Source organism: Giraffa tippelskirchi, chromosome 7 (genome assembly GCF_054371585.1).
Source record: "Giraffa tippelskirchi isolate mGirTip1 chromosome 7, T2T-mGirTip1v1.2.pri, whole genome shotgun sequence".
In the NCBI taxonomy this organism is placed as follows: domain Eukaryota; kingdom Metazoa; phylum Chordata; class Mammalia; order Artiodactyla; family Giraffidae; genus Giraffa; species Giraffa tippelskirchi.
Window position 1 is genome coordinate 87275538 of NC_137281.1, and position 67673 is coordinate 87343210.

Here is a 67673-nt window from a genome sequence, read left to right on the forward strand (position 1 = left end):
CTCTGTGCCCACAGCCCCTTGTTCTGAGCACAGAGGTGCCAGGCCCTGCTCAATGGGGCCTCCATTCTCTGGGGAAGCTGTGCCTGCCTGGCTCTGACATTTGACCAATCATCTCTGCCACCCCTAAAGTGAGTATGTCTGAGGCCTCCCTGAGTGCCAGGCTTCTCACCTAGAGCCCCCTCCTCCAACACCTGTTGTCGGCTTTTTGTTGGGCTTTTTGTTGTCTGTTTTCAGGAATCTTCATATTTCTGTCCCCTGCTGTACTCCCACCTCAACTGTCTTTAGGTCCCTCACTGCTATCACATCAGAAAGAAAAACAGCCCTCCTCACTTATCTTTTCATCCAACTCTGTCTGGACACCTCTCTCTGTGTCTCACCTTCTCTCTGCCAAAGATCGGTTCCTTCAATGTGTGTTTTTGTTCCCATCTCCTCTACCCTCTCAAGGGTGAGGAGCTCAATAGATATGGCAACACCTGGGACAGGAAGAGAGGGAGGCCTTGTCCTTCCTCCTGCCTCTCTGGGCAGAACCTGGGGGCCTGAGACGTGGTTGGAAAGCAGCTACCTAGGTTTGAGGCATGAAGATGGAGCCAAACTCTAAACCCTGGGGCTAAGTGTGTGTGTTAGTTACTCAGTCATGTCCGACTCTTTGCAACCCCATAGACTGTAGCCCGCCAGGCTTCTCTGTCCATGGAATTCTCCAGGCAAGAATACTGGAGTGGATTGCCATTCCCTTCTCCAGAGGATCTTCCTGACCCAGGAATTGTACCCTGGTCTCCTGCATTGCAGGCAGATTCTTTATTGTTTGAGCTACAGGGAAGTCCCTGCCTTGTCCCTCCTAGGGCTGTTGGAACTGGGACATGGGCTCAAGCTTGGGACTTCCAGGCTGGGAAGTCTCTCCAAGGTCACCTAGCCAGAGGTGCCTCAGGTGGGCACATGCTCTGTGGTTGATAACAGAGAGGAGGGTTCCTGGGTGACACAAATTTGGGGTTCAACTCTGTTAAAGTTGAGCAGATGGCTTACTGAAGGACTTCTCAGATTACTATGTTGCTGTGCTCTGTGAACCTGCAAGAGGTGGGGATCGGAGGTAGCATTTCTCAAAATGATCTGAGCATAGACCCCCTCTTTGGCTATTTCTCAGACTTCATGTTTTGCAGAACACTCTTTGAGAATTGTTAAAGTCTAACTACCTTCCTTGAACAGAAGGGGAAACTGAGGTCAGAAGGTGAAGGTGACCTGCTGAAGTTCACATGTCTTAGGTCCTGGATGGAAGGAGGAAAACTAATCTTGGTTGGTTTTCCTTGGAGAGATTGGCCTTGAGGAAAGATGGTCACCACTCTGTCCTGATCTTTTTAGAATTGATTCTGGGACCTTTCTTTTTTCCTTAACGAGTCTCTTGCTCCTTGATTAATCCATAGAATGAATGTGCACTGAGGGTCTTCTACGTGCAAGGCATTGGCCTGGGTGTTCTGAGAGAGAGGTATTACAGCATGTGATCCAGCTATATCAAAATCCACAGCATATGTGCCTTGCCATTGCCCTAAAATATACACATTCTCTGTCACAGTTAATTAAGCAACATTTTTTTAATTGCTTGGAAATGAAATGATGCCTCTTGAGATGACAGAGACGTTCAGCATGTCCCAGCACTAGAGTTGGGAGTGCTGCCATATTCTTCTTGTTTTTCATAGATCCCAGAGGCACCAGTAGGCTGCAGGCTGTGCTATCCCCTTTCTCATTCAGGCTTTAAGCGACTTGCCCCCTGGTCAGGAGCCCCTGCCACCTAAGAAGTTGTTTCTCAGCCTGGAGGCGACTATGCAGGGAACAGACTGTGCCATCACCCCAGCTTTCCAGAATTCTGTCTCCATGGCACTTGGCTTTGGGGGAGGAGACTGGTAGGAAGTCTCCAGGTGCTCCAAACCTGTCCTCTTCTTCGCAGGTGCACCCCTCCTAATCCAGCCCCAGGATGGCACTGCCTCCCAGTCCCCTGGCCATGGAATATGTCAATGACTTTGACTTGATGAAGTTTGAGGTAAAGCGGGAACCCTCAGAGGGGCGATCTGGCCCCCCGACAGCCTCACTGGGCTCCACACCCTACAGCTCTGTGCCTCCTTCACCCACCTTCAGTGAGCCAGGCATGGTGGGGGCCACCGAGAGCACCCGGCCAGGCCTGGAGGAGCTGTACTGGCTGGCCACCCTGCAACAGCAGCTGGGGGCTGGGGAGGCGCTGGGGCTAAGTCCTGAGGAGGCTGTGGAGCTGCTGCAGGGTCAGAGCCCAGTCCCTGTTGAAGGGCCCCATGCCTACTACCCAGGGAGCCCAGAGGAGACAGGAGCCCAGCATACCCAGGTGAGTGGTCAGTGAGAGGGTCAGAGGAGGGAGCAGGGTGAGAGAGGAGGAAGAAAAGAAGGAGAGTCCCTGGAGAGGCTTACCAGTTTGGGAAAGGAACAAAGGACAGGAGAAGGGAAGTACCTTTAGAAGATATCAGATAAAGAAAACTATTGCTCTGTGCCCCCCCCACCCCCCAATAGAGAGAAATGAGTAGGCTCAACCAGGAGGAAGAGGGAGAAGACAGGGTTAGAAGAGGACCAACTGAGAGGGGCGAGTTGAGAGTTAAAGGGCATCAGGAATGATTGATTACGGGCAGGTATATAGATACTGCGTTTGTGGAAACCAGGAAAGGGTTGTGCGTGGAATGGAGTGGAGTTGAGACTGTAGGAACCGGAATGAAGCTGGCCTTTTTAAGACTTCGTGCTTCTCCAGCCCCCAACCTTCTCAGGAAGGATTGGGACTCATCCTATTAATCATAGGCAGATGGGGGCGTTGAGGGCATTAAGATATAATCCAAATCCTTTGAGGGTCACAGGGTTGAGGAGCGAGGTGTGTTGGAGGACAGGAGAGTGAGGTGTGTTGGAGGGGCAGGGTTTGTCTGCCGTGGGACACTCATAGGCCAGGAGCCCCGCTCAAGACCCCGCAAAGGCGCGGTGTGGGGTTCAGGCGCACGATTGGCTTGCGTGAAGGTGGGTGGGAGACGCGGGGACCACCCAAAGGGGTCCAGGACCCTTGGTGATGGTGGAGGGCAGTGGAGGGCGTGTTGGGACCTGGAATAGGATCTAGGCTGCAGGATAGATTCAGGGGAAGGCGCATGTTCAGGTAAAGGTGGGAGCCGGGGGCGGGGCCAGGTGGGCGGGGCCACCGGAGCGTGGAGCCAGGCGGGAGCCCGCGCTGACCGGCGCCCTGACGGTTCTCTCTGCAGCTGGCCGAGCGGTTTTCCGACGCGGCGCTGGTGTCGATGTCTGTGCGGGAGCTAAACCGACAGCTGCGGGGCTGCGGGCGCGACGAGGCGCTGCGGCTGAAGCAGAGGCGCCGCACGCTGAAGAACCGCGGGTACGCGCAGGCCTGTCGCTCCAAGCGACTGCAACAGCGGCGGGGGCTGGAGGCGGAGCGCGCCCGCTTGGCCACTCAGCTGGACGCGCTGCGGGCCGAAGTGGCCCGCCTGTCTAGGGAACGCGACCTCTACAAGGCTCGCTGTGAACTGCTGGCCCCAAGCGGCCTGGGGCCAGAGGCCACGCCCACCTCTTCCTCTGAGCCCCTGGCCACCGAGTGGTGGAGTCGGTGGGCGGGCGGTGCGCACCACTCCGGAGGCGGCTGTACCATTCACTAGATGGTTACTAAGCGCCTTCTCGTATCAGACACTCCTTTGGATGACCACACAAGTATCCCCAAACTTCCTGGACCCTCAAGGCATGCTCTGAGGTTAGATGCTGGTCATTTCCTGGGAGAGGGGTCCCCTTCCCTCACGCAGGAGGCAGGACGTGCACAGAAACCCTTCACCTTCTGCCCCACTCTATAGGACCAGGTCACTGAAATCTGTGGGGGTCAGTGCCAGGCATTGTGTAGGGGGCAGGCCGCAAGGAGATGTGAATGACACACAGTGAATGCGAGGCGAGGGAGTCCTGCTGCTCCCAGATCAGTTTAGATTTTAATTCAAGGCTTTCAACCTATAGTGCACTAAAGTGGTAATTAGCAATGAGGCTATGTTTTCATTCCAGGGCTTGTAACCTCCCCATTTTAGGACAACTGCATTTTCAAGATTTCAATTCCCATTATCAAGACAGACCAGAAACTTGATTCAAGAGGGTTTCATCCTAGCCAACCCCATGGCCTCCAAGGTCTAGAGCAGCAAAGGCCGGAGGAGCTCCAGGGGTGGTAGGTGTGGGCTGGGAGAGGACCCTGAGCAGAAGTCTGAAAACCTGGTTGCTAGTCTCAGCTCTGCCACAGGATACCTCTGGCACCTTGAGCAAATCACTGGCTCCCTGGGTTTTGACAAACTCATCTAATGCTCACTAGGATTGGATGACTTCTGACACCTTTTCAGTTCTGGCCTCTCTGTAGTGTGGAAGCCCCAGGGGTCTCCCTGAGAATCCCTCAACTCAGCTTCATTAAAGGGACTTCCTGCTCTGTTCCAGCTTCCTGACTGCAGCCTAGGCCCTGGATGAGACCATGCACTGGGTCTGGGATGCTCCCTCCATGTTGCCTTGGCCTCCAGACCTGCATAGGGTGCCCCTGCTCCCTTCTGCCTCTCTGAGGGCTGAGGTGAGACTTTCCCCAGCCTGACAAGGAGCTGAGAGAATGCAGCTTTTGTGAATTAAACTTGAAGTCTAGACACAATCGTATGCTATTGGCTAGATGTTCTTACAATTTAAGAAGTGTTTATTCTATATCCTTGCTCCAGGCCTATGTAAGTGTGTGTATGCATATGTGTGTGTATGAGAGAGAGAGAATGAGAGAGAGAGATACAAAGTGTGGTGTGGGGGAAGAGAGTGGATAGCCCCCACCTGGGCTGAGTGGAGAATCACAGTTCTAAGACCCAATGGAAATGGGGGTGGGGGGCGGGGATTGGGCCAGATGGAACCTCCCGCTCCCACCTCCACTGCATAGAAGCCCAAGAACAGTAGTGACCCAGCCAGGCCTGCCTCTGGCTATCCTGATGGCTCATAGTTGCCATGGTAACCCAGCCCTCGGGTTCAGCAGCCTACAGAGAGTGGGCAGGGCTCTGGGCAGAGCAGAGGCATTGGGCTGGGAGCAGTTACCTTAGCAGCCGCAGTGGTAGGTCCTCTAAGGGACATATAATAAATGGAGAGAAGCAGTTGGGTGTGGGGGAAGAAGCTCCCATATGTCTCTCTTCCTTTCTGCCCCCACTACTCGCCCCCTCCCCAGCTGTCTCTTCCCATCCCTGTTATTGTTCCCTCCTCCCGTCCTCTAGTTCTAGCCCAGCTCATCCCTCCTCCACTCAGGAGCCTGCAATGAGAGTCCTCTCCTCTATCTCCATCAGAATTTTCTTTCTCTTCTCATTTCCCACCACTGACCACTGGTCACCCTCTTGGGCTCTGTCTCCTCTATGAGTGGCTCATGGCACCTTGAGCCCCTCCTACTCCATCCGCTTTCACTGGCATCCTTGAAGGGAGATGCTGGGGCAGGGAGGTCCTTCTAGGAGCCCAGCTCTTCTTCCATCACTCGGGCTATCCCCCAGGTCCTCATGTGTTCTATGCAGCTGCGATCTAGACCCACCACCATTCTTGCCTGCCTTCTTTAACTGGCTGAGGCCCTGCATGACACACATAAGGGCAGAGACGCCCATCCATAGGCGTCTACTCCCATACACATAACTGGGCCATGTTTACACACACTTGGGTCACAAGTGGGTCACATGGGTACACCGCAAATGGAAGTTGCACATTTATGATTAAGTGTGGGCCCTTTATTCATATGGACCCAGACTCAAGTTCTAGGCCTATTAGTTCTTTGACCATAGGTAAGCTTCAGTCAAGCCTCATTTGCTTTGTCGGGAAAATGGGGAAGATAATAGTAACTACCTAGTGAGTGAATACATTTAAAGCACTAAACACAAAGCTTCACATGTGCTAAACGGCAATGTTTGTTGTCCATATTATAAAGAGTACACAGGGAATTCCCTGGCGGTTCAGTGGTCAGGACTCAGGGCTTTCACTGTGGGGTCTGGGTTCAATCTCTGGAACTAAGATCCCACAAACCTCGAGGCACAACAACAACAAAAAATGTACACAGCTGGACTTCTGAACCACTAAAGGCCTATGCAGTTCATGAACACACACACACACATTCATGCACCAGGAAAATCAGGCTGCACAGACCTTAGATACCCCCTCTGTATTCATAATTCACTAGCAGACCTGCTGCCCTCCTTCAGTCCCCTACTCCCGCCTTCTCAGCCCGCCCCACAGCTGTGTGGGGGCTGGAGTTCAGCCCCTGGGGGGCTCAGCTAAGATTCTCTGGAGACAGCTTAAGAGGGCATCAACTTGCCCCCTTGACAGCCCCTTATTACCCTTCCATATCTGGTAATTAACCACCAGGGAGCCTGGGCTCCCCCCTCCTCCACACACACACCTACAACCCACCCCAAGGTTGGGAGGTGAGGGTAGGGACTCCTCAGATCTCATTGACACATATTTGGGGTGAAACTGCAGATACCAGACTGCCTGGGGATCTCTGGCTCAGAATTCAAAAGGTGCTGGTCCCGATTTCTTAATGGTGTGTGTGGGGTGCTATGGATGACCCAATGGGCATCTGAGACACGATGCATAGAGGCTGAGGTGCTAGGAGTGCTTCCCTTTATTAATGGCCAGAAAGTCGAGATCACTGAAGAAAGTCACTGAGGGGACATGAGGCTGAGGGGTCTGGGACCTGGAGAGATGGGGTGGGGCTCACCACTCACTTCAGGGACCCAGAGGGCACAGCTGGTCCAAAAGGGAGAAGCATGGTCTCTTGAGTCACAAGGGTCAGAACAGGCACCTGGGGGAGAGTGGGATAGTCATAAGCACCCTCTTCTACACACACACCCAGCCCAGATGAACTCCACCAAGCCCCACCCTCTAGCGTCCCAGGACTCACTGAGAGACTGAGGGAGTGTCCATCAGGTTGTCGGCAGTCATGGGCTAGGGCTGGGGGTCGTGGCTGGCGTGCAGGGCCTGGGAGCCCCGGGGCTGATGCCCTGGCTGGCGTAGTACTCCACCACCTGCCGGGGCACCTCGGCCAGGACACACTTTGCTAGCGCAGAGGGTGAGGCCTGGGTCGGGGTTGGGGTGAGGAAGTGGTTAGGGGAGGTAGAGAGAAGAAAGGCGGGGCTCAGGCGAGGGGCGGAGCTTCGGGTGGCCAGATGGATTCCCGTGTCTTTCGTGGGACATCAATCAGGTGGGAGAAATGGGTCAGATCTGGAGGGCAGGAGGAGCTGAGGAGCCCTTCAGCTGGGAGGGGGCTCCGGGCACTCACATCCTTGAAGTCCCGGAAGGGCACGAACTGGACGATGTCGCGAGCCGCGGGCACCCCTCGAGGGCAGCGCAAGGTACCATCGTCGCCGTCCAGCAGCCTCATGTCAGAGAAATCGGCATTGCCCACGCCCACAATGATGATGGACATGGGCAGGCGGGAGGCGCGCACGATGGCGGTGCGGGTCTCAGCCATGTCGCTCACCACACCGTCCGTGAGCACCAGCAGGACCGAGTACTTCTGAGGACAGAGTGGGGAAAGGGTCAGCTCTGCGGCCTTGGCGCGCCCCGCACCCCACCCCCCCACCCTCCGGCTCCACCCCCAGGACACCTAACTGTGGCTTGGCCAGTGCTCTGCTCCCGCTGAGCTGGCCCCGCCACGCGGTTGATGATGGGGGCCACGTTGGTGGGGCCATAGAGCTGAATCTGGGGCAGGCAACGGCGGTAGGAGGCGATGACCCCTGAGATCTCTGTGGGCAAAGAGGTGAGAGGTCAGAGATTAGCAGGGAGCTCTTCCAGACTCCCTAAAGTAAAGAGGCATTTCCTTATCTCAGGACTGCCCTGCCGCCATGTTCCTCACTAAGCAGGAGAGTTGGATGGTTCAGGTGCTGGTAGAGTTGGGTGGGCAGATACCCAGTCAGGGGCTGAAAGTCTTACCAAATGCAGACAGACACTGGAAGCCTGAAGGGGCAGGGAGCTGGGCCCATGGGAATGGAGTCTGTGCTCCTGCATGGGGTGCACAGGAGTGGGCAGCAAGCTACATGAAGGGAGGCAGGGCTGGTGGGAATCTCCTCTCTTACCTTCACATTCAGGATTTTCCGGGTCAAAGTTGATAGCAAAGTCATGGGACACCTACGAGGGGAAGGTGAGGCCAGCCAGCAGATGTTTTTCCTTCCTGTCTGAGTCTCCCAGCATCTCCTCCCCTACCCTTGCCCAGCCTACCTCAAAGTTGGGTGGGATTCGAGCTCCAAAGCCAAACGCTGGGAACCGCTTGTCACTGGGGAGAAGAAAAGGCTATGGGGGCCCATCGGGCAAGGGGTCCCTGCCCATCCCCCACCCCATCTCCTGCTACCTGTCATAGTCCTGGCAGATGCCTCCCACTGCGCGCAGGGCCTGCAGATAGTGGTTGGACTGGCGGGGGCTCAGGCAGTGCAGAGACTGGCTGCTCCTGGGGTCCCCATTGGAGGCCGTGAAGTCGATTGCCACCTGGTGGAGATGGGGAGAGGATATGCTGCATTGGTGAGAGCCACCAGGGAGGCTAGGCCAGAGCTGGGGTCTGTAGGGAGAACTAAGGTGAGTCTGAGCAAGCCCCCAGGTAGCCTCATCTTGGAGTCTGGTGAGGGGAGCAAGCTGACCACGCTAAGGCTCATTAGAGCTCCAAGTAAGGGCAGTGTGGATTCTGGGCTCCTCTGTTCACTAGGGCCTGGCCCCTCCCCCTTGGCTACATCCCCACCCCCAGACCTTTACCGTGAAGCTGATCTGGCAGCCCCCCATGATGTAATCCAGGAAGGTGTGCACCTTCTCCACCTGGTGGAAAGAGGGGAGATAAGGTGGAACGCTGGTCCCTTGAGGAGGGAGGTGGGTGGAGCTTCTGCAGGGGAAATGCAGGGGCCAGAGTGTTTGAGGGTGAAGTTAGTGGTGGATAGGATGAGGGTTCTCAGTTCTCAGGAGCAGGGAAATGATCTTTGGAATGAGGGCAAGGTTGAATGTGAGGTTGCCATGGGGATTGTGGGGGTTGAGAAAGGGCTTGAGATGGGCACTGGGACTTACTGTGCACTGGGCCAGCACTACGGTCCCTGAGCTCTTGTAATTCTTCTTCTTGTCCCGGTACTTGGGGTTGATACAGTCCCACTGCATCTAGACCCCACATACCCCACAAGCCCAGGGTCTCATCACGTGACCTTTCCTCCCCCTGGCAGTGGAGCCTCCCAGAGCAGGACTCTCATGGCTCAGTCCTTAGGCTGAGCCCTGAGTTTCCCACCCTCTCCACCTCCTATTGCGTGTGAGAGGCTCTTCAGCATCTCCCTCAGGATTTTCCCAAGGATCTTGGTGGGATTCTTGGGGAAGGGGGGTCTTTGCAGTACCTCCTGCCCAGGGTTTGCTGTTCCTTCCTGCATCTCCTGGAAGGTGCTGGTGAACTCGCCAATGAAGTCATGCTTCCCACTGGAGTCATAGTCATATACCAGGAACTGAAAAGGCAAGGGGAAACAGGGGCAGGGGGTCAGGATCAGAGAGGCTTTGCAGTGGTTCAGTGAGGGCAGGAGGAGGGACTCAGGGAAGTATGGCTCTAACAGTCACTAGGCCGAAACAGATGTCCTCAACCTGTCCAGAGAAGCCACTTGCTGAACTTCATCCTTTGGCTTGGTCTGGTTGGGACTTGGCCTCTGATAGAAGGAACATTGATATGGGAACATTGAGCTGTGACTGGTTCTTTATCCCACAGTGGGAAAGGGGGAGATGGAGGGGCCTGCACCCTCAGGTGGACGGTCTCGGGCAGAGGCTGGATGCTCTACCAGGCTGCCCTTACTCGTGGGGCCTCACCTTGAGGGGTCGATGGACATCACAGCTGCACAGGGAGTGCAGGGACAGACGGAACGGCTCCCAGCTGGGGTTCAGATTGTTCTTCACCACCTTGGAGAGGCACAGAAAGCTGGTCACCCCCGATCTAGGTTCACCTATTCTGCCCTTCCTCCTGCCTTCCCCACAGCCTCATGTACCCACCTCCGTCCTCCAGACCAGCTGGTCGCTCTGGTCCCCGTTGGTCTTATAGATCTCCATGAAAGGGTCAGACTTGCTGAACAGGTCCTGGAGACACAGGGGAAAGGGCCCCTGAGCCTAGTGAGGTCTGAAGGGGAGGTGGCTAACCCCGAGGGCTAGGCTTCCTAACAGTGGAGATGGGGGCCTAAACTCTGGGGTTTCAACCTTGTTGTCCAGCTTGTGGGCTCTGAAGGTGAGCTGCACATAGTCGTTGGTGCCAGAGACCTCTTCGGCCACAATCTGCAAGGGGGACACAAGTGGCAGGATTCCCCCATGCCACCCCCACAAAGCCCTTTCCCTTAGGTGGGGGCCAGCCCTGGGGGCAGGATGTCACCATGGTTGTCCCTGCAGGGGTGTTCCATGCCCTGCCCAAGGGTGGGTACTCGTGACCTTGCCTACCGTAATCGTGGACTTGCCCGCGTTCTTCCCATTTTTCAGTAGCAGAGGTTTAGTGACCTTGGTTTGTGACACGATCTGGGGATGGAGGTGGAGGGAGACCCAGCTGTGACACACCCACCTGCTTTGGCCAGGGTACAAGGGACAGGGTAATAAGCGCCCTTTGATCGCTCACAGGGGCTGCACTTGGGCTACAATTGGACTTAATTTCCATAGCAACCTTAAGAGATCGGCACTGTGACCCCCTCGTTGTTTAGATGAGGAAACTAAGACTCAGAGAGGTTAGATATCTAGCCCAAGGCTGCACAGCAGGTGAACGGCGGAGATGGGATCCAACCCCCCAACTGCACTAACTCCACAGCTTAGTCTGTCTTCTTTTGGCTTCCGGAGGCAGAACCGTGGGGGTGGGGGTGGGAATGCAGACCTGCCCCAGGGTGCACTCGGTGGAGCCGAGGAAGGTGTCGTTGCGGGGACTGGTGGATCCATCCTCGGCGTCAAACACGTGGAACTGCAGGGGCTGCTTCTCCTCGAAGAAGTACTCCAGAGCCAGCACCCGGGAGAAGACAGGGCTGGAGCAGGAACGCAGCACCTCTGTGCGCTCCACCTGCGGCAGGAGGGGAGCCCACCTCTGGGAACCAGGGCTGCTTTGCTCTGTCCTGGACCGTCCCCGGTCTTGCCAGCTTGCCTCAGGTTCCCATGCCCCAGAGACTGGCTCCTCCCTCCCTGGGCTGAACCCCGAGCTTAGGGTGCTGCCTGCCCCTAAGACCATCAGCCCTCTGGGGCTCTCATATTTGGAAGCAGCACCACTGCCTTTGGGGGCCGTCTCAGGACCCCATAGGACTCTGTGAGCTTTGGTCCCTGTGAAATGCTTTGTGTGTGTAACGATGGCACCCGCATCTCTAGGGTTACCCACACAGACTGGAAGAGGCCCCTGAGAGTCCTGACCATCCCCCGGGGCTGCCCCCACCCAGCCTCCTCCCTCTCAGTCCCGGAGGTCCGTGAAGGAGAGGCCAGCCACTCTCACCTCCACCCACTGCTCATCGGAGTGGAGCTTGAGCAGCACACAGGGGTGGGGCTTGGTGAGTGTGTCTCGGTCGAGGAGGCCGTGGCAGGACACCCGCAGCTCCACTCTCGAGGCCCCCAGCGTCATCGCTGGGGGCTCGGGCACCCAGGCCATCTCTGGGTCGGACATGTCTCTGTGGGGACAGAGCAGACACTGGCCACTGGAAGGGGACACCTGCCAGAGGAGGGGTCTGTCTCTGTAAGTCTAGGCCCCCCTCTTACTCTGCTTCCAGAGGCCCTGGCATCTCATGGATCTTCTTCCCCCTGACCTCACTCGGCTTCCCCTGAGCTCTGAGCCTCTCACTTCTGCACAGCCCAGTGAGTGCTTGTCACCCTTGCTGGCCTTGTATGCATGGATGGGGCTGGAGAGGGCTTGGGGGTTCCTGGCAGCCTTGGTTCCTAGGCAATCGATTGATCCACATTTTCTGCTACATCAGCACCTTCTGCTATTTCCCGACTGATGCTTGAGCCAGCGCTGCACTCAGTCTTGGCTTGAGGAAGCTGAACTGGGGCAAGGGGGTGGGGAGGGGAGCGGAGGGGCCCGTTCAAGTCTGAAGAGGATGGTCAGGAATGGAGGCTGCAGTGGGCAGGAGGAGACAGGTTGGAAGGTGCCCTGCAGGGCTGTCCCCATCCACCTCCCCCGACTCACCTTCTGGTTGGCTGATGCAAAGGGAGGGGTGGTGGGCTTGCAGAGTGAGAAGCAGAGCTCGGCCCCTGCTGAAATCTTCTCTAGGTTCCTGGCAGTGGCTCCCACTATGACAACACTGGCTTTCCTCCCCACCTCCCTTGTTCTCACACTTCTTGGCAGCACTGGCGCTGTCTCTTAGCGACAGGATTTTTGGGGAGCCTCGGCCCCCTCCGTGCTGCCCGTGGGATGCTCGCACGCCACCCTCCCCCAACAGTGGTACCAAGCTTCAGGCAGCAGCATGCAGGGGTACGCTGGCCCGAGTTCATGGCCGGTCCATCCATCTCTCTGTGTCTGTCCACTTCTCAGGGTGAGGCTGTCTGATCTCATGTCGTGCTTCCCCGGCGAGTGTACGTTGGTGCGTCTGAATGCCCCCACCCCGTGTCTATTCCCTAGTCGGGTGTCTGTCTTCAAGAGGTTGTGACAGTTCCTGTACCTCCCTCAGAACTGGGACCCTTCCCTGGCTGGGTACCCCTCCCCACAGTGTGTGCCTTTCTGGATACGTGAGGGAGGGTCTGGATTGGGGGGGTGGGCTCTGCCTTCTAGCCACAAGTCTCCCAGTTCTCACAGATCCCCTGAGTCGGGCAGCAGCATGTGATGGTGAGGGTATTGGGCAGGACTGGAGACCTCTCTGGAGGCTGGGAGCGATGTTGTTATGGAGACTGGGCCGGGCTTGGGCTGGGCTGGGGCTGGGTGAGGGATGAAGGGTGGGCTCACCTGGGCTCTAGTCGGGGGCTCCTCTCTCCGGCTCTCTGGCCCTGGCCCTGACTCCCTTGCTGCTCCAGCCGCTGGCGCCGGCTCCGGCTCCGGCTCTGCTGCTATTTATGGGGCCTGGATGGGGAGGGGTGGGGGGGGCCGCAGCACCAGCTCCCCCCACCACCTTGCACAGACCAGTTGGGAGGGAGAAGGGGGGCAGGGCCACTGCTTGGGAGGGAGCCACGGAGCCAGGGGAGGAGGGCGGGCTGAGGGTGGCTCAGAGGCAGGACCCCCGCAGACACAGTGACATACATCTTCCCCTCCTGCCACACCCACACCCAGCATCACAGAGAGGCACACATTGCGGTGGTGCATGCACACACACACATTCACGCTGGGAAGCGATGGAGACATACGCACCCACGACTCACAGGCTCACACACAATCTTGACACGATCAGGTGCCAGCACATAAACTCACCATGACACCATGACAGTTTCAGCCTTGGGAATGCAAGCAGGGAGACACACCCGGTCTCACGTCGCTCTCCATATCACATTTTTTAAGGACATTCGCAGTCACGTACAGAAGAACACAGGGCTATACTTGTCACACACACACATACTCTCATTCATGCCCACCAACCTGAATACAACAGAATGGAGATCTTCACGTGTCCCTTAAAGACCATTACATATCATGCTGAGCCTCATAGCTTTTAGAATTCAAAGTTCCACTTTTTAACAGGGAGACAAGGAAACAGACACAATTGCTTAATAGCACACAGTGTCACATTCCGGTCACGAAGCCCCCTGAAGACAGGGGCTTCTCAGTGTGGAGATGTGCTGGACTGATTCCGGAGGCATCTTCTTGGTGCCCGTAACTCAACCCCAACCCCGAGATTCAGCCCATATGGCCACATCCTGTGGGAGGGGCCGTGCCACGCACAGATCTTGAGCAAACAAGACATTAGTCATTCCCTAGTGAGGCCAGGGGAAAGGAGCAATTGCCTGGGAAGCTGCGTGCCGCATGTGAAGACATTTGGGAACATGGTGGTCTGGATGAGTATGACAGAAGGGTCACCAGGGCACTTCACTTTCCATCCCCAAAGCTGCTCGTGTATTAAAGTAGCAACAATTTTTTGAGCATCTCCTGGGTGCCAGGCACTGTGCCAGGGGTTGGGGCTACACTGGAGACTAAGACATTGCTCCTGCCCCTCGGGGAGGTGTGTGCATATAGAACAAAAATCCCACAGAGGTGATCAGAACAAATGCATTGAGACGTGACAGGCAAAAAGTATGGATCTATTGAAGAGGCAATGGGCCACAAGAGGAAGGCTCAATTTGGATGAGTCAGGAGAAGACATCAGGAAAGGCTTCACAGAGGAAGAGGCTCTTGAGCAGCATCTTGGATGCCAAGCTAGCATTTGTTAGTACACTGATGGGAAATGATTAATTTTAATCATTGATCTTCTCTTGCTATAGGCACTTCTGCTCACCTGCAGGCCACTCCACTATTGAGATTTCTGACTACTGATGGTGCCCCCGGGATGACACACCACCATTTAATTCCACCATTAGTGAGCCTGCCTGTACATAAACACACACACACACACACACACACACACACAGCATACTGATCCCAATCTCCTTCTGGGACACCAGGACCTCCCCAATCCCACTGTACCTCCCCAAAGCCCAACACACACTGATGCTGGTTTCTGCCACCTTGGACCCTTCTGCAGCCAGCTCTCAGCCCAGACCCTGCAAATGACACCCCCCTGCCTGGGGGCTTCCGAGTCCCCTCCCATCCAGCAGCTCTCCAGTCTTTCCCACCTCTTCCCTTAGAGCTCTAGCCCCATCTCTGAGGGGATGGTTCCCACTTTTCCCCACTATGGGGGCCTGAGGGAAAGGGAGCAGCTGGTGGGGAACGGGAGCAGAGAATGAGGAAGACAACAGAGACTCAGGCAGGCAGTGATTTTGTTTTTTTATTCTATACAAGTGGAGAGAGAGCCCCTGGGGATAAAGGGACAGATCCGCCCTCCCAGGAGAGGAGACGCCCCCCCCCACCCCTAAGATCTGCAGAGCAAGCAGAGCCTCCCTCTCTCCAGGCTGCTCCCCCACTTCTGGTCCCCCGTGCCTCATCCTGTGCCCCTGGGACAGGGGCTGGCAGAGGGGCTTGGAGGTGTGGGGGTGGGTGGGGGTTGGAGTCCTTGTGAGGCACATGTCGAGAGGAAGGCTGGGGAGGGTGCCGTAGCGGCTGTCAGTCTGTTCCTGGCTCACTGGTTCCTGCTGGGAAAATCCAAGGAACCCTGTCTCCCAGGCAAGGAGAGCCAGCCGCCCCCGTACGGGGGCGATGTGTCAGATGGATGGGTGGGCAGGGGGACCACCCTCTCACCGCCCCTCTGGCACCTGTGGAGTCAGGGGGCCGTCTTCTGTCAGGTTCCAGCTTGTCACAGGACTGCGCCCGCCGTGTCCGCTTAGGCTTCAGGGGGGCAGTCCGGCGGCCTGGATCTGGGGGCCCTGCAATGACAGTCAAGGCAGGCCTGGCACATGAGTGGGGCTCCCAGGCTGGGCACTCACCTAGGCTGTGACTCCTGGCTATCTGCCACTCATTCTGTGCCCAGGAAGGGACCTGAGGGTGCAGCAAGGCCCCAGAGGTTCCCCATAGCCCCTCTAGCCAGGTGGCACACCTTGGATCTCAGGCTCCTCTTGGTCTTGCTGTGAGCCCAGCCTCAGCCGGGGTTTGTTCATTCCTGGGGCTGCACCCCCAGTCTCAACCTCCTCCTGGCCCCCTGGCTCCTGTGGGGGCCGGCGGCCCCTGGGCACAGCCATGGGCTTGGGGGGCTTCAGAGCTAATGGAGGGTCCTGCGGCTGGCAAAGAAGGAGGAGGCTGGGTCAATTTGTTGTTTTGCTTCATCAAAGTTCCCTCCCCACCGCCTTGCTGGCTCTCACCTTAGCATTCCTGGTGGGAACCGTCCTCTCTGGGAAGACAGCCCCCTCCTTTTCCTCCTCCCCATCTTGGGAGGCTGGGCTGGGGCTCTGGCAGCTGTGGTTGGGGGCGCTCTCCTCAGCTGGGGGATGGGAAGAGAGGAGAAACTGCAGGAAAAGACATTCTTGCATAGCCCTCCCAGTCCCCTGTCCCTGTAAAGCCCTGGAGGCCAGGACTTTCCCCTCCAAGCCCCTCTACTCTTATGTCTCTGCCTTGGACGTCCCCTTCTGCTCTCCGGTCTCCTTAGTCCTTGGTCCCCAGGATCCTCCTGAGCCTGTCACCTCTGCAGGGAGCTCGGGCTGACCCTCCTGAAGAACAGGGAGATCCAGGGTCTGGGGCCTGCTGGGTCCACAGGCATGCATGGTTACCCATCCAGGGCTGCAGTGCCCCAGGGCCCTGCCAAGGCTGCAGTCTGGCCTTCCTAGGACTCTCTGCCAGTCTGATTTAGGTGGTGAATCTGGAGGAGAGGTGCCTTGCATTCTCGCTGCACCCGAGCCCCGCCTTGTGGCTTTATACACTGTGAGCCTGAGGATATGTCACGTGGATGGGATTGTCAGTGTGTGTATCTGTGAGGTGCAGGTAAGGAAGACCTGGAGGGTGCTGGCAGTAGGTGTGTGTGTGTGTGTGTGTGGGAGCACCTGACAGCCGTGGTCTCCTAAATGAAAGCTGGAACTCCTCTTTGGGTGTCTTAACTAGTCTGGTTACGGGACGGGATCATCAGGGAAGATGTCTCAGGTGATGTGTTGGCCTTGGAGGATGGGGCAGGTGCCCAGGCACTGCTAAGCCTCAGGCTCTCCTAGCTCTGCAGAGCACCCTCATGCCTTAGCCCTGGGGTGGGAGTGGAGGAGGGAAGGGAGTGTCAACCTCTCCAGGGAGATTTGTCCCTGTCAGTGTTGTTGGAGGGTCACATTCCAGGCCTGTGGGAACTGAGAATGATGCCAAGCTGACTGGTTTTCCGTTAGCGGCTCCCTAAATGAAAGGTGCTATGTACCTAGCAGAAGGGAGGTGTCATACTATGATCCCCCACCCTTTATTCTGGAAGGTAAATAACTTGTTTGAGGTCAACACTATGGGTGGTGGCTGAGCCCAATCTAACACCCAGGGTGTCTGACCTCCAAGGCGGGGGGCTCTTGCCCCTTCTGTGTGGCACTTTCCTGTATGGGCAGAGGATGGTCTGGTGAGCTATTTCTGGAGGAGACTGGAATGTTTGAGATGGACCTGGTTGGTACTGCCCACCGTTTCCCCAGCTGAGGTACAGAGAGAGGCCTTCTTTGTGGAGGGTACCATCTGCTGATGGCCCCTGCTCTAGAGAATCCCCCAGAACCATCCACAAAGTTTTGTTCCTGTTGGCTCAGTCTGACAAAGCACTTTTGTTCTGTGGGGCCTTTCTTTGGACCGGGTGGTTTGTTTTTTTTGGATGTAGTTTTATAAATACCCTGAAGCGTCTTCACAATGTTGATATTGTACTGCCCCACCTTGATTGTCTTCTGTCTCTTTGGACACACTAGGGCCTTCAGAGCTGCTGCCAGAAAAGAGGCTTTCCATACCTATGTGCCAGGTGGCCTCTGCTCGGCGCATGGCGCTGAAGCTCGGCTTGGTGCTTTGGGGGGGCGGTGGGGGCTTCCAGGCTCCAGGCCCTGGAGTGGAAGGAGAGGGTAGGAAAGGGGGAGGGGGGGAAATGCATGTTAGGTGGGGCTCTGAGAGAGGGGTCAAAGGAAGGAAGTGAGGGCGACCATTCTCACCTGCATCATCCGAAGAACGCCGTTTCTGCCAAGCCTGGACGCTGCCCTCCAGGTCTGGGCCTGTGCCCTGAAAGGACAGCTGAGTCAGGTCATAAAAGAAGTCTCTTCTGTGTGGGGACTGCGGTTAGCAAGGGGCTTCTGCTCTAGCATCTCATGTCATTGGTCTCTAGACACTCAGACTCTTTTCCTCAAAGAATGATACCCATACCACCCCTAGGGGACATTAAGAAACGGTTTACATGAATGAATATACTATTATTTTAATATGTGTTTATTTTATGTGTCGTAGAAAAAACATGACTAGTACAAGCCTGTGATTTTAAAAGATGATAATGCTTAGGTCCAGACTGAGTTTAAAAAGGTGAGTGGATTTCAATAAAAATATTATGTAAATAATGCCATGGTAAGTGGATAAGGTAAAAGCAATCATAAAGGTGGTGATCAAGACACCAAAATTTGGGAAGCCACTCTAGAAGTTAAGTATTTTGGGGGCCACACACTTTACAAGGAAACAGAGGCTCCGGAAGGTTAAATGACTTGTTCAGGGTTCTGCACGAATTGTAGGGGCAGAACCGCAGCACACATCTTCCTCTCCAAAGCACTGCTCTCTTCACTGACCTACCAACCACAGGCCCATGGGGAGGGGAGGGTGGTAAGCAGGGACCTGAAGGACCCCCAGTTTGCTGCCCCGGGCTCCCCTCACCTCTCGTTTCCCATCGAAGCTCCACCCCTTGGCTCTTCCCAACCCAGGAAGGGCGACACCGTGGACCCTTGGCTGCTGTGCTGTCCCAGGGGCCTGGCCTCCCTCCCCAGGCTCTGCCCCCTCGGTGCCCTGGAACAAGGTTGCAGGTTTAGAAGCAGTTTCTTATGGAGAAGGGGCTCCACACCCCTCCAAGCCCCTTGTCTGGAAGCCCTACCCAGACCTTCTGAGGAGTCCTTCCACTGCCCTCATTTGCATGCTGGGAGTCTGGGTCACCAGGCTTAGCCCAAGGAGCCAAGGAGTGGAGACCTGGGATGACAAAGTTCTCCTGATCCCTGAGTTCTAGCATCCTGCAATTAATTGCCTGGGGTGGATGGGCTGTGTGGGGGGCAGCAAACCAGGACTCAGAGCCCCTGCCTCACTTACCATCTTCCTGCGGAAGGAGGGCCCTCGGCTCCCGCCAAATGTGGGGAGGAGGCTGCTTTCCTCCTCCGGGCTCCAGCAGGGGGAGGAGTTATTGCCAAGGCTGGGGGGATCTGGGCTTGGAGGGCTCTCCTGAGTCGGGGGTGGGGGTGGGGGAGGAGGGAGGAGGAGCCCGGTGGTGGGGGAGTCTGGCCCCCTGTCCCCCTTGAAGCTCCGGGGCCGGCGAAAGTGAAACAGGCCTCGGCGCCTTTTCTTCTGGAGTGGAGGCAGTGGCGGTTCGGAGAGGCCTGGACGCAGGGTCCTCAGAGTCCGGGGGTAGCTGGGCAGGGTCGGGGTGAGTTAGTGACAAAGTCACGGAGAGACCTCAATGCCAGATGCTGAGGTCGTTCAGGGCCCAAGGTGGCACTGGCATTAGCCCGTCGTGGTTCTCAGAATCCCCCACTCTCCTCTCTCATCTAGTGTTCCCTGATGCCCCATAACTCTGTCTACATATTCCCAGGAGATGGTGTCCTCACCTTTCCTGTTGTAACCCTCCAACAGTCTCTTCCCCCCCAGGGACCCCTTCCCCCACCTCCTCTCAGCCTCTCCAAGTGACCCAGTTCCTTCTGGAGAGATGCTGGGGTGTCTGTGCGGGACAGTGACAGCATGTCCCCTCCAGGCCTGGTACCACTGTCATCCTATCCCAGGGCCTGCTAGCCAACCCCCAACTCCTGCAATCCCACTCTGGTGGCTCATTCCAGCCCCATTCCTTCCAGCTGTCCTGAGGAGATTCAGAGAACATGGGAACTAAGGGCTGGGTGCGGAAGAGAGAGAATGTAGGGGGAAATGTCCCAGAGAGACTGCCACTGGAGAAACCTCCCTGGGAGGTGGGTGGACACAGGAGCTTTTCTAGGGCCTTGGGGCCTGCTGAAACTGGGGGTGTGCCTCCATGCCACACCTGGAGCTTTCATCCATGACCCTTCTGCTGAAGAAGTCCTCCAGCCCCTCATCCAGGCGGGTGGCCATCCCGTTCTCCTGACGGGTTCCAGGTACTGGTGCCTGCTGGGAGGAAAGTCCTGTAGGATATATTATCTGGGTGAGGAAGTCCTCCTCCCCTCTATTCAAGGCCAGCCCCCTGGGACTTGACCTTGCCTCCTCCTGACTCCATGCAAACACAGACTTCAAGCTACATGGGTATCTCAAGCTTGGCGGCTCTTGACTCTCACCACTGTCCAGCAGACAGATTTCCTATCTGTGACCAGGTCTAGCTCCATCCAATCTGGATACTCCCTCTTCTATTCCATGGCTTGCCTGGGCCCCCGCCCAATCCTGCAAGGCTAGGACCTCTGGCACTGGTGTCCTAGAGCTAGAGTCCCTGGCTCTGGCATTGCTAAGTAAAGTCGGTCCTCTGGTGAGGCCTTAGGGACTCACACTGGGCCGACCAGGTCCTGGAGGGGTAGTCCTGGGGGGCCGTGGCCTCCCTTGTGTTTGATGCCTCAGTTTATAGCCATGAGTGGGCAGCTCGGATAGACCTTCCCAGGAGCCACTAGCTGCAGGCTGGCTGCTCCCCAGTCCTGAGAACCATCCAGGGGGGATTCCCAGGCTCCCCAGCTGACTTTCCATGTCCTGAGGGCTCCCACCTGTGGGGACAGCAGCATTAGAGGGACTAGCAGGAGGGATGGGGAGAGAGCAGGCTGGAGAGGCGGAGATAAACAGAATCAGGGCCATTAGCATGGAGGCTGGAAGACTCACTAATGAAGGCAGACACTGGCCGGATCTTGCGGCAGCGTTTCTGCTTTTTGATGGCCATGGTGTCCTGCAGAGAGGGAGGTGAATGATGGAGCCAGGTGGCAAGTCCCAGGAGACTCACCTGGAGCCTCCCATTCCTCATAAAGTCTTCTCTTTAGAGTCCATCCTGCCTCCCTGTCCTCAGGCAGCTGAGACAATGGGACAAGGGAAGAGGCTGGGCGGGATCGGGGTGAGGGGATGAGACCCAGTGTGGGGCAGAGGGTGGAGTCCAGGGACATAGAAAGGGACAGTGGTTTGCAGGTTCGGGGGCAGGACCTAGGTTAAGGAGGGGAGTGGGGGTGCTCACGATGTTGGTTCCAAGTTCATCATCTGTGGTCTCCTCGTGGTCGTGGTTCCGGCCTCGGCCTCGAGAGGACAGATCCTGCCCTTGGCCTGGCCCCGCTGGTGGATCTGACAATGTTCTTAGCTGGGCTAGGTGTCGGGCCTAGGGAAGGACAGGTGTGAACAAGGAAGATCAAGACCCCAAGGAGGTTGCCCGCCTCCCAGGATCTTGATAGGGAGGGTTGGAGGGGCAGGTGGGCTGATGTGGGATGGGGTAGAAGGCCTCCCTGGGCCTGGTGGAGGCTCAGAAGTCTTACCAGGCTCTTGTGGGAGTGGTATAGCTCCTGCAGGATCTCGTCTACTATGGAGTTGGTCAAGTAGGTGACGACTGAGAGCTTCACTTCACTGTGGGCAGAGGGGGAGCTGAGTAGCTCCCCACCTCAGAGTCTCTGCCCCAGCGTTTCCCAGATGCCTGACACAGCTGCTGTACAAGGTATCCTGGGTCTACCACTCAGCTCCACCCACAGCCCTTCCAGCCTAGGGGTGTGTGGATGAGGAGGGTGGACGAAAAGGAACTGAGGGGAAGGAGGAGCACAGGGGCTCTGGGTCAGGCCCCTGGAGCTCCAGGGCAACAGAGAGAGGTAAGTTGAGTTGCTGAGTGAATTCTGCTGGCATCACTGACTCAATGGACATGAGTTTGAGCAAACTCCAGGAGATAGTGAAGGACAGGGATGCTTGGAGTGCTGCAGTCCATGGGGTCGCAAAGAGTTGGACACAACTGAGTGACTGAACAACAACAAAAACTGCTGTAAGAGCAGGAACCAGTACTTCTTAAGCTTGCCTATTTCATGGGTTTGTGTTATAATTTTCCTTTGTTTCCTTGTCTTGAGAGGTGGTACCCACACTGGAATGAAAGAGTGCTCTAGGGGCCACAAAAACCTGGGGGGATAGGCAGTGCAGTTCATGTATCTGTATTCTTTGTCCCTACCTCTTAGGAGGCTGTGCTTTTTTTCTAGAGGTCAATTCCTGGGGTCTGTGTGCAGCTGTGTGTATGTATACACCTGTGTGCACTGTCTGGACTCCTAAACCCCAGCTCAGCATTTACACCTCTAGGGCAAAGACCAGTCAGACCCTAAATAGCAAGGTTGCAGTTGGTTAAAGATTCATCTCTTATAATGGAGATTGTCATTCATTATTCATTGCTGATAGCTGGGCCCCAGAGTCCCTAAGTGCTCAAGGCCAAGTCCAGCCTGTCCCAGCCCCACCCCTGCCTCTCACTCCAGCTTGTTCTGAATGTCCTGTCCCGCCTGCTCCAGCAGCGCCCCGCGGATGAAGTTCCGGGGCACGGTGACACGCTCGGCCACGTTGCTCAGCATCTTGTTGTGCCCTTCAGCCACCCGCATGGCCACGGGGCATAATTCCTGTGTCAGGCTGACCATGGACTCCAGGATCACCTAGTGTGGGAGGAAAGGAGGCCAGAGCCCCAGGGAGGTCAGGGCTGGCCCCACATCGGAAGAGACTCCAGCGTGTCTAGCTTGTCAAGGTCACAGGGCAGGTTAGCAGCAGACCCTTGGACACTCAGGCCTCCCCACATCCTGGTCAGTGTTCCTGCCATCCTACCACATGGACAGGGGAGAGTCAGTCTAAGGATCAGAGTCCAGAGGGAGAGGTCAGAGTTCAGGGGCTAAGGCTGAAAGGAGCAGAAAACATCCAAGCCCAGTTTTCTGGCCATGCCTTGGCACAGCGGGCGTGTAGGTGGTCTTCTGCATTACTTCCTTGCCCACAGTGATCCCCCTGTGCTGACCTCTGCCCTCGGCTAAGGGCCTTGGTCAGCACTGGGCTCCTCCCCCGGGACTTGCCTGCAGCTCCTTGTCCACAGCCTTGGACACCTCACTGGCCACTGACTCCAGCCTCTGCCGCACAGGCCCGTCGTTGGCCAGCATGTGGCCCAGCTCGTAGAGGCTGGGAAACAGCTGGAGAAGGAACAGGGTCTGATCAGAAAGCCAGAATTGGGCCTCGTTGGGTCCCTGGGGGCCCCGGGCTAGGAGGGTAGATGCACAGGGCAGGGGCTGGATGCTCCTGGGTTGGCACGTGGCCTTTCTGTGCTCTCCAGACTGTCAGGGGAGGGCGGGGCTGCAGAATGCTCACCGCCCGGGAGTTCTTGGCATCCTTGATGAGATCCCGGGCGTAGAGCAGCTCATCCTGCACAGGCTCCAGGGGGCACAGCCTCAGGGCCCGGACCTCCTCCTGCACCCGTCCGCACAGACGCTGCAGCATCTGCAGCCCAGTGGCAGGAGTGTCAGGGGGGACCCCCGCCTCTTCACCTTCCCAGGTGGGCCCTGGGCGCCCCATTTCTGGGCTCCCTTGGACCATGTCGCTGGTGCTGGCACTGACGGGGCAAAGGTGACGTCTGACGATGGCCTGTCCCCTCCTCTTCTTGGGAGGCGTTTCTTGAATGCTCAGCAGAGCTCCCACAGTTCTGGGACCCCTTGTCCGAGACCCCTGCTATTTGCCCACATGTTCTCTCATGTTTGGGGCCCATGTTCTGCATGTTCTTTCTGTTTGCTCTCCAGCTGTAGGCTCAGTCCGGCTGTAGGCACCTCAGGATGCCTCTTTTCTGACCCCTCCCCACTCCGCCCTGCACTCCAACACATCACCCCTGTGCTCCCCGCATGCCCACGTGCGCCCCTGTGTCCCCGAGGGAAACGTTTACTTGCTCGGCGCTGCTGGTCACCAGGCCCTGCTGCAGCCTGAAGGCCTGCTCCTGGGGGCATGTCTGGGAGTGATTGTTCCTCACCAGGCACCACTGGATCTAGAGATGATGGGTGGGTGGGGTCAGGACCAGGGCAGGCGGGGTGGCCCCGGCCCCCGGGGATCCACCCTGCTCAGGCCATCACCTTCTGCCAGACGTCCTCGGTGCGCTCGGGGGCGCTGCGGTAGGCTTGAGAGATGTCACTCACTGGGAAGGACATGAAGCGTAGCGTGTGGTTGCTGTGGGACAGAGCAGCACAGCTGGGTGGGGAGGAGGAGGCAGGGCAGGCTCCTGCTACCCACACCCCTCTCTTGCTGACCATGTCCCTCCATGGTCCTCCTTAACATTTTTATGCAATTAGATCAGGTGGGCTGGATTGGGGCTTGTGAAGTTCAGGCTGAATCCAGGTACAGGGAGGCTGGGGGCTTAGTTAGGGCAGGGCCCTAGCCTACTCACCTCTCTAGGGCCCTCGCAATGTCCAGAAAGCCCAGGGCAGATGTATTGTTCCGATCCCAGAGGATAGTTCTGGGGAAAGGGTGGGCATCAGCTTGTTACCCCTCCTACTGGGCCTCTCTTAGGGAGCAGGGACACCCCCGCCGGGAACCCTCCCACCTTTCTTGTTAATGAGGCTGACTCAGAGATAGTCCTGGGACTAAGGGTCTCCTGGAAACTGGGGTATAAGCAGTGAGACAGCAGGGAGGGCAGGTATGTGTGTTTGGGGGAGGGCTCCAGGTGAGAGGGTCCAGGCACGGGCCCCACCTGAGGGAGGAGTTTATCTGCAGGGCCTTAGACAGCATCTTGGCTCCGATGTCCTCCATGCCGTTGCCGCTCAAATCCACCTTCACCAGGCAGGTGTTGCTGCCCAGAGCATTGATGAGGATGCTGGTGCGAAGCTTCAGCCGGGAGTCTGCCACTGACAGGGACTGCAGGGACTGTGTGGGCAAGTGGGGGGTTGGACCCGGTCCCTGCAGCCCCCGTCACTGCAGGTCCCCTCCCAGGCCCCAGCACTCACACAGTCCTCTTCCTGGATCAGCTGTACCAGCTTGTGGAGAATCTCCTCCAGGGTCCTGCGGGGAGTCAGGGCTCAGAGTAGGAGGGGAGGGGGCTGGGGTCATGCTACTGGAGCAGCAGAAAGGTGATCAGGGATGATACAGTGAGGCAAAAGGATAGGCCGATGATGGAGCGAGGGTCTGTGGGTATAGGGAGGGGGCCTTACTTGGCCTTGACGTTGAAGTTCTTGCCCAGGAACAGGTGCTTGAGAGACTTGTTCTTCCCAAGTGCAGGCACCAGTGTCAGGAGGTCCGAGTCGAACCCTGGCCGGCAGATGGAGAGGCCTGGACTTGAGGCCTGAGGCTCACGGGAGTCACCTGAGGGTTTCTCCCCCAGGCTCTAGGCCCCTGTCCCCCCCTGACCCCCAGGAAGGGAAGGGCCCCCACTCACCATTGTCTGACAGATCCAGGCTGCCCACACAGGTGACAGCCCCCAGCTGCTCCTGCAAAGCCTGGGCTCCAGCTGAGCGGAGCTGTAGGGACACAGTGGGGGTAAGGCAGGAGGCTGGGGTTGGGGTGGAAGATAGGGCTCCTCTAATGCTCAGAGATAAGAGGAGTCACGCCAGGATTCAAGGTCAAATCGGGTCTCGGGTGTAAAATCAGGAGGCCCCTTCTCCACATCAGATCCTTCCCCAGGGCTCTCTCCCCTTCCTTGGGCCAGAAAAATCTCTGGGCCGCTGCTCTGGAAACAGCCTGCTCCTGCCATCTGCTGGGAAAGCCTGGTATTTCCCATCCCCAAGCGGTCAGGGAGGGGATACCGGAGACTGAAAATGACCTCTAGAAAGAGTGGAGGTGTGGTCAGGTTGTGGGGCTGCAGAGGGGTATTGCAGAGGCAACATGGAGTCAGAGCTTGACTTAGGTCAGAGAGATGAATGGCGGGTGAAGGAGGGCTCACCTCACAGCTGCTGAGGTCCAGGTGCAGATCGCTGAGGTGACTGTTGAGGGACAGGCCCTGGAGCAGCGCCCTGTGGGAGGAAGGTCAGCGGGCCCACCTTTACCCTTCGTCCCTTCTCCCAGGGCTCCCCCTTGGACGCCCCCAACCCTGCACCCACCCGACCTGAGGGCCTCCAGGGGCAGCCTCGTGGCCGACAGGTTGACGTGGCTCAGGGTATAGGCGCTGCTGAAGAACTGCTTGAAGGCCGGGGGGGCCTCCCGGCCCTTCCTGTGGAGATGTCTGGGGTCAGCAAGGGAGGGAGTGCCCACGGCTTGCCCCTTCCCTCCCCACACCCCTGCGCTCCCACCTGTGGGAGCAGCTGTTTCGTGCCAGGTTGAGGTAGGTGAGGTGGGAGCAGCAGCCGTGGAGCAGGGCACCCAGAAGCTGTGGGGTGAGACAGGGTGCATCTTACGGGGCTGGGAGGGCTGCTGGGAGGGGCAGCGAGGACTCCCTCCTCCAACTCCACCAAGGTCCTGGCGCTTCACCCTCTGTGGCCAGTCTGTGCAAGTCCCGCTGTGCCTGCCCACTTAGCCTCTTCAAGCCTCAGTTTCCCCTCTGTGGAAAGTGGGTCTCTTCCTACCTGCCTGGCCCCAGGGGTGTGAGAGGCTCATAGGCAGTGGATGTGTTAAAGCCAGGGCCACCACAGGCTTATAAGGTGGCTGGTTCAAGTTCGGGAAGGAGTCCTTTCCCCCGGGGGGAACTCAGCCCTGCGCTAGGGCACACAGCCAGGGGATGGATCCAGGCTGGCTTTCAGGCACAGCCAGCACAACCTTGGGCAGCACATGGACAAAGTGCCACACGGGGGTGAGCTCTGGGGTCACTTTGGAATTTTGCTGAACCTGAAGCCATCCTGCCAGCTCTGCCCACCTCTGTCTCAAAGAGAGTACAGAGACCAGGGAGTACAAGGTGAGGCAGAGACCCACCCTGACCTCCCCAAGTCCCTGCAGGCTGGCTTCCCCATCACCAAGCCCTCACCGAGTCGATGGTGCAGTCAGTCCCTGCCAGGTCCAGGTGTACCAGGGCATTGGGCTGGGCCAGGAAACTGTAGAGGGCCTGGGAAGGAAGGACAGAGGGGGCTGCAGGGGGAGGGATGACAGAGTCCCTCCCCTCCCCAGGGCTAAAGGGCAGAGACTCCAGGCCCTGAGTGTATTTCTGTAGGGACTTGAGGCTCCATTCGTGGACTCACATTGGCCTCATCGGTGGCGAGCAGCCCAGGGTTCTTGCTCAGGTCCAGGTACCGGAGGGAGCTGGCAAAGGCCGGGTTGGCCCCAAAGGTCTGGCCCAGCGCCTGGAGCCCTGAGCACAGCGGGCACTGGGCTGGGTTGGCCCCCATCCCCACCTTTCCCCCTTGCACACAACTCTTCCCCACTCCCCAGCTGTGCTCCTGTCCCTTCTGTGATCCCTGGGATGCCGTGTGCATGGGTGGGGCCTCTGGGACTTGTCACCCAGCTAGTGGTGGGGGTGGGGGGGAGGGTCAGGGTCAGAGGTCAGGGGTCCCGGGGCAAGTACCTCGAGGGGAGATGGCAGTCTTGGCCAGGCACAGTTTGGTGAGGCCAGTGGGGAAGCAGAGGAGCTGCTGGCTCAGACTGAGGAAACCTGGGGAGTGGAGAGAGAAAAGGGCCTCCCTGAGAGATAGGCAGTGGGGGCAGGTGATGCAGAGTCAGATGGGGGGCTTGAATGGAATGTGGGCCTGGGGTCTAGGATGGAGATATTGGGATAGGGGCTGGCATCAGGTCGGAGAGTCCCCTGTTCAGCCCTGGGTTGGGCTCTGGGCTGGGCCAGGGGGGCGGTCTGCATTGCGGTGGGGGGCAGGATTCAGGGCCGGGGCTCACCCTTGTCCTCGATGGGGTTGTGGGACAGAGTGAGGGCATGCAGCACACAGCTCCCGTTCTCCCCAAACACCCCGGCCAGCTTCTGGACAAAGTCCCTTCAGGGAAGGGGAGGAAGGATGTGTTTGTCCCAGGCTCTGGGCTTCCCCTCCTCCTCCATCTGCCTGCCTGGCTGGGGCTGCGATGGTCAGAGGTCCCCACAGGTGGGGAGCAGCTTGGGGCCTGCGGGGAGCCTGCTGTCACACAGGAGTACCTGGGAAGTGGTGCTGAGACAAAGCCCAGCTGTGGGTCCTCGAGACTGGAGCAGAGTAGTCTGCTCTGTGGCTGACGGCAGAAGGGGATGGGGCTCGGAGATACTGGGGAAGGCCATGGAGCTGGGGTTCAGGAGGCTTAGGTGGGACTTGCTGTGTGCCCTCTTTGGGCCTCAGTCTCCTCTTCTATATAGTGAGGAGCTAGATGAGATGGTTCTACATCACGAGGCCTACACCATGCTCTGAGGTTCTGGGGCCCTAAGACTACATCAAGGGGCACCACTGCCCAAGGAGGAGGCTGGCCTCACGTCTTAAGACCGGCGTTGTCCAGCACCAGCTCTTCAAGGCTCCCCGACTTGCTCAGGGTGTGTAGCACCTGTTCTAGCACTTCAGAGCCCTGGGGACAGATGGGGTCATGTGGTCAGGAGCCAGAGAGGGCACTACTCTCCCGTCCCGCATTCCTCCTAGACCCTACCAGCCGCAGGTCTTTGCAGTAGAGTTTGGTGAACCATTGGTTGTAGGCCAGGGCTGCCACCATTAGGGCCAAGTCTCTGTGGGAAGATTGATGGGGGCAGGAAAATGGTGAGCAGGTGACTAGGGCAGGAAAGAAGAGACTAAGGATGGGGTGGTTGGAAGCCTAGGTGGGTGGAGGGCAGTGGGTGTGGGGGCTGGGAGACAGAGCCCAGGCTGGGTGGGACTAGAAGGGAGAGGCTAGAAGGGCCAGGTCTGGGTTGAGGCTGGAATGCGGGATTAAGTCTCTATCCCATCTACTTACCGGCTCTCCAAGTGGCTGAAATCCAAAAGATTGAACTCTCGGTTATCCTCGGCATGATAGATGGTGTCCACATCCTTGGAGAGGTGGAAATGGCTCGCATCTGCTCCCCTCCTCCTTGGCCCCCTCCCTCCAGGTCCCACCTGCCCGCCTGCCAGGTCCCTGCCCAAACACACCCATTGCACCTCTTCACGGCAGTGCAGCCCATTGTAGTCACACAGGGCAGCGTAGGTCTCAGAGAAGCCACCTGTGGGGCAGGAGATGGGCTGGCTCCTTAAAGGCTAAGGGGGTGGGGAAGAGACTTGGAGTTCAAGGAAAGGTCAAGGTCATTTTATGTCCTAGTGTCTTGGGTTCCTGTAGCATCATGAACCTCTGAGGTCTGGGAGTTGTGGAGTCTCAGGGCAGGCAAAGCCCTATACACAGAGGACTCTGAGCAAGGGGCAGGGTGGTGTAGGCCCCCCTTCCCTTGAGTCTGCCCCTGCTCACCGCAGACACTGTGGGTGGTGGATGTGGAAGTCTCAGAGTTGGGGGACGTGTCTCGGGGCCCATCTGGGGTGTCTGCATTTCCACGCCGGATTAGACTTCTGGAAAAACAACAAATCCATCCCAAGAGGGGTGGAAAGAGGCTCTCAATTCTTCCTCTGTTATAGCTTCTGGATTCCCAGGAAAAGCAGGACTGGGGACGTGAGAGCTCTTCTCCTTGGTGTCACGGGGTCCCAGGACAGGGAAAGGGGGGAGGAGGTTTCTTTATTTATTGTCTGACCCCTGAGAGACTCCTCCTTTGCCACTCACCCAGGGCCAGGGCAGACCTTGGAGAGGGCAGAGCTCACATGTCGTGTCACCTGGTCCACGCTCTCAGCTGATGGCAGCCGCATGCTCACCATGCCACGCTCTGTCTCCACTAGGATCTGGGGGAGAGGGAGCGGCAGGGCCTCAGACATGTGTTCCCTCCTCCTGCTGGCCCAGGAGTGGGGCCCAAGCTCCAGTGCTCACCTGGTTCTGACTGAGCGTGTTAAAGGCGCGGATCTCTAGGACATTGAAGGAGCTCTCCACCTGAGGGGTGGGGGCATGGGAATGTGCAGCTCCTGGTCAGGGCCTGGTTGCTGGGCTCAGAGGAGAGCACCCTGGGTGTTCTCCCACTCATCAGCCCAACTCACCTTAGCTGGGACTTTAAGAGGGAAGAGGTGGAGACGCCAGGAGGTCAGGGCCTTCAGACAGGGAAAAATAGAGTCTCAGCAGCAAATGGTAGTTTCCTGGGCTCTAGTCCCCCTGCCCTCTGTCAGCCACCTCAGCCCGTGTGCACCCCCTGCCAGCTGGCCTTCTGCTCTGGAAGTCCCTGCTTCTCTCTTATGTCCTGCCCCAGGTTCCTGGACATCCAGCCAGTCCAGGCTCCCCCTCCCACAGGCTATGTCTTCTCAGCACTCCCCCACCTCTGTCTCCTTTGCCCCCAGGTTCCTCGATTCCCCCCTCCCCTCCCCCAGTCCAGTGCTCTCACCAGTACTCGGTCCTCAAACTTCTTGGGCTTTGTCTCCAGCTTCACACGATGTTGTTGGAGCACAGCCCCTTGGCTCAGGCACCTCCGGATGCTGTCTGCAGATGGGTGGTATGCTGCTCAGGGCCCCCCTTACCCTAGCCGCCCCCACATACCCAAGGCCCACCAGGGGCAGGGGCAGAGAGGAGGAGAGAGAATCAGAGAGAGACGAAGGACAGGAATTGAGACCTTTCCTTCTTGGGTGACTTTTTCTATTAGAAAGGCAGGGGTGCTATGGAGAAAACTCTGGCTTCTGATGTCCCTGAGTTGAGGGACAGTAGTTGGGTGGCACTCTGGGAGAGTGTGAAGGATTTTCCCAACCCATGCACTCCAGCAGCTGTCAACCCATACAGAGTGAGTCAGTGTGTAGGGGCGCGGGGGTGTCCCACTACATGCTTGATGGTCTGGGTGTGGTGTCTGCCTTTTACTATGTGTGTAAAGAAAATGCCAGGGAGCTTGTGTTGGGGATGGGTAAGTGTGAATGAGTATGCTGTACTTGCAGTTGTGAAAGGGGCACAGAGCCAGCCAGTTCTCCTGTGGGTGGGGGGTAGGGAGGTAGGAAGGAGTTAGTGTTTACATGAGTCCCATATCCATCTGCTGGAGAATCATCCAGATATCCCAGTGCGCGCATGCATGTGTGTGTGTGTGTCTGTGCAGTTTCTGTAAAGATGTGTGTACACACATCTCACAACTGTGCTTGTGTGCCTCTGGAGGTGTGGGAAATCGGCACAGTGTAGCATGCCTCTCAGTATCCTTGAGAGTCCTGGTCTCTGCGTGGGCTAGCCTGTGCTCCCACCTCTGGGGGTCAGGGTTGTGGCTGTGCTGGGGTGGGGGGGGCGGTCAGTCTTGGTTTGGAACAGTCTGAGAACCAGGCAAACAGGAGAGGCCTTGAGGTGTGGGTGTGGGGTAGAGAGCAGGGGGCAGGCTGGTATGGGGGTTGTTGTAGGTGAGCTGCAGAGATTCTGCTCCCAGTTTTATCTCCAATCCAAGCCCTCTTCTCTGACTCCCGTCTTTGCCCCCACTGGCCTGGGCACAGCCCGGCTTCTTGAGGGGCTCTTTGGAGCCAGTTCCGGGGCGGGGCCGGGAGGAGGGAGGGTGTTGAGCCCAGAGGCGGTCAGGACCTGGGGCAGCTCCCATCACCCGGCGGGGCGGGCCTGGCCCCGCCCGGCGGGGGAAAGGGGACTCTCCGGCGGGGAGACTGGATGCTTCGCCTAGGGATGGGCCAGGATAGCTGAGAGTCAGCCCCAGGGAGCGTGAAAGGACTGCACCTGTCACTGAAGATAGGGACGGGCGGCTCTGGGACAGGTAGGTCCTGACGGGTGAGGCGAGGGGGCAGCGGAGGATGCTCTGGGGACAGCGATGCCCCGAGATGGGATGCAGGGGCAGGGGGCTGCCCTGGAACTGGGATGCATGAGGGGCGGAGGGGCCGGGGTGTACCGCGGAGAGGAACGCACTAGGGCTGGGAGGCTCCCGGACGGAGCGTCCCGGAGACCACCGCAGCCTCGTACCTTGCAGCTCGCGGGTGAGCTCCGCGCTGGACTTGGCCATGGCGGCCGCTGCTGCCGCTGTTGCTGCAGAGGAGCCGCCGTCACCGCCGCCGGGGAGCCGCGGCACATGCTAGACCCGGCTCCGGCAGGGCCCCGTCGCTGAGCGCTGCAGCAGCCGCGGAGCCCGCTCCTGTCAGGGGCGGCTGCGCGAGCGCTCCTCCCCCCGCCTCGGAGCGCCGGGTCTCCCGCCCCGCCCGGAGAGGTGCCGGATTGAGCATGCGCGCCGCGTCTCCGGGCCGCGTGAGACCCTGCGCGCGCTCGCGCCCACCCCTCCCGCCGGCTCCCGCGTGCGACGCCCTGTGCGTGTCGCCTTGGAGCCCTGGCTATCTCCCGGGCGGGGGCATAGCGCCCTCACTTTCCATGTCATCCATTCCTCGGGCACCGTCAGCAGAACCTATTTCTTTTGTTTGTGGGCCTGGGTACCCCTTGCGGGGTCATCCTTGCCAGGCTCCTCCCTTTTCACTGCTTGCTCGGGACGCGTCTAGCTCGTCCTCGCTGACCCTCGAAGGAGGGAACTTGCGGCCAAGGGCGATGCTAGGAGAGGACCTGGCCACATCTGGGGAAGTTCGACCTTCCTTTCCCGCTTGCCCAGCCTCGGTGATCTCTGCGATGTTCTTGGCACCATCCCTGCGGGTGTGAGCCGAGAGTAGCACCTGGGAATTCCCTTGCCACCTCCTCCCTGCTGGCAGCTCTGCAAACACCTCCACCCCCAGCATTACGCTCAGGTCCTGGAGACAAGGAGGAGGGTTAGGAGGATCCAGACTTAGCATCTGGGAACATACTAGGGGAATCCAGTCCACTCAGACTTATGCTCTGCTCGGCTATCACACCTATGCACCCTACACTGAAAAATGAGCACATTGACTCAAAGCATCGTGTTCATCTGCGTTTTATTTGCACCTCATTTGCAAGTTGTTAATTTCCAACTCAGTTCCTTCCACTCCAAGCTCCTTCTGTCCCATCTCCTTCAAATTTCCCTGATGCCCAGAAAAAAAATATTAGTTGGTCTTTACCAGAGTAGACTAAGCCCTCTCAGCAGGCCTGCCCTGTTCTCTTAAGGGACGTCTTTGTCCAAGGCTACAGCAACAGCGGGAATCCTCCTAAGACCACACCTTGATAGCAGAGAAGGTTGGAGCTTTTCACAGGGCAGAAATGATGTGTGTGTGTGTGTGTGTGTGTGTGTGTCACAGGGCAGAAATGATTTGTGTGTGTGTGTGTGTGTGTGTGTGTGTGTGTGTGTGTGTGTGTGTGTGTGTGTGTGTGTGGCAGGGGGGTGTTATGGTGTAAGGTTAGCAGTATGCTAGGCAGAGGTGGGAAAGGCCAGTTGATGGATTTGGGAACAGGACTCCGGAGTTGGAGCCCAATCTCTGCTCTGGTGGATGCTCTCCACGTCCTTAGAGGTGGGATTGGGTCCCTCCAGCTACCACTACTGTCTCCCCAGTGATGTAGCTGGCATCTTCAGAGCATAGGAAAGACACGATGCCGGCACAATCCTCTGGCTTGCCTATCCTGGGAAGCAGAGAAAAAGGAAGGGAGTAAAAATCAAACAGGGAATGGAATTTGCTAAAGTATCAGGCGATTTTTCAGGGCCAGTGAATTGTCCATAAAATAGGGTTACCATTATTATAAGCTGTAATAATTCAATAGAAGCATTAATACTGTACTCTGCAAAAACCACCACACATTATATTCATATAATATAGAGATACTTTGTTTTTTAGAGAACTCAGGACACCAAAATCCAAAGTTATATAGATAAACTGGCTATTTCATTCTTCAAAGAATTTGTTTCACATGTGTGCATACTATTCAAATGTCAGAGAGACTGTGACACAGTAAATGATTTGTTTAAAATGATTCCATTTGTACAGCTTCAATTCGCAGACAACTTTTTCAGGAATCTATTTTTGTCTCAAAGTCATTTTGTGAGATTGTGCTGATTCTCAGTGTTTGTATCAGTGACTGCATAGTTAGGGAACACTTTAATCTAACTGCCATAGAATGCTCTAGAGGTGGGGGGTGGAGTGGGTGCTTCAAACCTAGAAGGACCGGATTAGTGGTTCTCCATCCTAGCTACACACTGTTGTCATCTGAGAGGCTCAACTTCTCCCTCCCTCCCCTTCCCCCACTAAAGATGCCTAGGTCCTGCCTTGGACCAATTAACAAAGAATCTCTAGGAGCGAGGCTTGAGCATCTGTGGTTTCACAACTACTCAGCTGATTCTAATGTGCATCCAAGACTGAAAAGCACAGGGCCAGATCATTCACTGTGGCTCAAGGATGACCATGCCTTGACCGATGAATGAGTTGTGGACTAGGCCTGCAGCTCATGCTCGACATGAGAATGGTTTTGGGAGCACTTGAGAGCATCTCCCTCCTCAAGTAGGCGTTGCGGGTACGTGTCCTTGAGGGGACAAGGTGGAGGAGCTAAAGACAAGAAAGCTCCCAGAAGCCAGAGACTGGAAAGAGGCAGAGAACTTAGAGGACAGGGAGCCAGATGAAGGTGCCTGACCTTTTGGGGGAAGAGGCTAGTTTTCTTAGGCAAGGGAAGTTTGGAGACTTGGTGAATCTCTTCATTCCTTTTATTTGAATTGTAGGATCATCAACCTGAACTTTGGAAACATGACTCTTTTTATTCAAGGGAACTAAAAAAGCATGCTTTGATTTTGGTTTCGGTCCCTGATCCTTAGGGACACCCAGAGGTGGAGGTAAACACCCAGGTGGAGAGAGGAGTCAGGGCCTCCCCCAGGGCCCTGCTCTGCTAAACCTGGATGCCTCTGTGTTTGGTTTTCCAAGGGAGCAGACTCCCTGCACACGCCACTATAGTGACACTCTGTTCACAAACTTGTGAAGTCTTTGTGTTTGAAACAAGGAAAGGATGGCTGTGTTGTCTGTGGGACCGAGAGATGGCAAGCTCTGGGCTTCGAGGGACCGGACCTTTCCATCTTTATCCCTCCTCACCCTCCCCTGTGACAGCCTTACCTTTTGATCTGCATGGCTGCTTTTATGCTCTCCTCTCTTGCCTGATCCTCCCACAACTGCAGGAAAAAGGAAAATCTCTTCCTGTGAGGGACAGTGAAAGGACAAACTGCCCGCCCTCACGTCTACTGAGAGGAAGGTTGGAGAGGTGCCCCCTTCATTTCCCAGTCCTTCCCAGCTCCCAGTCACCACCCACTGCCCTGTTCTGCTCCGTTCTCTTCAGGTCCTAAAGAGGCATTTTGGTGGGTTGCTCCAGGTCTCATCCACTCAAGGAAACATGAAATGGCCTGAGTGGAATCTGAATTCCTCAGTCTCACTGTGCACCTTAGGAAAGGATAGTGTGGGGATCTGCTCTGGACACATGGCTGGTATGGAGGGAGAGTGTGGAAAAGCCCCGGGCAGGGGGTGGAAGTGGTTGGGAGCTCAGGACCCAGGAGCTGGGCTTCTCCATTGAGAAGATGCCCTTCAGAGTCCCAGTGGGATACAGGACTCCTCTTCCTCACCACACGGCTGAAGCTAGTCTTGATGAGTCCAGGCGCCAGGCAGTTCACCCGAATATTACACTCTGCCAGTTCGATGGCCAGGTTCTTAGTGAGGCCCAGCAAGGCTGTTTTAGAAACGTTGTAAGGACCTAGGCTCTGGGGAAAGGAGAGAATGGGTTGGTCTCTTCAACTCCAGCTCATTCTTGGTCCTTAACATAAGCTAGAATGGGCAACTGGTAATAGGGCATCTCTTGTTAAAGAGGGTCCCAGTTAGAAAACTGTCTTATGGCAAAACTGCCCCTAGGTTAGCATTTGTGGAGGCAAGGCCTCTATTTCATTGGAAGGTGGTGTGATTCCAAAAGGGGACACACATTTCCTAGGGTGACTGGAGGAATGGAAGGTACAGGATGGAGGAAAGGAAAAAAGTAGCAGAGAAAAGGGGTTCTTACAGGAAACGGGCTGTAGGCTGCGACGGAGGACACGATCACTATTGAGCCGCCTCTGAAAAAAGAGCAGAATGGCCCTGCTCCCATGGATGCCCCGCCCTCGGCCTGCACAGGGCCCATCGCACCCAGGCCCCCTCTCCTTCCCTGTACCCTCGTTTCATCATCGCTGGCACCACTGCCTTTGTCAGCAGGGCTGTGGCCTTCACATTAATGTCCAGAATCTGCAATAGAAAGTGGGGGAACAGCATGAGGGTCTGCAGAAGGCTGCAGAAGGCAGGGTGATGGAGAGTTAGAGTGGGGTCCCCAGGATCTGTTTGTTAGGGTTGGCATTGGTCCTAGAGATGATTTACCCAGAGCTCACACATGAAGACACCATGGCCCAGAGAGAGGGAGCTTTCTCCGGCTTATTCAGCTAGAGAATGACACATTTTGGGGTTTGGGTGAGAAAAAATGGAGCCTGGTTCATCTTGTTTCCTAAGTATGATCTGACCCAGAATGGATCTGAACTCTCAAGGCTCTCTTGGACTTGAGCTGGACTGTCTTCCAACTAGCGAGAGCCTGGGAATTGGGCTGGCTTCCTGGACCTGCCCCAGAGTGAGCTGTGATTCTCAGGGAAAATGTGGCCTGACCTCAGGCACTTGGGGTTGTTCCAGCACTTTTCTGGCTTCTGATCTCTGGGAGGGAGATGCTCTTGGCCCTCCAGGATCGACTGTCTGGCTAGATACTTATTGGCAAATGGGATCATGAGGAGGCACTATTGGGGGAGCTGGGACATAGTCTAAAATCAAAACTGTACATCTATAATTTAAGACAAATGCATGAGCCCTGTTTACATTGTTCCAAGCACTGATGGGATAGTCCCCCCCATTCCCCCCATGCAACTGCTTATTTTGAAAGATTTCACTCTTACAGATAAGTTGAAATAGAGGGACAATGAATATCTGGATATCCTTTAACTACATTCACCAGTTGTTCACATTTTGTGCCATTTGCCCTAACTATGTGCTTATGCAGCTTTTTCCTTACCCCTGGAAGGTAAGTTGCAGACATTATAATACTGCAGCCCTAAATGCTTTAGCATTCACTTCAGTTCAGTCACTCAGTCGTGTCTGACTCTTTGCGACCCCATGAACCGCAGCACACCAGGCCTCCCTGTCTATCACCAACTCCCGGAGTCCACCCAAACCCACATCCATCAAGTCGGTGATGCCATCCAACCATCTCATCCTCTGTTGTCCCCTTCTCCGCCTGCCCTCAATCTTTCCCAGCATCGGGGTCTTTTCAAATGAGTCAGCTCTTTGCATCAGGTAGCCAAAGTATTGGAGTTTCAGCTTCAACATCAGTCCTTCCAATGAACACCCAGGACTGATCTCCTTTAGGGTGGACTGGTTGGATCTCCTTGCAGTCCAAGGGACTCTCAAGAGTCTTCTCCAAACACCACAGTTCAAAAGTATCAATTCTTTGGCTCTCAGCTTTCTTTATAGTCCAACTCTCACATCCATACATGACCACTGGAAAAACCATAGCCTTGACTACTTTGTTGACAAAGTAATGTCTCTGCTTTTTAATATGCTGTCTAGGTTGGTCATAACTTTCCTTCCAAGGAGTAAGCGTCTTTTAATTTCATGGCTGCAATCACCATCTGCAGTGATTTTGGAGCCCAGAAAAATAAAGTCAGCCACTGTTTCCACTGTTTCCCCATCTATTTCCAAATAATAAGGATGTTCTTGCACAACACCATTCATTATCACACCCAAGAAATTTAACATTGATAATCATGATTTTACTTGATATACTGTCCATAAAAAATCTTCCCCAATTGTCCCCCAAATGTCCTTATTTTAAAGTCCAGGGCTCAATCAAGGATCAACCACTGCATTTAGATTTGATGTATTATGATATTAAAAAAAAAGCCAACTAGAAAGAAAAATTACTCAGTTTATAACTGATTTTCATGTGGTTCCTATTCAGACTGCTCATGAAAGATGTTTCTCTGCTTTAAAGAATATCAATCAGGAACTGACTCACTGAAGACCATTTTGGCACTTTGGTCTCTATGTCTGTGGAACACTGATAAACAAACTAGAAAATTTTAGTATCCTTAAACTTCAGTGTTGAGAAATTATTGATGACATCAGGGTAAAAGGCAAAACCATGGGAGATCATAAAAAATTTAGCATTTCCAAATCATGTGGGAATATTAACCTTAGTAAACAAAGACAAATCCTTCAATTAAGGCTTTATAATTAAAGAATGTAGGTGTGTGATATACATTATAAATATAATGTAATTATACACCCTCACATGAAAACCAATATTCTGTTCCTTGAATTTAGACATCTGGATCTCAGATATTCTTGACATTGGAGTTAAAAAAGAAGAAGTGCAAGTATTTTTCAAAGGCTATATGTCATAAGGCGACAACTTAGTTCATTTCACTAGAATTGATATTTCACTTAACTAGCAACTAATGAAAAATCATTCGTTTTTGGCAGCTGAGAGGGGGAAGGGTGGTGTGTAAGTCTGAGTGTATTAGTTATTGGCATATTAGCTGCCATGCCTGCTGGAAATAAACCAGGAAGAAGAGCTTGGATAAGCCCACGGTGGTAGAGGGGAGAGAGGTGGGGGAGGGAAGGAGAAGACAGTTAGCAAGGAGTCAGTGAAAACAAAGTTGCAGAGAAGCAGAAATGAAAGAGAAGGACAGGGACAAAGGAAGCCCCCCACCTCCATTTGCCCTTTACCAGGTGCACTGCAGGTGTGTGGCAAATGGCAAGGATTCCTCACATTTACTGCACTTGACAAGTGCATTCTAAAAGCAGACTGAGTGTGTGCCATCTTCTGAGGCCCACCCCCTGCTGCTCTCATCCCTTCTTACCTTGTCCCACACCTCCTCGGTGACATCCATCAAGTTTCCAAAGAAAGGGTTGACGGCAGCATTGGAGATCAGGATGTCCACACCGCCATGAAGCTTCACAGCCTAGAGACGAGGAAGATCTGAATTAGGGCTACAGGACAGTAAGTTCAGTTCAGTTCAGTCACTCAGTCGTGTCCGACTCTTTGCAACCCCATGAACCTCAGCACACCACGCCTCCCTGTCCATCACCAACTCCCGGAGTTTACTCAAACTCATGTCCATTGAGTCGGAGATGCCATCTAATCATCTCATCCTCTGTTGTCCCCCTCATAGACAGAGGAGCCTGGTGGGCTGCGACTAACACTTACTTACTTACTTACACTTACCTCCTGCCTTCAATCTTTCCCAACTCCAGGTTCCTATGCAATATTGCTCTTTACAGCATCGGATCTTGCTTCTATCACCAGTCACATCCACAACTGGGTGTTGTTTTTGCTTTGGTTCCATCCCTTCATTCTTTCTGGAGTTGTTTCTCCACTGATCTCCAGTAGCATATTGGGCATCTACTGACCTCGGGAGTTCATCTTTCAGTGTCCTATCTTTTTGCCTTTTCATACAGGACAGTAAGGGAGGTGAATTTATCAATATTGGTAAAGAATTCCTTCTTAGGGACAGTTTCAAAATAAACTCTTTTCCTTAAAACATTTTCTCTTCAAAAGCACCCCAAGCTCTGCTGTTGTTGTTCAGTCACTAAATAGTGTCCAACTCTTACAATCCTGAGGACTGTAACCTGCCAGGCTCCTCTGTCCGTGGGATTTCCCAGGTAAGAATAATGGATTGGGTTGCCATTTCCTTCTCCAGGGGATTGAACCTGCGTCTCTTGCACTGGCAGTCGGATTCTCTACCACTGAATCACCAGGGAAGCCCCAAGCTCTACTGCTAAAACATTTAAGGTTCTCTCATTTCTTTTGCGATCTCTTCTTCCTGCTCCCACTTCTTCTAAGGCTGTCACTGATCCTTTCTCTTTCGACTTTCCCTTTGGGAACTCCTTTATTCTCATGGCCTCAGCTTTCACCTCAAAATCCATTTCTAGACCCTTCCTCTTTTATCCTAGCCCCATTTCTCCAAGTGCTTACTGTCCAGTTTCCCTTGAATGAGTTACCATTTCTCAAACTCAGCCTGTCCACATGTACCTGAATGGAAAAATGAGTTTAAATGCACCCACACAAAGTTGCCACTGGGAGGGGCCTTTGACATCATCTCACCCAATGTCCTCATGGTGAAGGTGATAAAACTGAGGTTCAAGAAAGTTAATTTCTCAAGGTCATATAGCTTATAATGACGTATCAGGACCAGCTAAGAACAGGAGTTCTGCTCACTGAGTCTTTGGAGAGGTGATATGCTCAGGGCACAAGGCTAGTTAGTGGTGGCAGAATTGACTCTCTAACTCAGAGCTAATTCATAAGAGTTTTCCAAAAGTGAGTTGGGGGTCACTATGAAACTGGCTATCTAGGAGGGCCATGATAGAGGAGACGCCGGTCTGGGCTTAAAGCAGTTCCATGCTCAGTTATGATGCCTTTTTCTCCCCTCCCCCACCTCTTGCTTTTATTTCTTGGGGCTGGAGGCATGGAAGAGTCAAGGCAGAAACTGAGATTTAAACTGAGAAAACCAAGAGAGCCAAAATCTAACCTCCTTAATAAACTGTAAGTAGGTGGTGAAGGCATGCGCTGGAGTAACGAATAGCCAAACAAGTCTCTCTGCCAGCATTCTGCCACTGGGCAAACAGACTTCACATTTGCCCAGACCTGGCAATTTTGATGCCTTGGGCAAGCGGCATTAAATGGGCCCTCAATCAACTTTGTGCTTCCCAATTTGGCACACAGAGGGGTGTTATTAACAATGTGTACCATCTGCTAACTCCCGTTTTTAACTAATTATTCTTGCTAACTAGATGCTAAGCTCAGTTGCTTCCACACTGCTGAGGGGGATGCCTGGGCTGTCAACACGTAAATTTAACACATTTTAAGATCACATAATCTTTGCAAAACCTGTATCAGTACTCTCTTGCACTGTCTAAATTTTGGCGTCCAGGTCACCTGCCTCGGCTCTGTGTAAGTCTCAAGGAAAACGCAGGATGCATCAGAAAGTGATGCGTGCTTGGCCGAGTGCAGATATATTAGGGGTGGGGAGCCAGAGGACTGCCGCAGAATCACCTGGAGCGCTCTTCCGGTTGGTCTGTGCATCCCGTCCCCTTCTCCTTCTAGGCCTATCAGCACAGAGAGGAGAGCAGGCTGGCTTTTGACTGAACAGAGACAGAGAACCATGGAAGATTAATGGCAAATTTGCTATGACCACCCAGGTGTCTTCTAAGGCTTGCTCTAAATTGTGTGATTGCTACCCTAAAGTGGTTAAGAGTTGCTTGCTCTGTTTTCTGACAGGTCTATTTTTTTTTTTTTTAAGTAGAATAAAGTGGAGAAGTGGCTGATCTGATTTCGGCTCATGCCGCCTTTGAGAAGCTTTAAGGTGCAGCTTAGGAGGCCACTGGGGAATAACCATGCTCAGGGCAGCAGCTTCCCTCATCACAGGCTAGTGGCTGGCCATAGGCAGGACACATCTCAAACTGCCAACAAGTATCCTATCATTCTCCACTTGACACTGGTCTTTCAACTACTTGAGAGTCAATTTTGATTCATCCCTCCTGGTCCCATTTCTTGACACCAGCCAGGGGAAAAAAAAATTGGTTGGTTCCCACTAAACATCTCTAAGGCAGATCTGTTCTGGTCTTACTGCCACTGCTTGAGACCCAAGTGACAGCATCAGCTTGAGACCCAAGTGACAGCATCAGCTTCCTCACCAATGTCCTTGGCCCAGAGTCTTCTTTTCTCCAATATATCCTCCCTACCAGCGCCAGATTATTGTTCTTTAGTAATTATTTCCACCTTGCTCAAAATCTCGCGTGGCTTCTTATTTCCTCCAAGAATGCCTAAACTCCTTTGGGAGGCCATGGAGGTCCATGTCCCCCATCCTTCCCACCCGACCCATTTCCTACCAGGGCTCCTGAGCCTGTGCTCTCACACTGTGGGTTCACAGAGCACACCACCCTCCCTTCCTTGGCTATCTGCTCATTTTTCAGGATCATTTGGAATCCTGGCCCTATGCCATCTGCCTAGTTCCACCCACTCCTCAAAGTCTAGCTCAAACCCCACTTCTGGGTCAGAACTGCAGGATGGGCAAAGAGGACCAGGTGAGGGTCCAGAAGTCACATTCCCAGCAGGATTTTGACATTAAGTGGCCATGTACATTTCACATGGCCACTAGTTGGCCCAGGATCCCAGGTGGCTCCCACCCTGAGGATCAAGGTCTCAGGCTCTGTCCAGCAGAGATGGCAGAGGTGGCCAGGCATGGTGGCTTTCTTTGACCCACAACTGACTCTCTCCAATCACATCTGAGCATCTGCCAAACGACTCCTGACAAATGGAATAACCTATGCTTTCTACTATGCCACTGTCTACAATCGTTTCATTCCCTCCTTGTCTAAGATTACCCAAATTATTTCCACCGCTTTTCATTCTGTCAGCACAGTATCTTTTGCTTCCCATCCTTGGGTAGATTCTTCCTGCCACTCCAAGAAATTAAAGGGTGTGCCCTGAGCCTAGGAAAGAGTGGGCTCCTTTGTAAGATGTTCACCTGCAAGACTGGTGCCAAACAACTCTCGACACTGGCTTAGCCACTTTCTTTGAGACTAAAGTCCAAGAGGGCACCTAACGCCTGACCTGGTAGGGAAATGCTTGGTAGTCTGTAGGTAGCTTGGCTTCCGTGGTGGCTGAGACGGTAAAGAATCTGCCTGCAATGCAGGAGACCCGGGTTAGATCTCTGGGTCGGGAAAATCCCCTGGAGATGGGAATGGCTAGGCACTCCAGTATTCTTGCCTGGAGAATTCCATGGATGGAGGAGTCTGGTGGGCTACAGTCCATGGGATCACAAAAGTTGGCTGAGTGACTAACAGAAACACACAGGTAGCTGGTAAGTCTGGGTTGGCTCACACCTCTTCCCTTACTAGTTGTGGGACCTTGGGGTGTTGCTCCAGCTTTCTGAACCATTCTTTAAACAGGGAGCATAGTCCTGCCCTTGCTTGTGTTGTTGTTTGGAGATAACCTGTGAAAGGCTCCAGACAAAGTGAATGGCACACAGCAGGTGGTTGAAACATAATGGGCTGCCTCCTGTAGGTTCCTGGGCACTCAGCTTTATAAACTGAAAAACAGAGGATTGATTGTTTCTTAGCTTATAGTGGGAATGCTTATTTACCTTTCTCATCTGCCCAATTAGACTGGAAGCTACTGGAGAGTCAGGACCAGCTGGGGTTTTTTGGGTGCCCCAAGGCACAATGCAGGGTAGAAACAGTAGAGTGTTTTTTGGTTCTCTGACTGAGATGAGATGATTCTCGGAGACAGAACAGGAAGGCATACATAAAAATATGCTGGTGGAGTGGTGTGGGTATGCAGAATGCACTGTTTTATTTTAGTTAACAGTCCTGGTTTGGATTACACCCATGTTGTCCAGGAAAGCCAGCTCAGGCTGCCTCCCTTCTGCTATTTCATGGCTCTGGACCCGTATCCTTGCTGCTTACCGTGGTCACCAGCCGCTCCCGGTCCTCAGCCTTCCCTACATGGCACACGGTGCCCGTCACGCTCAGCCCCTCCCCTTGCAGCATGGCCACTGCCTGGTCCACATTCTGCTGCTTCCGGCTGCTGACCACCACATGGGCCCCATCCTGGGCCAGACGCCGGGCGATGGCAAAACCGATCCTATGGGCAGAGAGAGATAGGACTTTTAAGCCTGGTACAGGAAAAGGGTGAGAGCATGGGCTCTTAAGTCAGGCTGCCTGGGCTTTGAATTCCAGCTCTTTCTGCAGGACCTCCACGTGTTAGGATTAATGGCACGCCATTACCACACAGGTGGACATGCTTAGCATCTTTTTGGCACTGGTTTACTATTTTTATTATGGTTTTGGCCCTCAGTCTAGGTTCCTAGGAAGTGATCACACCTTCCACAGGTGTTATCCACCATGCGTCATAGGTTCCATACCCTATAGGGACTGAGGGGAGAGAGAAATGAGTTAGGGGTATAGCAAGCAGCAGTGATTTCCATGATTGGAGAGTCTCTCAGAAAAGCCTCTACCCCTAAATACTTTCCTTAGTACAGTAGTCTTAGTACAGTAGTCTACATCATCTCGATATTCTATTGTTAGTTATGTTTTGGGGTACATCTGAAACTAGGGGTCTCTGGTTCAGTCAGTTCAGTTCAGTCACTCAGTCGTATCCCACTCTTTGTGACCCCAGGGACTGCAGCATGCCAGGCCTTCCTGTCCATCACCAACTCCCAGAGTTTACTCAAACTCATGTCCATTGAGTCGGTGATGCCATCCAACCATCTCATCCTCTGTCATCCCCTTCTCCTCCCGCCTTCAATCTTTCCCAGCATCAGAACTGAACTGACTGAGTTATGTTTCGGGATACATATGAAACTGGGGGTCTCTGGTTACAAACATAAATTTTTTACATTCATAGGAGAAAGGGTTACACATTAAAAAAAAATTATCTATCTGGCTATGTGGGTCTTGGTTGGTCCACGTGGGATCTAGTTCCCTGACCAGGGATTGAACCTGGGCCTCGTGCGTTGAGAGCATGGAGTCTTAGCCACTGGACCTCCAGGGAAGCCCCCAGGGCTACACATTTTGCACTTGTTAGCCATTAGGTTTCCCCATTTATATGTATTCTAGCTTTGTGAAGAGCTGGCATCTAGCAGAGGTCTGTGAAAATGAGAAACAGGGTAGGTAACAGTGGTTGGTAAGAAACAGGCTGGGCAAAGGAGGCCACAATATACTGAACTAAACAAGAATCTGGACACATGACTTGTGCCCCCTAGGGAAGGGGCAAAGTTCTGTGAGACTCCTGGGGGTGCCACAGTGGGGTGTCTGGAACATTTCCACAGTCGGTGTAGGCAGTGGATAGGGTGTTTGGAATCTGGACTGTCTTGGACTTCTGGCCTCCAGTCTTCCCAGACTCTAGGTGGAGCCAGTTGATTGGGGCGGCCCAGAACCCCAGGAGACAGGATAGACGGGGTGGGGTGAGGGGCAGCACCAAGGCGGCAGGCTCGAGCCAGAGGCAGCAGTGACAAGAGAGTTGGCAACTGCAAAGGGCGGGGGCGGAATCCGAAGGGGGCTGCAGGCCAACCACGTGGTACCTTTCTTCCAGGGTCAACTCTGGCCACACGGGAGGACTGAAGAGAGGGCGCGGGAGGCCAAGGACAAGTAGTACCTGTTTGCAGACAACGGGGGACTCCGAGACTCGGGCTCGGACACTCACCCGTCAGTGGAGGCCGTTACTAGGGCCACCTTATTCTCCAGCGGGTTCCGGCGCGCCACCCCGCAGCTTGCCATCCGGACCGACTTCCACGACCGCGCGCAGGCACCCGATGGCAGTCCCAGCTTCAGCATGGCGCTGGCCGGTTCAGGGTTCTGCACCGCCCAGGGGAGGTGACAGTGGGGCCGGGCGAGGGGCAGGGCGAAGGGTGAATGGCCTCCTGCTCGGCGGCCCGCTCCCCTCCCAGCTCCCCGCTCCTGGCTCCCGGCTCCCGGCTCCCCGCTCCCCGCTCCCCGTAAGCCCTAGAACGAGACAGCTCGTCCCGCCCCGTGCGGGCTCTCGGCCAGGGGAGCCGGCCGTGGCCGAGAGCACCCCCTGCCGTTTGTGGCCGCCGCGCCCCTAGATCCCTTGCTCGCCCAGGCTGGTCCGGCTTGGGATGGCGCTGTCGGTTCCAGTTCCCTGTAGGGCCTTCCCCACCTCAGGGGGAGCTCGTAGACTTCCTTGTCCTCCCGCTCCTCCTCCCACATCTGCTTGCCCACGTCAGTTCTTGGGGCAGAGGGGACTTTAACTGTTTGCTTTTGCTTCCTACAGCTTCAAGGTGGATTTTGTTTTCCAAAAAGTCTGTGTCCACGTTTGTGATAGCCCACAGGAGGGCAGATGTTTTGAGATTGCTCATGGGGGTGAGGCCCGAGGTCCCCAGGGGGCTCACCTCCTGAGGGTCTCAGGGGAGCCTGGAGGAGCCTAGGAGAGACACCTGATGGAGAGCAGCAAGGCTAGGCCCACACTGCCCTTCACTCTGGCTCAAGTTCTCCTCCATCACCATGGGCTTGGAGGGCAGACTCTGATCACCAGGGGTAACCAGTGTGCGGGATTAAAGATCCTGACCTGACAGGATCTCTGATATCCTCCCCTCTAGAGGACTTCTCGAGGCCTAAGTGGTAGCAAGGAGGCTAGAGGGTCTCCTAACCAGTGGTGGAAATGCAGAGCACTCACGAGCACTCAAGTTCTCCATAATCACTGTGTCCCCAGGTCTTAGCCTCCATCCTAGTCCAATAAATATTTGTTGAATGTAAAAGCATTTTATAAACTTTGAACTACTAAACACATAGTAATTATTGCCACCATAGAGTAATTATTATTGCTGCCACAGGCCAGGCTCTCTATCTGTGAGCTGAGGGTGCTGGGTAGATGATAGATAAGGTCCTCTCCAGCTATAAATTCTGTGTCCAAGACTTCAGCCTCCACTTCTGCCAAGTGGGCTGAAATGATCTCCCTCCTGGGTTTCTGGGAGAATTAATAAATCTGGATGGCTTATGATACACTGAAGAAAGGCCCCGACAGACCCAGTATCAGCTTCTGAATTGGTTTAACCCTGTAGCCTCCAAATGCCAGCCTGAGAAGTTGTGCAGATCCAAGGCAAAGTTTTTACTAGTTCAAGGCAAAAAAATAAAAAGAAAATACAGTGTTTCATAAAGCTAAGCTTATTTAATTTACCAGATAGTCCTTTATTCTGTGATATGCTTTTGCTCTTTTTTTGTTTTGGTGTTAGTCTTTTTGTTAAGAGAAGATGATGAAAGCAGATGGGTAGGTTGAGAAAAGGGTTGTTAGTTGGTGAAATCACCAGTCGGGCAACTTGATGTCAATCCCTACAATTAGAGGAGAGAGAATCCCGGTCTGTGAAATTTAGTTCCGGGGATTGCTGTTTAACAGAATTCATACTTGCTAAAGGTTCAGGTAGTATATGTGTAGGTCAGCTGAGTAGCCAAAAAGATTTCAGCATCTAAAAGTGTATGAGTAGTGAATGATATAACAAGCATGCACTGGATTTATAGTTTATTCCTCACTTGAGATGTTATATAGCTGTGATACTCGGCACATCCCGATGAGATAAGAGAGCTTGAGTCTAATTTTCCCCATGTGCAGGGAAAACTGACTCTGACTGGTGCCCCTCAGTCTGAACCTCATGAATTATTGACAACAGAGGCTGGATAGCATGACACTCCTCTTCCTTCTGACCTGTTCAGAGCTAATGCACTGTGGGAACCCTTCCCAGGGCTTGCCACCTGCCTGTGGGGCTGGGGGAGGGGATTTAGGAGGACTGAAGCAGAGCCTCTTAGGGCTTTGGCTCAAAGGGACAGGCCTCCAGAGAATGCTGGAGATATTAGAGGGGAAATCTGTGAACAGAAAAATGTAGAAGGAAAGCAAGAAGGGTGGGAGTCTTCATTTTCTACTACTCATCAAGCTGGTTTGTTTGAGAAGAGGGTAGGAAATTTGGGGGGAAAATACATATGTGTGTAGGAGACTCTTTTAAGTGGGGATTTTAATAGATAATGGGGTTGTTCTTATATGGAGGTGGGATCATCTGCAGATCTTGAGGAGATGCCTCTGTGAGTGAGGACTGCACTCTCATCTTCCTCAAAGGCTGACTGTAGTCCGGAAGGAAGTTCACCTGGGCTGGAATTCAAGTCCTGCATCTTGCTATAGCTATTCCATGTTGGTCATTGACTCATCATCCCTGACACAAGTCAGGCTTGTGTGGTGTGGGAGGACTGTGTGATAACAGTGACTTTTACTGAACACTTACTAAGTGCTGGCAACTGTTGGGTGCTTTTTATAAATTTTATTGACTATGTCTAATCCAGTGAAGTAGGCAGTTTTATTTCCTTATGTGAAATCAAAATGAGTCATGACAACCTGACCTGCTGTCAGTGTTGAATAGCTACTCTTAATTTTTTTGATGTTGTTCAAGAATGACAGTTTTCTTGGAAATTAATTTTCTCTAAATTGGAATTTTATTTTCTGCGTCAATGCATTTTTGTTCTAATCATTGAAATATCTATTTTTTAAGTTACAAAAATAACACATGTTCACAATTTTTAAAAGAGACACAAGGTTATAGAGTGAAAAGTAAAAAAGAAATTCTTCCCCGTGTTTCTTTTACCTGCTCCCCCTATAGCTCTTGGTCTTGTGTATCCTTCTAGAAGTTTCCTAAGCATTTACATGTATATTTTCCCTTAAATGTTTCCCATGAATGGAATGGCACTACACATAATGTCTTTCAAATTGCTTCTCTTCTTTCTTCTTTCCCCCACTTCTCTCTTCATTTCTTAAAATACATTCTTGGTGATTGTTCTGAGTAGTTCACAATAGTCCCTTTTATTCTGTCTCTCCCTTTTAAAAATAGCTATAAGATATTCCATTGTGTGGATATTCCATAATTTATTTAGCCAGTCTCCCACTGATGAACATTTAAATAGCTTCCAGTGTTTTGCCATTTCAAACACTGCTACAATGAACAACCTTGGATGTATATTATATATTTTGTATTTGGTGCAAATATGTATATTTTACCCTGGGTCAAATGTTTATTGATGACGATGGTCAAATGACCTTAAAAGAGTGCTGATGAAACCTTTAACCAGTGCTGATGAAACTGTTTTTTCTAAACTGAATTTACCTGCTGCTCTGTCCTCTTGTACATTCTGTGTAGAATGGTTTAAACTGTGGTTGATGGTGTAAGCTTAGGGTGATAAGAGGCAGCACACCTTGGTCTCAGTGCCTGGGAACCCATGCGACTGGGGGCTCCCCCTGACCTGCTGCTTGCAGACCTGGGGTGCACTTAGTTTCCCTCATGTTTGTAATTGACAAGGCCAACCCAGGATTGCCAGATTTGAGGAACTGGAAACAGAAGGTAGAAATCTGGGTTTTAATATGAAATATTTGATTTAAAAAAATATGTATTTATTTATTTGGTTGCACCAGGTCTTAGCTGCAGCACAGGGGATCTTCGATCTTCAGTTGTGGCATGTGGAATCAGTTTCCTGACCAGGAACTGAACCCAGGATCCCTGCACTGGGAGCAGAGTTTTAGCCACTGGATCACCAGGAAAATCCCAAAATGTTTGATTTTTAAATGTTGGCAATAAATTTACTAAACAACAACAACAACCCCAAACCAATCAACTAACCAACCAACCAAGACAACAGAACAAAACAAAAACAGTGAATATATCTGTACGTGCCAGAGACTGACACAGTCTTTGCCTATTTACAGTTTATGGACTATTAATTTTGTGAGATATCGTTCCATCTAGATTCTCATGACTCTAATGTATAGCTTATTCAACTTCTTATTTTTCAAAATTTTCCCACTATTGCCCTGTATTTAGGCAGTTGTTTGTAAACACCGTATAGAAATCATCCACCCAGTGTTTGTTCAGGTTCTTTTCAGGAACTCTGTACAGCAGCATGCAGAGGTTTTTACAAGACAGACATTGGGGACTTCCCTTGGTGGCCCAGTGACTAAAATTTTGTGCTCTCAATGCAGGGTGCCTGGGTTTGGTCCTGGTCAGGGGAACTAGATACCTCAGGCTGCACGAAGAGTTTGAATCCCACAACTAAAGATCTTGTGGGCTGCAACTAAGACTTGGAGCAGCCAGATAAATAAATAAATATATGCAAAATAAATAAATATATGCAAGTATGCTTGTATGCTAAGTCTTTTCAGTCATGTCCGACTCTTTTCGACCCCATGGACTATGTAGCCTGCCAGGCTTCTCTGTCCATGGGGATTCTCCAGGCAAGAATACTTGAGTGGGTTGCTATGCCCTCCTCCAGAGGATCTTATATATATATATTTTATATATATATGAAAGACAGGCCTTGGCTTCTCTTTTCCCTCATGCCCAGGATTGCTTTTTTCTGCTGTATTTGGGAAGGGGTGGGGGTATACTTGATTATGTCTCCTGCATTGGCAGGCTGGTTCTTGATCACTAGTGCCACCTGGGATACAATATAGGGGGACAACCCCCCAAATAGGATGCCTGATATGACTTCACATTGAGTGCTTTATGAGCACAACCAAATTCTTAGCCCTGTTCTCAAAATTGTGATTTCCACCTTTTCCTCTTTCAGAGAGAGTCCCTGTGGCAGGCGTGGAGATGCAGATACTGTTCAGATCCTTCTTCTAGAAAGGACTCACTTTCGCTGTGGGGAATATGACTAGCAGTCACCAGCTGGCAGTTAACTCCTTCCAAGTGCGGCCTCAGCCAGTGACTGGACAGGACGGTGGTACAAGGACCTTGCCACTTCTGTGCCTAACACGGGGCTCCTCTAAGGGGCTCTCTTTGCTTTGGAGCTTCCTGTAGGTCTGGCGTTTGTCAGATCTGCATCTCAGGGCCTCACAGCTCCTCCTTCTTGATCCTGCTTTCTCCCCTTTCCTTTCACAGATGTTGCTCTGACTAAATCCTCTGGACTCCTAATTCCATCAAGGTAATTGCTTTGTTGGGGACTCACAGTTTCTTTCCTTCATAATCTTTGCAGTGCAAGACCCCACTCCCAACACACAAGGGGTGTTCTCCCAGAGAATCTGTCCTTCCCCCACCATCTGAGCATCAGGGCACTCTGAAGCAAGAATCCTCTGTATCTGCGGTTCCTGCCAGTCTGAATTTTTCTATGAGGGACTGAGGAGAAAATAGCAGGGTGAGCTTTGGCTGTCTCAGACCAGCACAATAGTGCAAGGCCAGCCCTGGAGCTTCATGTGTTTCCCTGAGATCTCTCTGCTGGTATGAGATGAAGAAATGTTCCCTGGCCTCTTCTGAAATATTTCATGTTCCTGTAAATTTTTGGATCAACCGAACACACACACACACACACACACATCTTCCAAGAACCGACAGCAGTTCCTAGGGACAATGCAGCTGAATCCACAGAAGAAAGCAAAACATTTCCCTAGAGGTGCCAGCCTGCCCTCTCTGGAGATAACATTTGCCATTATTATGCAAAGCAGTTTCAGTTACCCTGTCCTGCTTTCAGAGCATTGAAAGAGGCCTCTAGTATGAAATGAATAAGGCCCATCACAAACCTTGCCAAAATGACAGAGCAGTCTACTTCTGAGGGCTTTCTCTTTGTTCGGCGAGATCAAATTCTTGAGCAGCATGCACTCTTTAATCTCTGCAGAGGAAGTAGGGGTACTTTCAGATTAATTTATTATTCTTCTGCTGAAAGCAAACCCTCAGGAGTGAAGGGGGTGGGTGGGATTGTCCTCTGTTTACAAAAGCTTTCCTCACTCATGTGGAATTTAATGACAAAAGGATTGTTCTTACTTTTTGAAACTTTGTATAATCAGACGCTACACACTTTCTCCACCTTGTTTTTTTTTAACTTTTGATTTTGAAGTAATTACAGTTTCATGGTAGTTATAAAATCAAAAGTAATACATAGAGTTCCCCTGTACGCTTCGCCCAACTTCCCCCAGGGTGACTTCTTGATATCTGTCATACAATGTTAAGACCAGGACACTGGCATTGGTTCAACACTGTTAACTAGACGATAGACCTTATTTTGTGTCCATCTTTTTTTATGTGTCCTTATTTGTGTGTGTCAATGCATGCATGCTCCCTAGCTTGTTTGACATGTGTTGGAGATCTTTGACCAGCAGGTCATACTTCATCCTTATTCCTTGTTTCATTGTCTGGATGATTTATCAGTTACCTATTGAGAGTTTCCCTGGTGGCTCAGACGGTAAAGCGTCTGCCTACAATACAGGAGACCTGGGTTCAATCCCTGGGTCGGGAAGATCTCCTGGAGAAGGAAATTGCAACCCACTCCAGTATTCTTGCCTGGAAAATCCCATGGACGGAGGAACCTTGTAGGCTACAGTCCATGGGGTCTCAAAGAGTCAGACACAACTGAACAACTTCACACTGTTGAAGTCCACTTCAGTTGATTGTGGCTTTAATATATATGATGTTGCAATAGCATGTTTGTTCACTTGGCTAGGAGAACTTCTTTATACTGGGCCCAAATAAATAGTTGAAGCCACAGGGCAAAGATTATGTATCTTTGACATTTTGAGAGAAATTGCCAATTGCCCTCCAGAAAAGCTGTGCCCTTTTCCAGCCTCAGGGTCCCTTCCTGAGAAGGCAATTCTGTGTGATAGTGTCCATTTCGTTACACCTCATAGCACTCAGTTTCAGCAAACATTTTAATTTTTGCCAGTCGAGGTGAAAAAACGCTTTTTGACTTACATTTCTTTATTAAAGGCTATTTTTTCATATGTTTATAGATGTTGGTGTTTCTTGTTTCGTAAACTGCTTGTTCATGTCCTTTGTCCACTTTTATTGGGTTGTTTATTTGTTTTTTCCTAAAATGTCAATGTTCACTCTTGCCATCTCCTGTTCACATGCCGCAGGTCTTTCCTGTTCGTGCAGGAACAGGAGATGGCAAGAGTGAATATCGACATTTTAGGAATCAGTGAGCTAAAATGGCCTGGAATGGGCGAATTTAATTCAGATGACCATTATATATACTACTGTGGGCAAGAATCCCTTAGAAGTAATGGAGTAGCCCTCATAGTCAACAAGAGTCTGAAATGCAGCACTTGGGTGCAGTCTCAAAAATGACAGAATGATCTCTTTTCATTTCCAAGGCAAAGCATTCAATATCACAGTAATCCAATTCTATGCCCCAAGCAGTAATGCTGAAGAAGCTGACACTGAATGGTTCTATGAAGACTTATAAGACCTTCTAGAACTAACACCCAAAAAAGATGTTCTTTTTATCATAGAGGACTGGAATGTAAAAGTAGGAAATCAAAATATACTCAGAGTAACATGCAAATTTGGCCTTGGAGTACAAAATGAAGCAGGGCAAAGGCTAACAGAGTTTTGCCAAGAGAATGCGCTGGTCATAGCAAACACCCTATTCCAACAACACAAGAGAAGACTCTACACATGGACATCACCAGATGGCCAACACTGAAATCAGATTGACTATATTATTTGCAGCCAAAGATGGAGAAGCTCTATACAGTCAGCAAAAACAAGACCAGGACCTGACTGTGGCTCAGATCATGAACATCTTATTGCCAAATTCAGACTTCAATTGAAGAAAGTAGGGAAAACCACTAGACCATTCAGGTATGACCTAAATCAAATCCCTTACGATTCTATAGTGGAAGTGACAAATAGATTCAAGGGATTGGATCTATCTGATAGACAGAGAACCTGAAGAACTATGGACGGAAATTCACTATTGTACAGGAGGCAGTGATCAAGACCATCCCCAAGAAAAAGAAATGCAAAAAGGCAAAATCATTGTCTGAGGAGGCCTTACAAATATCTGAGAAAAGAAGAGAAATGAAAAGCAAAGGAGAAAAGGAAAGATATACCCATCTGAATGCAGAGTTCCAAAGAATAGCAATGAAAAATAAGAAAGCCTTCCTAAGTGATCAATGCAAAGAAATAGAGGAAAACAATAGAACAAGAAAGATTAGAGATCTCTTCAAGAAAATAGAGATACCAGGGAATATTTCATGCAAAGATGGGCACGATAAAGGACAGAAATGATATGGATTAAAAAGAGGTGGCAAGAATACACAGAAGAACTATACAAAAAAGATCTTCATGACTCAGATAACCACAATGGTGTGATCACTCACCTAGAGCCAGACATCCTGGAATGCAAAGTCAAGTGGGCCTCAGTGAAGGAGGAAACAGACAGAACAGGCTCCATCTTGAAAGCAGGACTCCATCTTGAGCCAGACTGTGGACTTTGAGCTATATGCCCAGTATCTATGGAAACGACATACCAACTGGAAAACCAGACCCCTGAGATGGAAGAGCCCCAGGGCTCGTACCTAGACTCTCCATCGCCTAAAAGAATACCCTAATTATCTGTGTAACCAAATAGAATCATAAATTCTATTATGCTTATTGGGGTATGAACACAGGCCTATTGATAATTGTCCACTGTTAACTACCTAGGCTTAAGGCATATGAATCACGGGTTAACTTTGATTGTATCTTTCTTTTCCTTTGTTCAGACTAGTTTCAGGGAATTTGGGGAGGTGGGTTTGGGCACATACACTTAGGGTATATAAGGTTTTCACAAAAACTGGTCGGGGTCCTTGGCTAAGAGGAGACTCTGCACTCCACTATCTGCATTGTCCTTCTGAGTGAGTTTGTTTCCTGGAACACGTGGCTACAACATTTGGTGCATTGGCCGGGAAACTCCTCACTTTGAGGAGTCCCATTTGGGACTACTCTGAGGCCTTATGGCTTGAATCTTCTAGAGGGGGGAAGACGCCTTGCCCTTCTGGAAGGATTCTGCTTCTCAACACCTGGATCTTTCACATTAGCAGGTAGTGGATGGCAGCAGGGGAACTGAGCGCTCAGGTGAGGAGGAACCCACCTGGCAGGGTGGAAGAGGGGGCCTGATCACCCCCCTGGGAGGGACTGGAAGGGGCACCGACCCACAGGAGCCTGGAATAGGCAGGCGGCGATTGCTTGGTACACAGGTCAACGAGCATGTTAGGGCCTAGGAAGGAAATTTGTGAAGGTCGTTTAAGAGGTGGTGTCCACACCATCTTGGGGAAAATTATTACCAAGCAATCGCCAGGGGATTGATAGGAGAAGAAACTTGGTCTTTGGGTGCTTGTATTCTGCCCTCCCCAGGGAGGTGTCCCATCAGCTGTGAAATTCTTGACCCCCTTGGAATTGTCAGGCTAGAAGGAGGGGGATACGTAAGTGAGTACGAATTGGATTTTCTGGAGATGGCCTGAGACGTGGGATAATTACCCCAACTGTGTTTTCATCCGCACCTGATCAAGCCCACCAAGGCAGAAAGGACTTTAAAAGTTAAAGGAGAAACAGTCTTGGACCACATGGTGTTCTGGTTCGACCATGCTGACAGGTAGGTAAAGACACACTGATCCCCCTTCTCCCTCTGGAATCTGGCAGGTAAGGCTCTTCTCACCCCAATTAGGAAGGAGGCGGAATGGCAATATAAGTATTTCATTGAGTGGAAATATCAGAAGTACATAGGGTACCGAGAACTTCGTAGACAGAATGAAAAGGAAAAGTAGAAGAAGGTCCGAGAAGGTAAGCAAGATGGGAGGAAATAAATCTAAGGCAACTGTATTGGAGTGCATGATTAAAAATTTAAAGAAGGGATTTGGAGGAGACTATGGGGGGAAAGAAATGCAAAAAAAAGCAAAATGGCTGTCTGAGGAGGCCTTACAGATAGCTGGGAAGAGAAGAGAAGCTAAAAGCAAAGGAGAAAAGGAAAGATATTCCGATCTGAATCGCAGAGTTCCAAAGAATAGCAAGGAGAGATAAGAAAGCCTTCCTCAGCGATCAGTGCAAAGAAATAGAGGAAAACAACAGATTGGGAAAGACTAGAGATCTCTTCAAGAAAATTAGAGATACCAAAGGAACATTTCATGCAAAGATAGGCTCGATAAAGGACAGAAATAGTATGGACCTAACAGAAGCAGAAGATATTAAGAAGAGGTGGCAAGAATACACAGAAGAACTGTACAAAAAAGATCTTCACGACCCAGATAATCACGATGGTGTGATCACTCACCTAGAGCCAGACATCCTGGAATGTGAAGTCAAGTGGGCCTTAGAAAGCATCACTACGAACAAAGCTAGTGGAGGTGATGGAATTCCAGTTGAGCTATTTCAAATCCTCAAAGGTGATGCTGTGAAAGTGCTGCACTCAATATGCCAGCAAATTTGGAAAACTCAGCAGTGGCCACAGGACTGGAAAAGGTCAGTTTTCGTTCCAATCCCAAAGAAAGGCAATGCTAAAGAATGCTCAAACTACCGCACAATTGCACTCATCTCACATGTTAGTAAAGTAATGCTCAAAATTCTTCAAGCCAGGCTTCAGCAATACGTGAACCATGAACTTCCAGATGTTCAAGCTGGTTTTAGAAAAGGCAGAGGAACCAGAGATCAAATTGCCAATATCCGCTGGATCATCAAAAAAGCAAGAGAGTTCCAGAAAAACATCTATTTCTGCTTTATTGACTATGTCAAAGCCTTTGACTGTGTGGATCACAATAAACTGTGGAAAATTCTGAAAGAGGTGGGAATACCAGACCATCTGACCTGTCTCTTGAGAAACCTGTATGCAGGTCAGGAAGCAACAGTTAGAACTGGACATGGAACAACAGACTGGTTCCAAATAGGAAAAGGAGTACGTCAAGGCTGTATATTGTCACCCTGCTTATTTAACTTATAGGCAGAGTACATCATGAGAAATGCTGGGCTGGAAGAAACACAAGCTGGAATCAAGATTGCCGGGAGAAATATCAATAGCCTCAGATATGCAGATGACACCACCCTTATGGCAGAAAGTGAAGAAGAACTAAAGAGCCTCTTGATGAAGGTGAAGGAGGAGAGTGAAAAAGTTGGCTTAAAGCTCAACGTTCAGAAAACTAAGATCATGGCATCTGGTCCCATCACTCCATGGGAAATAGATGGGGAAACAGTGGAAACAGTGTCAGACTTTATTTTTGGGGGCTCCAGAATCACTGCTGATGGTGACTGCAGCCATGAAATTAAAAGACGCTTACTCCTTGGAAGGAAGGTTATGGCCAACCTAGATAGCATATTTAAAAGCAGAGACATTACTTTGCCAACAAAAGTCCGTCTAGTCAAGGCTATGGTTTTTCCAGTGGTCATGTATGGATGTGAGAGTTGGACGGTGAAGAAAGCTGAGTGCTGCAGAATTGATGCTTTTGAACTGTGGTGTTGGAGAAGACTCTTGAGAGTCCCTTGGACTGCAAGGAGATCCAATCAATCCATCCTAAAAGAGATCAATCCTGGGTGTTCATTGGAAAGTCTGATGTTGAAGCTGAAACTCCAATACTTTGGGCACCTCATGCGAAGGGTTGACTCATTGGAAAAGACCCTAATGCTGGGTAGGATTTGGGGCGGGAGGAGAAGGGGATGACAGAGGATGAGATGGCTGGATGGCATCACCGACTCGATGGACATGGGTTTGGGTAGACTCTGGGAGTTGGTGATGGACAGAGAGGCCTGGCGTGCTGCAGTTCATGGGGTCGCAAAGAGTCGGACACGACTGAGCGACTGAACTGAACTGATGGGGTGAAGATGACGCCCAACTGCCTCCATATATTCTGTGAGGTCGACTGGCCCCCTATGGGGTAGGATGGCCACCAGAGAACGCCATGAACTTAAAAATAGTGGAAGCGATGCATACAGTAGTCACAGGAGAGCTGGGACACCCGGATCATTATCTATATATTGACTCATGGCTAGGGTTAGCTCAAGACCCTCCTCCTTGGATGAGGTTCTATATCCAGAAGGGAAAGGGGGAAAATATTAATGGCACAAAAATTGACTGATGATAAAAAAGAAATTCTACAAAATTTGGACGTGGATGACCTGCTCCCTCCCCCATACTGGATGACACACGCGCCACCCAGTGCTCCACCAGGACTGGAGGCCGCCTTAATGCCCGATCCAGGGCCAGGTGAAGTTCCTGCAGCAGCCGCTGCTCCTCCGCCAGCTCTCCCAGAAATCGTAGAGCCACCGTTTGGGCAGACTCTGATCCCAGCAATGGAGACCTCTGGTCAGTGCTCCCAGGATTCCACCTCAGCCGGATCTCCTAGATTGTATCCACCTCTCCTGGTGAGTACTGATGGACAGTGGGAAGAAAACACAGGAATTAGACAGAGGCTGCATTCCGCCAAGGAACAGGGGGAAAGAACCCCACTACAGATGCCCCTCAGAGAGCTACAACAGCCTCCGGTTCAGGAAGCATGTGGGCACTACCATCTGCCCCATGTAGCCTATTATTACCAGCCATTTTCCTCTATGGATACATTAAACTGGTAGAGACACACTCCACTGTCCTCGGGGGAGCCACAAGCCATGACTAGGCTAATGGAGACTATTTTTCGAACCTACCGCCCTACATGGGATGACATAATCCAACTACTAGTCTTCCTTTTCAGCCTTGAGGAAAGACACAGGCTCCTAACTGAGGCCAGAAAATGGTTAAGAGAAATGGTACCCAAGGGTACTGCAAACCTGCAGTGGTGGGCAGAACTAGGCACCCCCGATGAGGGGCCCAATTGGGACTGTAACACAGAGGAAGGGACGGGCCACCTGGAGAGATACTGGGTGGCTACTTTACAAGGTCTCAAGAGGGGAGCCTGAAAACCTATAAGTATGGCAAAACCCTCCGAAGTGATTCAAAGGAAAAGCGAATCACCCTCTGAATTCTATGAAAGACTGTGCGAGGCCTATAGACTTTATATGCCAATAGATCCAGAGGCTGCTGGGTCTCAGATGGTGATAAATGCAGTCTTTGTGTCTCAAGCCTACCCTGAAAATGTCAGATGGGGGGACACCAAGTGACTCATGAATTTTTATACATCCCTGAATGCTCAGTACCTTTGTTGGGAACAGACTTGCTGTCTAAATTGGGGGCACAAGTGACCTTTCCCTGCCACGAAAGACCCACTCTTCGAGTGGGCTCAGCCACCTATTTACTCTTCCTCTCGGTAACCCCTCAAGATGAATGGAGATTGCTCGATCTCCCAGAAGGGAAACCTGATGGGCTAAACAGTCAAGGGAGAGAGTTAACGCAACAATTCCCTGAGGTCTGGGCAGAAGACAACCCTCCTCCCGCCCCAGGCTTGCAAAACAAGCCCCACTGGTAATAGAACTCAAGTGAAAGTGAAAGTGAAGTGGCTCTGTCATGTCGGACTCTTTGCGACCCCGTGGACTGTAGCCCACCAGGCTCCTCCATCCATGGGATTCTCCAGGCAAGAGTACTGGAGTGGGTTGCCATGTCCTTCTCCAGGGGATCTTCCCAACCCAGGGATCGAACCCGGGTCTCCCACACTGCAGGCATACGCTTTACCATCTGAGCCATCAGGGAAGCCCTAATAGAACTCAAACCCAGTACAATTACGTCAGCACCCGTCTTGGGCCTGCCAGACCTTGCTAAGCTGTTTACTCTTTACATGACTGAAAAGGACAAGGTGGCTATGGGAGTGTTGTCCCAGACTGTGGGGACATGGGACAGACCCGTGGCTTATATCCCGAAATGGCTGGACAGTGTTGCCACCGGGTGGCTAGTATGCTTACGGGTAGTTGCTGTGTTTGCCTTGCTGGTCCAGGAGGCAACCAAGCTGACTTTGGGCCAAGATTTGATCGTAAAAGTCTCGATGAGGTCAACACTCTCCTGTGAGGGGACCCCCATAAATGGCTGTCGACATCCTGGATTACTCAATACCAGGGGCTATTATGTGAGAACCCCCGTGTTACTATTGAGCCTTGTCAGGCCCTGAATCCAGCCACTCTCCTTCCTGTGGGAGGAGGTGGGCCCTCACACGATTCCAAGGAAATATGCCAGTAGACCTGACTTGAGAGACCAGCCAATCCCAGACCCAGATTTGGTCCTGTACACCGGTGGCACCAGCCTGGTGAAACAAGAACAACGACTGTTGAGATGTGCAGCAGTCATGGAAGAAACCATCGTTGAGGCTAGCTCTCTGCCATCACACTGGCCTGCTCAATGGGCCGAACTATATGCTCTAATCCGGGCCCTCCAGCTGTCAAAAGGTAAGAAGACAAACATTTATACGGACTCCAGATATGCTTTTGCCACACTACATGTACACAGGCCTCTGTATAAGGAGAGAGGCCTTTTGATAGCTAGTGAAAAAGATATTAAAAATAAGGAAGAAATTAAGACCCTATTAGATGTTGCCTGGGAACCAGAAAGGGTTGCAGTCATACACTGCCGAGGACATAAAGAGAGGATACTCCTGGGCTTGGGGAGACAGACTGACAGATGAGACCACTAAACAAGCAGCCAAGGGCTTGGGAGTGACAAGTGAGGCCTCTATTAAAGCTCTCGTATTGGCAGAGCTGCCTGAGCCAACGCTGGACTCTCCAAAATACACTGAAGCCCAAAACCAACTAGCCAAAGCGGAAGGGGCCATGAAGACTGAAAAGGGATGGTGGGAATTGCCAAGTGGTAAATTATTGGTACCGGAGGAGCTGGCACCCACTCTGGTAAGCCAAACACGCCAAGCGACCCACCTAGGCCATGATAAACTGGAAGAGCTAATTCAAAAATATTTCTTGGTTCCCCACCTCTCTTCCCTGTGCCGGACAGAATCTCAGAACTGCACTGCCTGCTCATAGGTCAATGCTGCCTCTTGACACAGACAGAAACCTCCGGGGATTCAGCTAAAAGACACGCTGCCCTTTGAACACCTGGAAGTGGGCTTCACTGAAATGAAACCTCATGGACACTACCGTTACCTGCTGGTCATGGTATGTACGTTCTCGGGATGGGTAGAAGCTTTTCCTACCCGGACTGAAAGAGCATCAGAAGTAGTCTGGTACCTGCTTAGGGAGATAGTTCCCAGATTTGGATTTCCTACCAGCATTGGATTGGACAATGGCCTGGCTTTTGTAGCTGATTTAGTACAACAAGTAAGTAAAACTTTAAACATCAAGTGGAAATTACACACCGAATATAGACTCCAAAAGGACTTCCCTGGTGGCTCAGATGATAAAGCATCTGTCTACAATGCAGAAGACCTGGGTTCGATCCCTGGGTTGGGAAGACCCTCTAGAGAAGGAAATGGCAATCCACTCCAGTATTCTTGCCTGGAAAATCCCATGGACAGAGGAGCCTGGTAGGCTACAGTCCAGGGGGTCACAAAGAGTTGGACAAGACTGAGCAACTTCGCTTTTATAGACCCCAGAGTTGTGGGATGGTGGAAGGAACCAACCGGACACTTAAAGAGACACTCTCCAAGTGGATCACAGAGACTGAGTGCTCCTGGGTGGACTTGTTTCTGGCGGCTCTGCTCAGACTCAGGATGACCCCACAGTCCCATGGCTATTCGCTTCATGAAATTGTGTATGGGAGGCCCCTCCCATAATAAAACAGGTGTCAACAAATTTGCCTCAGGTAAGGGGAGATGAAATTTCACAGCAGATGGAACAACTGGGTAAGGTAATAAATCAGGTAACTAAGTTTGTACAAGAAAGGGTGCTGTTCCTCCTTGGGGAACAGATTCATGAATTTGTGCCTAGGGATCAGGTGTGGGTCAAGGACTGGAAACACGACTCCTTGGGCCCACATTGGAAGAATCCATATACTGTTGTTCTAACCACCCCTACAGCAGTTAAAGTTGCAGGTGTCACTCCCTGGATCATGAGGATGAAGAGAACATACCACGCAGACCCAGAAAACGCTGAGTGGACTGCACAGAGGGACCCCACTGGCCCTCGAGAGACTAAGATCATCCTTAAGAAGAAGGAAAAGAAGGTCCCGGACGAGCCCCTTCAGGATGAAGCCACATAATCAACTCCTGCTGCTTGGCCTCATCAATGATTTTGAATTTAACTTCCGTTTCAACTCAGGACAATGTTTTCATCTCATGGACATACTCCCACGCGGACTTCCACAACACCTCCAACTGCTGCATATGTGGGGCTATGCCTGTGTCTGTGATGGATGGACTTCCTTGGTGGGTGTCACCACTCTGCCAAGGAGATTTTAAACCATTCTGCACTTTTCTAGGAAACCAAAAAGAGACTTTCCTTTCTCTTGTCAATCTTAATCTCTCCCTGCTCTCTTGTTGTAAGCCAGACCTACAGTCAATAGACTCGGGTCATGGGATTACATTTGATGTAAACATCTGTTTCATAGAAGTAACTAAAGCCTGCTGCTGCTAAGTTGCTTCATTCGTGTCCGACTCTGTACGATCCCATAGACGGCAGCCCACCAAGGCTCTGCCGTCCCTGGGATTCTCCAGGCAAGAACACTGGAGTGAGTTGCCATTTCCTTCTCCAATGCGGGCAAATGAAAAGTGAAAGTGAAGTCACTCAGTCATGTCCGACACTTAACGACCCCATGGACTGCAGCCTACCAGGTTCCTCTGTCCATAGGATTTTCCAGGCAAGAGTACCGGAGTGGGGTGCCATTGCCTTCTCTGAACTAAAGCCTATACCTCATATTTAAAGAACAAAAAGGGAAAAAGCTCCCTGACCAGCAAGGGAGGACAGGCTTCTAGGTATGTTGAACAATTCTACCAAGACTGGGATGAATATTTCTGGATGACTCCAGAAAAGGGTAATTAATTACTCCCACTGCTATATGCTGGGAACAAAAAGAACAAAGGGTAAGGTTTCGTGACCATCCATTAGACCCAAAAGAACTAAAATGTATGGGTTATCTATCCCCCGAACAATGTAAACAAACATTCGAGGTACATATCACCCCAACCAGTCCATCCATTGGCCAGGCTCTGATTGGAAATATAATAACCCTGGAATCCACTGGGTGGCACCCAATGGAACCCAATGGCTTTGTGGGCCTAACCTTTGGCCTTGGTTACCAATCGGCTGGGTAGGTCGCTGCACACTGGGATTCGCTTTTGCCCATGGAAGCTTAAAGCCTAACCTACAACAAGCCCTGGTAAATATACCTTATTTACATGCTAGGTGGACAAGGTCTGTGTTTCAATGGTATGAGTATATTGCTGCGTTATTCGTACCTTCTATAGGGGCAACAGATATTATGATTAAAGTAGAAGCCTTGACTAATTTCACAAAACAGGCCCTCCTTGATAGTGCTCAAGCCATCCAAGCCTTAAATGAAGAACAAATCCAAATGAGAAAAGCATTAATTCAAAATAGAATGGCTTTGGACATGCTCCCAGCTGCTCAAGGAGGGACCTGTGCTATAATTAAGGTGGAACGTTGTGTATATATTCCTGATTTATCTGGCAATGTAGCAGCTGCTTTAGATTACATGAAAAACCAGGTAAAAGCGATGTCAAATGAAAATATTCCTTTCTGGATTTTGGTTCTATCTTTGATGTAGGGTGATTGGTGGAAAACTATATTTACCATTGTTATAGTTGCCTTGATAGTTCTGCTTTGTGAACCCTGCATTTTACAATGTATTATGAACTTTGTAACCCAAAGGTTGTTGTCGTTCTCCCAAACTGGCAGTCAGAAAACCAGGGTGCAATATATCCTTATGAGTGATGCTCATCCTGTGAGTTAAGAGCATCAAGAGGGGGGAATGAAGGAGGAAACAGACAGAACATGCTCCATCTTGAAAGCAGGACTCCATCTCGGGCCAGACTGTGGACTTTGAGCTATGTGCCCAGTATCTATGGAAACGACATACCAACTGGAAAACCAGACCCCTGAGATGGAAGAGCCCCAGGGCTCGTACCTAGACTCTCCATCGCCTAAAAGAATACCCTAATTATCTGTGTAACCAAATAGAATCATAAATTCTATTATGCTTATTGGGGTATGACCACAGGCCTGTTGATAATTGTCCACTGTTAACTACCTAGGTTTAAGGCATATGAATCACGGGTTAACTTTGATTGTATCTTTCTTTTCCTTTATTCTGACTAGTTTCAGGGAATTTGGGGAGGTGGGTTTGGGCACATACACTTAGGGTATGTAAGGTTTTCACAAAAACTGGTAGGGGTCCTTGGCTAACAAGAAACTCTGCCTTGGGCCCGCTGGTGTAATCAGTTGCACTCCACTATCTGCATTGTCCTTCTGAGTGAGTTTGTTTCCCAGAACGCACAGCTACAACATTAGGAAACATCACTATGAACAAAGCTAGTGGAAGTGATGGAATTCCAGTTGAGCTATTTCAAATCCTAAAAGATGATGCTGTGAAAGTGCTGCACTCAATATGCCAGCAAATTTGGAAAACTCAGCAGTGGCCACAGGACTGGAAAAGGTCAGTTTTCATTCCAATCCCAAAGAAGGGCAATACCAAAAAATGTTCAAACTACCACACAAATGCACTCATCTCACATGCTAGCAAAGGAAAGCTCAAAATTCTCCAAGCCAGGCTTCAATAATACATGAACCGTGAACTTCCAGACGTTCAAGCTGGATTTAGAAAAGGCAGAGGAACCAAAGACCAAATTGCCAACATCTGTTGGATCATAGAAAAAGAAAGAGAATTCCAGAAAAATATCTACTTCTGCTTTATTGATTACGCCAAAGCTTTTGACCGTATGGATCACAACAAACTGTGGAAAATTCTTAAAGAGATGGGAATACCAGACCACCTTACCTGCTACTGAGAAACCTGTACTCAGGCTAAGAAGCAACAGTTAGAACTGGACATGAAACAACAGACTGGTTCCAAATTGGGAAAGGAGTACATCAAGTCTGTATATTGTTACCCTGTTTATTTAACTTTTATGCAGAGTACATCATGCGAAATGCTGCGCTGGATGAAGCACAAGCTGGAATCAAGGTTGCCAGGAGAAATATCAATAACCTCAGATATGCAGATGACAGCACACTTAGGGCAGAAAGCAAAGAAGAACTAAAGAGCCTCTTGATGAAAGTGAAAGAGGAGAGTGAAAAAGCTGGCTTAAAACTCAACACTCAACAAACTAAAATCACGGCATCCAGCCCCATCACTTCATGGCAAATAGATGGGGAAACAATGGAAACAGTGACAGACTTTATTTTCTTGGGTTCCAAAATCACTGCAGATGGTGACTGCAGCCATGAAATTAAAAGACGCTTGCTCCTTGGAAGAAAAGCTATGATCAACCTAGACCGCATATTGAAAAGCAGAGTCATTACTTGGCCGACAAAGGTCTGTCTAGTCAAAGCTATGGTTTTTCCAGTAGTCATGTATGGATGTGAGAATTGGACTATAAAGCAAGCTGAGCACTGAAGAACTGATGCTTTTGAACTGTGGTGTTGGAGAAGGCTCTTGAGAGTCCCTTGGACTGCAAGGAGATCCAACCAGTCCATCCTAAAGGAAATCAGTCCTGAATATTCATTGGAAGGACTGATGCTGAAGCAGAAACTCCAATACTTTGGCCACCTGATGTGAAGAACCGACTCCTTGGAAAAGATCCTGATGCTTGGCAAGACTGAAGGCGGGAGGAGAAGGGGATGACAGAGGATGAGATGTTTGGATGGCATCACCAACTCGATGGACATGAGTTTGAGCAAGCTCTGGGAGTTGGTGATGGACAGGGAAGCCTGGCGTGCTGCAGTCCATGGGGTCTCAAGGAACTGGACACAACTGAGTGACTGAACTGATTTGTTTGTTCATTTATTCTTATAAATGCTTCATGAAAGGAAATTAACCATTTGACTGCTATTCGTGGCAAATATTTTTCCCAGTTTGACTTTTGGGTTTATGTTTTTTTAATTTTAGGTAGATGCTTTAAATTTTTATGGAGTCAAATTTATTCATTTTTTCTTTTATGGCTTCTGAGTTTTAGATCATGTTTAGAAAGACCTTGCTTGCTCCAAAAATATAAAAAATTTACTCATGTTTTTGTGTAGCTATTGAACGTGGTTTTGTGTGTGTGTGTGTCTGTTAAACTCTTTGGGCCATCTGATACTTGCTCATGTATGGGAAGTGACATAGAGATCCATTTTAATTTTTTTCCCAAATGGTTAATCAGTTATCTCAGCACTGTTTGCATTATCCTTCTATGCCTTTATTATTTTTATTATTCCCATATGTATTGGAGTCTACTTCTGGATTCTGTTTCATTCCATGGATTTCTTTATCTGTTCCCATACCAGGATTTTAATAGATGCTGCAAAGAGGTAAAAGGAAAGTGGAAAAAGTTTCATAAGTTAATTTCAACAGAATGGTCATCATAAAAATAAAAAAAAACTACAAACAATAAATACTGGAGAGGATGTGGAGAAAAGGGAACCCACCTACACTGTTGGTGGCAATTTAATTGGTATACCTACAGTGGAGAACAGTGTGGAGGTTCCTTAGAAAACTAAACATAGAACTACCATATGACCCAGCAGTCCCACTACTGGGCATACACCCTGAGAAAACCGTAACTCAAAAAGACACATGTACTCCAGTGTTCATGACAATAGCCAGGACATGGAAGCAACCTAAATGTCCATCAACAGAGAAATTGATAAAAAGATTTATTACATATATACAATGGAATATTTGTTGTTGTTGTTGGTTAGTCACTAAGTCATGTCCGACTCTCTTGTAACCCCGTGGACTATAGCCTGCCAGGCTCCTCTGTCCATGAGATTTCCCAAGCAAGAATACTGGTGTGGGTTGCCATTTGCTTCTTCAGAGGATCTTCCTGATCCAAGGATGGAATCCATCTCCTGCATTGGCAGGCGGATTCTTTACCACTGAGCCAGCAGGGAAGCCCAATGGAATATTACTCAGCCATAAAAAGGAGCAGAATTGAGTCAGTTGAAGAGGTGTGGATGAGCCTAGAATCTGTCATACAGAGTGAAGTAAGTCAGAAAGAGAAAACAATTATCGTATATTAATGTATATATATGGAATCTAGAAAAATGGTACTGATGAACCTGTTTGCAGAGCAGCAATAGAACCATAGACATAGAGAATGGACTTGCAGACACAGGAGGGAAAGAGGAGGGGCATAAAATGAGAGAGTAGCATTGACATATATATATATATCAGCATATGTAAAACAGATAGCTAGTGGGCAGCAGCTGTATAGCACAGGGAGGTCAGCTTGGTGCTCTGTGTGACCTAGATGGGTGGAATGGTGGCTGGAAGGGAGGCTCAAGAGGGAGGGGATACATGTATACATATGGCTGATACATGTTGTTGTACACCAGAAACTAATACAACATTGTAAACCAATTATACTCCAATAAAAAAATAATTTCAAATAGAACAGCATGGCAATTCAGAGGAAGGAGAGTTTTCAGTTGCAGTGGTCTGGAAAAGCTTCAAGAAAGTGGAACTTGTAAGACATAACTTGAACGATGAACAGCAATAGTCAAAGGGAATAAAGCACTAAGGCGTGGAGGCAGGAGGGGGTGAAGATTTGTGTAGATGCCTGTTGTATCTCTGCCAAGGAGCTCACTTGTGTTTTTATGCATGCCTGTCTTGCATATGGTCAAGAGCATACGGACGTTTTGGTATTACTTTCCCCAGGAATTTTGAGGATATATTTATTTGTTTTTTTAAAATTTTCGGTCATGCCATGTGACTTTCAGGATCTTATTTCCCTGACCAGGGATTGAACTTACGTCTCCTGAAGTGGAAGGTCAGAGTCCTAATCACTGTACCACCAGGGAAGAGGGAAGTCCCCTTCAGGATACATTTATGAATCATAATAGCTCCAAGTGGAGCACCTGTTATTTGCTAGGGATATCTATATTGATTCCTATTTTCATCACTGTGAACAAAAGTTGATATAGTTATTTGCATTTTAGGAATGAGGAAAAACCTCAAACAGGTTAAACAGCAGCTCATAAGTGGCTGCACTGAGATTTGAATCCATAGCCAAAAAGTTAAAGAACAAGACAAAACAAAACCAGAATAGAAAACATCACAGATGATCACTCATGGTTAGGGTGTTTGGAGCAGGTCCTGATCCTTCTCTGCCCATGCTACCTGGGATCATTGTTACCTATTTTTTTCTTTAAACTTTTTTAGAGTTTGATCTAGGAGAGAATCCTTTTTTTTTTTTTTTTTTTCTGGGCAAAGTGAGAGGCTTGCAGGATCTTAGTTCCCTGACCAGTGACTGAACCCAGGCCCCCTGCGGTGGAAGCACAGAGTCTTAACCACTGGACTGCCAGGGAATTCCCAGAGAGAATCTTTAAAAAATTTTTTATAGAAGTGTAGTTGAGTTACAATATCATGTTAGTGTCAGCCCCTTTACCCTCTCTATGTGCACCAACTGAATACCAATGTGAGTGGCCCTTGGCTAATGATAATGCTGGGCACTGGGAGGTACACAGCTCTATTGCCCTATCATTGGCATGATTTTGAGGTGTGACCCACAGTGCTCCCTGAGGGTCCCCTGAGGGAATGAGTCAAAATTACCCTCTGTGTGACTTGGCTTGATATAGCACCCTTACTTGGCCTCTTCCTGGTCCAGCTTCCTCATTCCTCTAACTCTTTTCCCTGGAAACATTTCCTAGTAAATTACTTTCACACGCGTCTTCCTCTAAGGCAGTATTGTTTCAAGAAACTTAAAAAAAAAACATGTATTTATTTGGCTGCACCGGGTCTTAATTGTGGCACATGGGATCTTTAGTTGTGGCATGAAGGAACTTTTTTTTTTTAGTTGTGGCATGCTAATTCTTGAGCTTCTGGGTGGCTCAGATGGTAAAGAATCCGCCTGCAATGCAGGAGACCCAGGTTCGATTCCCGGGTGAGGAAGATCCCCTGGAGAGGGGAATGGCAACCAACTCTAATATTCTTGCCTGGAGAATTTCATGGACAGAGGAGCCTGCCAGCCTATATCCATG

The 67673-nt window shown here is 51.5% G+C and overlaps 4 protein-coding genes and 1 long non-coding RNA gene across 15 annotated transcripts; 2 read left to right on the forward strand and 3 right to left on the reverse strand.

The window, feature by feature from the left end:
• Window positions 1-1963: 1963 nt before the first annotated feature.
• NRL (neural retina leucine zipper) lies at window positions 1964-3659 on the forward strand. The gene is made up of 2 exons (XM_081510767.1): window positions 1964-2344; window positions 3252-3659. Exons 1-2 carry the CDS (start codon window positions 1964-1966, stop codon window positions 3657-3659), a joined length of 789 nt encoding a protein of 262 aa, XP_081366893.1.
• A 2964-nt stretch (window positions 3660-6623) lies between these two features.
• On the reverse strand, window positions 6624-13781 carry CPNE6 (copine 6). 4 transcript variants are annotated; one of them, XM_081507637.1, is made up of 19 exons: window positions 13541-13776; window positions 12917-13030; window positions 11737-12091; window positions 11477-11648; window positions 10877-11056; window positions 10456-10530; window positions 10222-10296; window positions 10021-10104; window positions 9841-9930; window positions 9384-9488; window positions 9070-9156; window positions 8767-8826; window positions 8372-8505; window positions 8242-8296; window positions 8100-8151; window positions 7636-7769; window positions 7304-7540; window positions 6926-7100; window positions 6624-6826 (listed from the first exon to the last, which is right to left on the reverse strand). In XM_081507637.1, exons 3-18 carry the CDS (start codon window positions 11757-11759, stop codon window positions 6963-6965), a joined length of 1701 nt encoding a protein of 566 aa, XP_081363763.1. In that variant the 5' UTR covers window positions 11760-12091; window positions 12917-13030; window positions 13541-13776; the 3' UTR covers window positions 6624-6826; window positions 6926-6962. The 4 variants fall into 4 exon arrangements, with proteins under 4 accessions (XP_081363763.1, XP_081363764.1, XP_081363765.1 ...); XM_081507638.1 differs by lacking the exon at window positions 11737-12091 and having other exon boundaries at window positions 12917-13014; window positions 13541-13781; XM_081507639.1 differs by lacking the exon at window positions 11737-12091 and having other exon boundaries at window positions 12917-13017.
• Window positions 13782-14863: 1082 nt separating this feature from the next.
• Window positions 14864-31479, reverse strand: CARMIL3 (capping protein regulator and myosin 1 linker 3). The gene is made up of 40 exons (XM_081506476.1): window positions 31427-31479; window positions 29883-29977; window positions 29545-29595; window positions 29381-29440; window positions 29180-29295; window positions 28874-28971; window positions 28564-28634; window positions 28391-28464; window positions 28091-28166; window positions 27924-28012; window positions 27368-27462; window positions 27045-27131; window positions 26722-26831; window positions 26511-26588; window positions 25843-25919; window positions 25659-25763; window positions 25497-25566; window positions 24993-25074; window positions 24769-24865; window positions 24565-24619; window positions 24312-24484; window positions 24009-24077; window positions 23698-23791; window positions 23514-23612; window positions 22949-23077; window positions 22660-22773; window positions 22079-22254; window positions 21118-21205; window positions 20826-20963; window positions 20483-20546; window positions 20162-20370; window positions 19689-19789; window positions 18755-19070; window positions 18332-18460; window positions 17629-17695; window positions 17434-17523; window positions 15850-15968; window positions 15588-15768; window positions 15307-15417; window positions 14864-15183 (listed from the first exon to the last, which is right to left on the reverse strand). The coding sequence occupies exons 1-40, from the start codon at window positions 31464-31466 to the stop codon at window positions 15158-15160; spliced, it is 4119 nt and encodes a 1372-aa protein (XP_081362602.1). The 5' UTR covers window positions 31467-31479; the 3' UTR covers window positions 14864-15157.
• Window positions 31480-32338: 859 nt separating this feature from the next.
• On the reverse strand, window positions 32339-44901 carry LOC145512561 (dehydrogenase/reductase SDR family member 4). 8 transcript variants are annotated; one of them, XM_081506477.1, is made up of 8 exons: window positions 44591-44901; window positions 42853-43030; window positions 38247-38348; window positions 35522-35592; window positions 35375-35426; window positions 34947-35081; window positions 34447-34502; window positions 32339-32974 (listed from the first exon to the last, which is right to left on the reverse strand). In XM_081506477.1, exons 1-8 carry the CDS (start codon window positions 44719-44721, stop codon window positions 32860-32862), a joined length of 840 nt encoding a protein of 279 aa, XP_081362603.1. In that variant the 5' UTR covers window positions 44722-44901; the 3' UTR covers window positions 32339-32859. The 8 variants fall into 8 exon arrangements, with proteins under 8 accessions (XP_081362603.1, XP_081362604.1, XP_081362605.1 ...); XM_081506478.1 differs by having other exon boundaries at window positions 32339-32969; window positions 34442-34502; XM_081506479.1 differs by lacking the exon at window positions 38247-38348.
• On the forward strand, window positions 44512-51641 carry LOC145512562 (uncharacterized). The gene is made up of 2 exons (XR_014058610.1): window positions 44512-48794; window positions 51198-51641. It is a non-coding gene; the product is annotated as an uncharacterized LOC145512562 (long non-coding RNA).
• The last annotated feature ends 16032 nt before the right edge of the window (window positions 51642-67673 follow it).

What these genes read in the sequence shown, in the direction of transcription:
- LOC145512561 (XM_081506477.1), bottom strand. Translation starts at nt 44,721, where the DNA reads ATGCTGAAGCTGGGACTGCCATCGGGTGCCTGCGCGCGGTCGTGGAAG. An exon ending in CCAGCGATGATGAAACGAGG is followed by an intron (nt 35,427 to 35,521) that starts GTACAGGGAAGG and finishes CTCTTTTTTCAG; the next exon opens with AGGCGGCTCAATAGTGATCG. An exon ending in AGACTAGCTTCAGCCGTGTG is followed by an intron (nt 34,503 to 34,946) that starts GTGAGGAAGAGG and finishes TTTTTCCTGCAG; the next exon opens with TTGTGGGAGGATCAGGCAAG.
- CPNE6 (XM_081507637.1), bottom strand. Translation starts at nt 11,759, where the DNA reads ATGCCAGGGCCTCTGGAAGCAGA. An exon ending in CAGCAAACCCTGGGCAGGAG is followed by an intron (nt 9,157 to 9,383) that starts GTACTGCAAAGA and finishes TGTGGGGTCTAG; the next exon opens with ATGCAGTGGGACTGTATCAA. An exon ending in CCTTCCGGGACTTCAAGGAT is followed by an intron (nt 7,101 to 7,303) that starts GTGAGTGCCCGG and finishes ACCCCGACCCAG; the next exon opens with GCCTCACCCTCTGCGCTAGC.
- NRL (XM_081510767.1), top strand. Translation starts at nt 1,964, where the DNA reads ATGGCACTGCCTCCCAGTCCCCTGGCCATGGAATATGTCAATGACTTT. An exon ending in CAGGAGCCCAGCATACCCAG is followed by an intron (nt 2,345 to 3,251) that starts GTGAGTGGTCAG and finishes TTCTCTCTGCAG; the next exon opens with CTGGCCGAGCGGTTTTCCGA.
- CARMIL3 (XM_081506476.1), bottom strand. Translation starts at nt 31,466, where the DNA reads ATGGCCAAGTCCAGCGCGGAGCTCACCCGCGAGCTGCAAG. An exon ending in CTCTTAAAGTCCCAGCTAAG is followed by an intron (nt 29,441 to 29,544) that starts GTGAGTTGGGCT and finishes CCCACCCCTCAG; the next exon opens with GTGGAGAGCTCCTTCAATGT. An exon ending in ATGAACTTGGAACCAACATC is followed by an intron (nt 20,547 to 20,825) that starts GTGAGCACCCCC and finishes CCCTCTCTGCAG; the next exon opens with GACACCATGGCCATCAAAAA.